This window comes from Phragmites australis, chromosome 10, assembly GCF_958298935.1.
Source record: "Phragmites australis chromosome 10, lpPhrAust1.1, whole genome shotgun sequence".
NCBI classification, from domain to species: domain Eukaryota; kingdom Viridiplantae; phylum Streptophyta; class Magnoliopsida; order Poales; family Poaceae; genus Phragmites; species Phragmites australis.
Genome location: NC_084930.1, coordinates 17,420,336 through 17,491,233, shown reverse-complemented (window position 1 = coordinate 17,491,233; position 70,898 = coordinate 17,420,336). Strand labels below are relative to the sequence as shown.

Genomic DNA, 70,898 nt, shown 5'->3' with positions numbered 1-70,898 from the left:
TGCTAAATTGTAAAGAGGGAAGAACATGGAACAAATTTGTCCTCCAGGATGGCTTTGTGTTCAGAGCTAACAAGCTATGCATTCCTGCTAGCTCCGTTCGTTTGTTATTGTTACAGGAAGCGCATGGAGGTGGACTGATGGGACATTTTGGAGTGAAGAAGACGGAGGATATACTTGCTGGTCATTTCTTTTGGCCAAAGATGAGAAGGGACGTGGAACGCTACGTTACTCGCTGCACTACATGTCAAAAAGCTAAGTCACGACTTAATCCACATGGTTTGTATATACCACTACCTGTTCCTAGCATTCCGTGGGAGGATATTTCTATGGACTTTGTTTAGGACTACCTAGGACAAAAAAAAGGGAGGGATAATATATTTGTTGTTGTGGATAGATTCTCTAAGATGGTACATTTTATTCCATGTCATAAAAGTGATGATGCTACCAATGTTGCTGATTTGTTTTTTCGTGAGATTGTTCGGTTACATGGTGTGCCAAATACTATAGTTTCTGATCGTGATACTGTCGGAGGGTGAACTCCTGTCGCAGGGATCTCGAGAGACCCCTTTTTAGAGATTCGGCCGGGGGGATGATACTGGAAAAGCTTGTTTGGGAAATAAGCGGGAACGGAAACAAATACGATGGCTGGTGGGAGATGATCGCCCTAATGCGAGAAAAATGGGTGCACCGGGGTTTAGACAGGTTCGGGCCGCACGGAGGCGTAACACCCTACTCCTGCGTGAGCGCTATATTTATCCTTGAAGGGAATTCTTCAAGGATGTATCTGGTTCCAAGGGGAGAGCCGTTTACAAAGAGCTTGAGGCTCTCGTGTTCTAGCTTGGCTTGAGCTGGTTCGAGCGTCTGCGTCCTCTTCTTCACACACTTCCGGCCTCCCTTTTACGTGTTCTCTATCCTTTCCTTTTATAGGCGCGCCGACCTCAACATATCCTGAATGGGAAAGAGGGGATGCGAATGCCAAGGTGCCACGGAGAAAGGCGTAATCATTTCGTCTTGGCGAAGTGACAGGGGCGGTGGAGAAATGCGGCGCGCATTCGACCACCCGCCACTGTGGAAGCCCTCGGGCGCCATAAAGGGGGCCCGCCGGGCAGCCTCAGAGGTGTCCGGTGCGCCCACCCTGTCTTGTTCTTCCGCCATGGCAGGGTGGCAGACGGAGCGCTTCGATCTTGGCAACGTTATCCCGAGGCACCCGGATGAAACGGGACGGGACCCGTGCATTTAATGGACCCACGCCCCCCGCCCTGCCAGTGCATGGCAGGGTCTGACACTGGGGCGTGGGCAGCTGAGAATGTCAGGATGTCAGGATGTCAGGCCGCGCGTGCCTATTAAATGCGGCATTGGGCCTTTGACTGGATGACACCCTGACGACGGGACCCTTCGGGTCGTCGAATGATCTTGCGCGAACCTTCGGGGAACCGAGTCCTCGGGGGCTGCCACGTGCAGCCCCGAGCACTCTCCCCCGAGCACTTGGGTGAGACCTTCGGGGAACCGAGTCCTCGGGGGCTGCCACGTGCAGCCCCAAGCACTCTCTCCCGAGCACTTCGGTGGGACCTTCGGGGAACCGAGTCCTCGGGGGCTGCCACGTGCAGCCCCGAGCACTCTCTCCCGAGCACTTCGGTGGGACCTTCGGGGAACCGAGTCCTCGGGGGCTGCCACGTGCAGCCCCGAGCACTCTCTCCCGAGCACTTCGGTGGGACCTTCGGGGAACCGAGTCCTCGGGGGCTGCCACGTGCAGCCCCGAGCACTCTCTCCCAAGCACTTCCTTCTTGGTATTTGGGCTCTACGGATCATCGGGGAACTAGGGTGCTCGGGAACCAGAGGCGGCGGCCCCGAGCACCTTCTGCGGGACTTAGCTTCTTCTTACCTTGCAGGGTGGTGACATGTGGTGGATGGCCGGTCTGGTCTCGGGACTTAGGGACCCCTGGTTCTGAATACACCGACAGTAGCCCCCGGGCCCATTGGTAGCCGACGGGACGGAGACTGCGAATGGGCCCTTCGTCGCGACTGAGGCCAAGGCTGGCGCGGACGCCATGTGGCAAGCTTTCGAGAGGTGGCCCTTGCGGACCTAGACCTCAAGTACGCTCCAACGGGAAAATGAGTGGACGCGTGTCCACACAACTTCCGAAGGGTATGATGACCATACGGGCGGCACGCGCGGCCGCCGCGCAGATCGAGGAAAATACGCCTGGCAGCCGCTGATATCGCGTGATCGGTGGGAGATTTGCCTGGCAGTTGCGCCGATCGAGGCGACGCTTCGCCGAGCGAACCGTTTTGGGCGGCAGTTTTTGAACTTTGAGACATAAAAGGGGGAATGGATCGGTCCGTTCCCCTTTTTACGCTCTCTCGCACTTGCGCTCCTGCGTTCTTTGTGCTCCGAAGCCCTCAGGAAACTCCCAGGCGACCGGAGCGTTCTCCCTTCTCTCTCTCTTCACCACCAAAAACACCCTCCATCCTGACGAGATGACGAGGGTTGGAGGAGGTCGCCGGGACAAGACTTCAGACAGCATCTTGTCGGAGTCTCGTCTGAGGAACGAGGAGGCGGCGGATAAGATTAGGAAGCTGCTGGTACCGGAGGGTCAGGAAGGTGCCGTGGTGGTGAGGCCGGCGACTCTGTCGCCGGCGACGACCGTCCCTGGGCGGACCGTCTTATTCACTTCCTTTGTGGCGGCGGGGTTAGTGCCGCCGTTCTCCGCCTTCTTCCTGCAAGTGCTAGAGACGTACGGCATTCAAATGGTGCACCTAAGCCCCAATTCCGTCGTGGCGTTGGCGGTCTTCGCGCATCTCTGCGAAATGTTCGTGGGGGTGATGCCGTCGGCGACGCTGCTTCGCCATTTCTTCGTCCTTCGGCCGGTGGGGAAGAAGAGGGGGCACTCCACGGCGGACGTCGCGGGGTGCTGCAACCTTCGGCTCCGGGAAGGCCTGGGGGACCATTACATTCCCCAGGTGCTGCGCAGCAAGTGGGAGGAATGGCGACGGGACTGGTTCTTTGTCGACATCGACCCCCACGAGCGCCTCGAATTGCCAGAGAAGGCGGCGGAACCTCGGCGATCGACGTGGGAGGCGCCGCCACCAGAAGATGCGAGACTGAAGCCGGTGCTGGAGCGCATCCTGGAACTGCGCGAGGGCGGGCTGACCTCAGTCATGGTGGTTGTGGACTTTCTGCGCCGTCGGTTGGCGCCCTTGCGAGAGCGGGCCCGGCCAAGCTGGTTCTACACCGGGCCGGAGGACATCACCAGGACCCAGATTGGCGCGAGCTGGGATCTGGGGCAGGCGGAGCTGCGGGGGATGACCCGAGTGATCACCGGAACGGAGGACATGAGCCGGACGGAGCTCCCGTGGCCGGAGATGGCGCTCTGCGCCAACCCCAGCCGGGTGGCCATTATGGCGGGGCTGCCGGAGTTCGATGCCCAGGGGCCCGTGGACCGGCCAAGAAGCCGGAGTCCTGAGGCCTCCGAACTCCCCAGGCTGGAGGAACTACTTGGCGATGAGGTTGCTGGCAGTTCGGCGCAGGCTGGCGAAGGGGTCGCCGCAGGCGGCAGCCGCCGTGCCAGAGAGGAGGGCGCCACTGAAGTTGTTGAGGAGTTGGCGCCGGGAGACCGGGGAAAGCGTCCCCGGGCCTTGATCCTAGTGCCGGACTCTCCGCCGTCGCCGACGGCAGCGGCGGCATTTCCGGTGCTGGAGCCGCGCCTGATGCGGATGGGGCCTGCATCGGCGCCCGCGACCCGCACGGCGGAGACCGAGACCCGTGCGGCGGCACCTGAGGCCCGCACAACGGCGCCCGTGGCCCGCGCAGCGGCTCAGCCGAGCCCCCAGCGGAAGAGGCGGCGGGAGGAGTCCGGACCAACGGCGCCAGACCCGGACATCAGGCTCCCAGCGGCCAAATGGCGGTATCGGTGAGTCTTCTTTCTTGCTTTTTCATGGGCATTTCCGGCCCGAACTAAGTTTTGACAATTTCACTTGTCTCCCGTAGGCCGGCCGCAGGTGCTGCTGCGACGGAGAGAGAACAGGCGCCGGGGCCAGAGCCGAGCCAGCCCGCTGCGCCGACGGAGGCCGGCACAGGAACGGCGGAGGCGCCAATTGACGTGGCGGCCCCTGGGAGAGAGGCGGAGGCGGCGGCCAAGAGAAGGGCGCCGGCGGAACCTACCCTGGGCGCGGAGAGCCCGGGGCCGATAACGGTGGAGGTGGATGTTCTGCCGGGGCCGGTGGACAGGGCGGCCGATGCGGGAATGCGGCCGCCGTCCGAGACCTTGGCTCCGGCGGAGCCTACCCCGGGCAGGCAGAGCCCGGGGCGGATGGCGGTGCAAGGCCCTGCGGAGAGCTCGGCCCCCCTGGAGGCACTCTGCGGAGAAGCCTGGGCCCCACCGGTGCCCGGTCAGCCCGCCGATCCTCTCCTGGCCGCCATTGAAGGCGTCCAAGTAGCGGTTGGGCGGCTGGGCGCAGTGGTGAACGCCAAGGAGGGGGAGCTCGAGGTCGAGCGCGCCCGCCTGGCACTGGAGAAGGCGCAGCTGGCGGGCGCCCAGGAGGAGGCCCGTGCGGCAGCCGCGCGAGAGCAGAAGCTCCTAGAAGACATCCGCGCGGAAGCCGCGCGGGAACGAGAAACTCTGAAGACCGCGCGGGCAGAAACCGCGCGGGAACGAGAAGACGCCGCCCGCTTGGCTGAGGCATCGAGGCAGCAAGCTGCCGAGGCCCTCGCCAGGATGGGGCAGGCGCAGGAGAGGGAGGTGGCAGTCGCAGCCCGGGAGCAGGCTGCGGAGGAGCGGCAAGCCGAGCTGGCCTGCCGGGAGGGCGCGGCCGAGAAGACGCGCGCCGACCTCCAGCGCTGGGAAGACGACCTCCGGAAGATCAGAGAAGAATTCAAGCGCTGGGAGGAGGACGTCTCCATCCGGGAAGTGGACAATGAGCTATCGGCGTCGGATCTCGGTGCCCGGGAGGATTCGGTGGCCCAGCAGGAGGATGTGTTGGCCCGGCGGGAGAATGAGCTGAGTCGCCGAGAAGGCGAACTGAGTCGCCGAGAGGGCGAAGCTGCTGCTGCGGCGGCCGCCGCGGCTACCAGGGCGGAGGAGAATGCAAAGCACGAGGCGGAACTGGCCGCCCGCGAACGCGCCTTGTCCGAGATGGTGGCCAAGACGAAGCAGGCTGCCGCCCCCGCCGCGGCTAGCGGTTCTTCCGGTTCGGCCGGGGACCAGGGACTCGAGGCACAGCTGCGGGCCGCCAAGGAGAAGCTCGAGACCGCCTTTGTCTCGCGGGTCAACCTCGAGCATATGCTGGAGGACATACTCCGGCGGATGCGACGGGCCGTGGAGAAGGGTGGTCTCGGACGGCTTGTCGACGACAAGAAGGGCGACGGCCCCGCACGACAAGTGTTGGGGCTGCAGCAGGTCTGCGAGCGCCTCGAGACCCTGCCTTGGGCAGTCCAGGAACTTACCGCCCGGGAGGGACGTGGCTTGGCACGTGCCGTGGCCGAGCACGTCCTGGCCTGCTACCGAAGCAGGGACCCGAACTTCCCACTGGAGCCGGCGCGGGAGGGAGTGGTCGAGGCTGAGGGTGAGGCCGCCCGGGCAGCGGTCCGGAGTACCGCCTCCGTGGTGGCGGCCGGCTTCAGGCGAGAGGTGCCGCCGCCGCCAGCCCCTGGGGACGACTCAGAGGATTCAGCCGACGCCTCCGCCGCCGACTAGATCTTTTGTAGCCTTTGTCTTTCTTTTGCCGTCTTAATGGATGTAAATATTAGGAGTGAACCCTTAGAAAACGCCTTGTATATGTCTTGTGAATATAATGGCAGCTTCTCCTTGGGCTCGCAACTCCAATTTCTCTGTGTGTTTGATGTTTCTTCTGGTGTTCTGCCTGGAAGTCCCGGGGAGTACTCAGTCGGGCCGTTCCCGACCTTCCCATCCCCGAGAAACGAAGTTGTTCCGATCGCTGACGTTGGCGCAGCCAGCCCTCGAGCTCTCGCGAGTCTGCATTGCCTAGGTTAAGAAATGAAGACACAGACTCCCTTGTTCGGGAGATAGATCGATCCCGCTCGGAACACGCCGTGCCTAATGAACACTTTTTCACTTTCCGACCACTCAGTTAGTAGAAGGGAGACGCGTGTGGGCGAGAATGTGACCAAGAGTCCTCGCGGTCCGGTGGTGCCCGGGCTTAAAACGGGCCAGACCGAGCACTGACAGCCCGTCCCCGAGGCCTGAGCTCCGGACTACCCGAGTAGCTCGAGCGATAGGATTACCCAGGGCACCCGAGGACTCGGTAGTGCTCGGGGTCCTTAAAAGCGGACCGAACACCACGACCACCACGAAGGGCTTCGGTCAGACATTATCGCAAGCACGCTACTCTTTTCTGCAAACTGCTCTGTCGTTCTAGGAAAAAGTATACACGCGGCAGGGTTTTTGCGTGCGAGGAAACCACCTCACCGAACAGATTAAGGCGCGAGAGCCCCCGAGAATGACTCGGGAACATAAATTTACTGAAGGTAGATTTGTCTGAATATAACCACTCACCGGACAGCTGTCGGCCTTCCGGCCCATCGATCCAGGAGGGATGTGCTTCCGAGTTCAGGTGTCGGGAACTTAATTCTTTTAACGGGGCGCCCGAGCGCCTGGAGGTGCACGAGGCTCCTAGGGTCGGGTGATCTCGACCACCCACGCCTAAGTGGTAGGACCACCCGAGGACCCTTGGGGCCGACCAAAGACCGGGGCATTGAAGCCCTCGCGGCCGAGCTGCTTGTGATCGCCAGCCTGTGACTTTTAAAAGAGAAAATAGGATTTCTTTGTCTGGCGCGCTCTGCCAGTGCGGTACTTGTTATAGACTACTCTTGTTTTCGACCCGAGACCTCTCGAACACCCAAACCGGCGGATAAAAGCGGGCAGAGGCATAACCCAGAGGTCCTATGGTTTGGTGGCGCCCGGGTATGACAGACCAGACCGAGCACCGACAGCCCGCTCCGGGGGCCCGAGCTCCGGACTACTCGAGCAGCTCGAGCGATGGGATTACCCGGAGCACCCCGAAACTCGGTAGTGCCCGGGAGCCTGTCACGACACCGAACACCACAGCCTACCATGGCGGACGTAAGTCAGCGGCGACTGCTCGCATGCATACCGATCAGGATTCTTTTGTCAGCGGGGAAAAAGAGAGAGCGAACTTTTTCTCGCACAACCGAGCTCCTCACCAGACAGATTAAACATACGGAATCCAGAAAAAGTATTTTGACATAGCGATTGCTTATTGAAATACTTAATGTGCAATATTTACAAGGTTGGGCGACAGCGACTTACCCCGCAGGGCGAAGCCTTCAGACTGCTCGGGCGGGGAGAAGCCCCCGGCCTTGCTGACCTGAGCCGCGAGCACGACCATCTACGGGTAGAAGCGTCGGAGATGCTCGATGTTCCACGGATTCGGGAGTGGCTGTCCTTCCTCCGTCGCCAACCTGAAAGAACCTGCCCGGGGGACCGCGATCACGGTGAAGGGACCTTCCCACACAGGGGATAGCTTATTCATTCCTTCGCGCGACTGGACGCGTCGGAGAACTAGGTCCCCCACCTCGAGAGATCGGGCCCGGACATGGCGCAGATGATAACGCCGCAGACTCTGCTGATACCGAGCCGCCCGGACAGCGGCACGCCGTCGGCGCTCTTCCAGGTAGTCCACGTTGTCGCGTCTTTGCCGCTCCTGCTCACCCTCAAAGTATGCATGCACTCGAGGGGAGCCTAGAGTGAGCTCGGAGGGGAGGACTGCTTCGGCGCCATAGACGAGGAAGAAAGGAGTCTCCCCGGTGGCGCGGCTTGGCGTAGTCCGATTGGCCCACAGCACGGCTGGCAGCTCGTCTACCCATCCCTTCCCGTGCTTAGCGAGCACGTTATAGGTCCGGGTTTTGAGGCCCTTCAGTATCTCCGCGTTGGCGCGCTCGACCTGCCCGTTACTCCGAGGATGAGCGACGGAAGCGAAGCAAAGCTTGATGCCGAGATCTTCGCAATAGTCCCCGAACAAGGCACTAGTGAACTGGGTGCCGTTGTCGGTGATGATCCGGTTCGGGACACCGAAGCGGCTGGTGATACCGCGGATAAACTGGAGCGCCGTGTTTTTGGTCACCTTGACGACTGGGACCGCCTCCGGCCACTTGGTGAATTTGTCGATAGTGACATATAGGTATGCATAGCCCCCGACTGCTCGGGGGAATGGACCCAGAATGTCCAAACCCCAGACCGCGAAAGGCCATGACAGGGGAATGGTATGGAGAGCCTGAGCTGGCTGGTGAATCTGCTTTGCATGGAACTGGCACGCCCTGCAGCGCCGAACCAGCTCGGAAGCATCCTGGAGAGCTGTAGGCCAGTAGAAACCTTGCCGGAAGGCCTTCCCGACCAGCGTGCGAAACGATGAATGGCCACCGCACTCGCCCTCGTGGACCTCAGCGAGAAGATCGCCGCCTTCTGCCCGAGAGATGCATTTCAGGAGGACACCTCCTGCGCTACGTCGGTAGAGATCCCCATCTACTATGGCATAGCGCCTGGACTAGCGAGCAACTCTTTCGGCAGACGCCTCATCCTCGGGTAGGAACTTTTCTTTCAAGTACCCTCGGATGTCAGACATCCACGAGGCATCTTGAGAACATTCGGCGAGCACAGCGCACTCGCCGGACGGCGGCGCCCTGACGGGGCTTCCCACTGAGGGCACCGCCGGGGTCCCCTGAATTAAGTTCGAGGTTTCCCCTTCATCCTGTTCGGCAGGCAGGACGGAAGGCCGTGCGAGTCTTTCTTCAAAGACTCCGGCAGGGACGCGCGCACGTGAGGAGGCCAGGCGAGAGAGCTCGTCGGCCGGAGCATTGTCGCGGCGAGGGATATGCCGCAATTCGAGGCCGTCGAAGCGTCTCTCGAGCTTTCTGACTGCAGCCACGTACGCCGCCATTTGAGGATCCGTGCACTGGTACTCCTTGGATACCTGGTTGACGACCAGTTGGGAGTCCCCTTTGACCAGGAAGCGATGAATCCCGAGCCCCACCGCAGCCCGGAGGCCGGCGATGAGGCCTTCATACTCCGCCATGTTGTTGGATGCGCGGAACTGCAACTGTACGACGTACCGGAGCTCTTCACCCGTTGGGGAGGTGAGAACCACTCCGGCCCCTGCGCCTTTCAGCGAGAGGGAGCCATCGAAGTGCATAACCCAGTACCCGGGCGCGTCGTGCCCAGGATAGGCAGAGACCTCTTCTGGGACGACGCAGGGGACGGGCATCCACTCTGCCAAGAAGTCAGAGAGCGCCTGGCTTTTGATTGCCTGGCGACAGACGAAGTGTAGGTCGAACTCCGCCAGCTCAACCGCCCACTTGACAACGCGCCCGGTGCCTTCCCGGTTCCGGAGAATGGGTCCCAGTGGATAAGTGGTAACCACCGAGATCTTGTGCGCCTGGAAGTAGTGGCGCAGCTTCCGGGAGGCGATGAGCACGGCATAGAGTAGCTTCTGCGCCTGGGGATACCTTGTCTTGGCCTCCCGGAGGACCTCGCTGACGAAGTACACCGGTCGCTGTACCCGGCGGGCCCAGATGGTGGCCCCACCCGGGGGGCTGCCACAGCCCCCAGGGTCGGCGGTATGGTCGGGGCTGGCCGGGCATTCGGGCTCGATTCCTTGGCTGGGAAGAGCAGTGTGTTCGGGCTCGACCCCTTGCCCAGGGGGAGCCGCGAGGACAAGTGAGTGGTCGGGGGCCTCTGGGAGCTGGGACCCAGCACCCGGCCCCGAACACTCGTCGCGCTCCACCACCAGTACTACGCTCACAACCTGAGGAGTGGCCGAAACGTAGAGCAGCAGGGGCTCACCTTGAGAAGGAGCCACCAACACGGGTGGCGAAGTAAGGTACTTCTTTAAGTCGCGGAAGGCCTGCTCGGCCTCCGGCGTCCAGTCAAAATGACCGGATTTCTTCAGGAGCTTGAAGAGGGGGAGCCCTCGCTCCCCGAGCTTGGAGATGAAGCGCCCGAGGGCTGCCATGCAGCCGGCGAGGCGTTGGACTTCCTTGAGTCGAACCGGGGGTCGCATCTGCTCGATGGCCCGGATCTTCTCTGGATTGACCTCGATCCCTCGGCCAGAGACCAAGAAACCAAGGAGCTTGCCCGCCGGCACCCCGAAGACACATTTCTCCGGGTTGAGCTTGAGGCGGGTAGAGCGGAGACTGTTGAAAGTCTCGGCAAGGTCCTCGAGCAGGGTGGCGCGGTCTCGGGTTTTGACCACGAGATCGTCGATGTAAGCCTCGACGTTGCGGCCAACCTGCGAGTTAAGAGTGATACGAATAGCGCGCTGGAAAGAGGATCCAGCGTTGCGCAGGCCGAAAGGCATTGACATGTAGCAATAAGTCCCCACCGGGGTAGTAAAAGCAGTTTTTTCCTCGTCCCCCACGGCCATGCGAATCTGGTGATACCTAGAGTTTGCATCTAGGAAGCATAAAAGATCACATCCCGTAGTTGAATCTATAATTTGATCAATGCGAGGTAAGGGGAAGGGATCTTTAGGACAAGCCTTGTTAAGGTCGGTGTAGTCCACGCACATGCGAAGCTTGCCGTTGGCCTTCGGGACGATGACTGGGTTTGCTAGCCAGTCGGGGTGGAGGACTTCTCGGATGAATCCGGCGTCGAGGAGCTTGCTGACCTGCTCGCGGATAAACTCTTGGCGCTCTGGCGCCTGCCGCCGGACCTTCTGCTTCACTGGGCGGGCGTCCGGACGCACGGCCAAATGATGCTCGATCACCTCCCTAGGGATCCCAGGCATGTCGGACGGTTGCCAGGCAAACACGTCTACGTTAGCCCGGAGGAAGGCGACGAGCGCGCTTTCCTATTTGCTGCCCAGGTCGCTGCCGATACGGACAACCTGGGTAGCGTCTTCGCCCACCTCGACCTCCTTCGTTGGAACAGAGGTGTCGGCGGCGAGTCGGGGTCTGGATGAAGAGGGTCCCGGGCCCCCTGTAGAGCCATCAACCTCGGCCTGCGCTGAGACCAGAGCCATGTATGATCGTTCAGCGTAGGAGACGGCGCCGCCGGAGTCGGCGATCACGGAGATAGAGCCTGCGGGGCCGGACATCTTAACCGTAAGGTATGCATAATGCACGGCCATCATAAACTTGGCAAGCGCCGAACGCCCGAGGATGGCGTTGTAGGGGAGAGGGAGCTCCGCGACATCGAAGAGGACGCACTCCGTGCGGAAGTTGTCCCGGCTCCCGAACGTGACAGGCAACTCAACCTGCCCGAGGGGCAGGGAGTGCCCGGGGGTTACTCCACAGAAGGGGAGTGACGGCTTTAGGCGTCGGGAAGATACTTGTAGCTTCTCAAAAGCCTCCTTAGAAAGGAGGTTGAGGCCAGCACCACCGTCGATCAGCACCCTGCCGACCTTGACATTGCAGACAGTGGGGGATACTACCAGAGGTAGCCGTCCCACGGCTGCAGTACTGGCGGGGTGATCAGCCATGCTAAAGGTGATCGAAGTATCCGACCATCTTAGGGGCCTTGTGACCTCCTCGCTTGGGGTTGCCGAGCACACTTCGCGTCGCATGACCTTGATGCCACGGCGCGAGCAGGGTGTGTAAGCGCCCCCGTCGATGAAGGTGACCGCATGCTCGGGCTCCTGGAAGCCGAGCTCGGTGTTGTTGGGGACGACCTCGGTATCGCCTCCTCCGTGGGACTCGTCGCGCTCCCTCTGGCGCTGCTCCACGAGTCCTTTGACCGTACGACACTCCGTGAGGTCGTGCCATCTGGTCAGGTGTATGGGACACCATTTACCTGGCTCGGGCCCCGCGGGAGCGGGGGCCCTCGCTGGAAAAGGAGCTCGGTCAGGGGCCGGGGCTCTTGCTGGAGCTGGCGCCCTAGCCGGTGCCGGGGCCCACGCGGGCACAGAGGCCCGAGGAGGAGCCCGAGCAGGGGCCCTGACGGGGCGCCGATCGACACCCGGCCGACGCTCTTGCCGGTGATCGGGCTCTTGCGGCACCCTGTGAGCAGGGACTTGGGCTGGCTCAACAGGAGCGGCCTCGCGCTTCCTTCTCTTTTTCTTTTCCCGCTTATCAGAGCGGGAAGAACTTGGCTGGTCGGAAGCGGGGCGAGGAGCATGCCACGCCCTGGCCTCCGCAGCCTTGGCGCACTTATCGGCCAGTGCGAAGAGTTCCGCAGTGGTCTCGATCTCGTGCGTACCTAGCTTCTCGAGCATCCGCTCATCACGGACGCCCTGCCGGAAAGCAACAATAACAGCATGGGGGGCCACTCGAGGAATGGTGTTGCGAACCTGGCTGAAGCGCTGTATAAAGCGCCGTAGCATTTCCCCCTCCTGCTGTTGGACGGCATGAAGGTCGCACTCCAAACCGGGGCGCGTAAACGTGCCCTGAAAGTTGGCCACGAACTGGTGGCACAGGTCATCCCAGGAGCCGATAGACCCTGGGGGTAAGTTCATAAGCCAAGAGCGGGCGGAGCCCCTCAGGGCAACATGAAAGTAGTTTACCATCACCTTTTCGCTGCCTCCGGCCGCTTGGACGGCCGTCGTGTAGATCTGGAGGAACTCGACGGGGTCGATGGACCCGTCGTACTTCTCCGGCAGCTCGGGGCAGAACTTGGAAGGCCACCTAACCCGGCGGAGCTCGGTGGTGAAGGCACGGCAACCGGTGCCGTACCCCGCAGCGCGAGCGGGGGTCCTCGGTGGCGAGAAGCGGCGAGCCGGGGATCCCCGGTGGCCGCAGGCCGGGAGAGAGGAAGCCTGGTCCTCTGCCCCAACCCCCTGCCGGGTCTCCCGCTGACGCTCGAGAGTAACTCGGGCATCCTCGTGGCCCCTCCGCTCGTCAAGGCGCAAGCGGAGGTCCCGGGCTTCAGACACGGCCAAGGGGACGGCGCTCCGCCTGGAGACCCCTCGGCCCGTGCTGGTGTTGCCCGTTGAGGAGCCGGCTCCGGCGGCACCATGCTGAGAAGTGGCGCGAGGACTCCCGGCCTGCACCTGGCGACGAGCAGTGCCGACCAAAGTGACGACATCTTGTATCCACCGGCCTTCCGGAGTGTTTGGCGTTGCCTGAACGGGCGGGTGCCTGAGGAGAGCATGTGCTGCAAGCAGCGCGCTCCCTGGGCTGGCCTCGCTGAAAGCGAGCCTGCGCCGAGGCGGCACCCGACGTGGTCCAGAGGTGGACCTAGCGGCCGGGGTTCCGACCACCTGCTGGGGGTCGGAAAGTACGTCGGCAGCGGCGGCGGCGGCCCTGATGGGCCCAGCGCCTTGATCCCCTTGAGCGGGAAAAACCGTGCACGTGGATGGCGGCTGCCGCTGGTACGCAGCAGCGACGGGGCTCTCTCGGGCGTCGGGCAGCGCTCCGTCACTGGAAGTGGAGCCGGAACGCTGGAGACGGTGCCCGCCGGCCATCTTTTCCTGGAAAAAAAAAGTGAAACAAACAATCCAGAGATATTCCCCCCTACCTGGCGCGCCAGCTATCGGAGGGTGAACTCCTGTCGCAGGGATCCCGAGAGACCCCTTTTTAGAGATTCGGCCGGGGGGATGATCCTGGAAAAGCTTGTTTGGGAAATAAGCGGGAACGGAAACAAATGCGATGGCTGGTGGGAGATGATCGCCCTAATGCGAGAAAAATGGGTGCACCGGGGTTTAGACAGGTTCGGGCCGCACGGAGTCGTAACACCCTACTCCTGCGTGAGCGCTATATTTATCCTTGAAGGGAATTCTTCAAGGATGTATCTGGTTCCAAGGGGAGAGCCGTTTACAAAGAGCTTGAGGCTCTCGTGTTCTAGCTTGGCTTGAGCTGGTTCGAGCGTCTGCGTCCTCTTCTTCACACACTTTCGGTCTCCCTTTTACGTGTTCTCTATCCTTTCCTTTTATAGGCGCGCCGACCTCAACATATCCTGAATGGGAAAGAGGGGATGCGAATGCCAAGGTGCCACGGAGAAAGGCGTAATCATTTCGTCTTGGCGAAGTGACAGGGGCGGTGGAGAAATACGGCGCGCATTCGACCACCCGCCACTGTGGAAGCCCTCGGGCGCCATAAAGGGGGCCCGTCGGGCAGCCTCAGAGGTGTCCGGTGCGCCCACCCTGTATTGTTCTTCCGCCATGGCAGGGTGGCAGACGGAGCGCTTCGATCTTGGCAACATTATCCCGAGGCACCCGGATGAAACGGGACGGGACCCGTGCATTTAATGGACCCACGCCCCCCCCCCTGCCAGTGCATGGCAAGGTCTGACACTGGGGCGTGGGCAGCTGAGAATGTCAGGATGTCAGGATGTCAGGCCGCGCGTGCCTATTAAATGCGGCATTGGGCCTTTGACTGGATGACACCCTGACGACGGGACCCTTCGGGTCGTCGAATGATCTTGCGCGAACCTTCGGGGAACCGAGTCCTCGGGGGCTGTCACGTGCAGCCCCGAGCACTCTCCCCCGAGCACTTGGGTGAGACCTTCGGGGAACCGAGTCCTCAGGGGCTGCCACGTGCAGCCCCGAGCACTCTCTCCCGAGCACTTCGGTGGGACCTTCGGGGAACCGAGTCCTCGGGGGCTGCCACGTGCAGCCCCGAGCACTCTCTCCCGAGCACTTCGGTGGGACCTTCGGGGAACCGAGTCCTCGGGGGCTGCCACGTGCAGCCCCGAGCACTCTCTCCCGAGCACTTCGGTGGGACCTTCGGGGAACCGAGTCCTCGGGGGCTGCCACGTGCAGCCCCAAGCACTCTCTCCCGAGCACTTCCTTCTTGGTATTTGGGCTCTGCGGATCATCGGGGAACTAGGGTGCTCGGGAACCAGAGGCGGCGGCCCCGAGCACCTTCTCCCGGAACTTAGCTTCTTCTTACCTTGCAGGGTGGTGACATGTGGCGGATGGCCGGCCTGGTCTCGGGACTTAGGGACCCCTGGTTCTGAATACACCGACAGATACTAAGTTCCTCAGCCACTTTTGGAGAACTTTATGGTCTAAATTGGGTACTAAATTGCTATTTAGTACTACTTGTCATCCCCAAACTGATGGACAAACTGAGGTGGTTAATCGAACTTTATCCACTATGCTTAGGGCTGTTTTAAAGAAGAATCTGAAAATGTGGGAAGAATGCTTGCCTCATGTTGAGTTTGCTTATAATCATTCAGTGCATTCTACCACTAAGTTGTGCCCTTTCGAAGTTGTGTATGGTTTTGTTCCTCGTGCACCAATTGATCTGCTGCCTCTTCCAACTTCAGAAAAGGTTAATCTTGATGCCAAACAACGTGCTAAACTAATTCTGAAAATGCATGAGACAACAAAAGAAAATATTGAGCGCAAGAATGCTAAATATAGACTTGCTGGTAGTCAGGGTAGGAAACATGTTACATTTGAACCTAGCGATTTGGTTTGGCTGCATTTGAGAAAAGACAGGTTCCCTGATTTGCGCAAGTCAAAATTAATGCCTCGTACCGATGGTCCATTTCAAGTGTTGGAAAGGATTAATGATAATGCATATAAGCTTGATCTACCTGTAGAGTTTGGGGTAAGTTCCACATTTAACATTGCAGATTTGAAACCATACTTAGGTGAAGAGGTCGAGTTGCCATCGCGGATGACTTCGATTCAAGAAGGGGGGGGGGGGGATGATGAGGACATCTCCACTATTGTTACGCCCACTACACCAACATCTGCTACCACTTCTCCAACAATACAAGGACCACTCACTAGCGCTCGTGCTCATCAACTTAATCATCAGGTGAATGCGTTCCTAGGGATGCATACGAATGTTTCAAAGAATGGGATACTATTTAATTCTTGTGATGATTTCCTTGTCCTTAGGAACCAGGGAGAGGAACCGAACATGCCCAAGTGCAGAAGTGGAGTCACCAAGCGTAAAACAAGTCATATCCACGAGTTCGATTCGGATTCGGTTGTATGACAGCATCAATTTAGTTCGGCCATACCGACTTCATCCGGACTCCGTTTGGGACGTTCTAGGATTTCATGGAAAGCTTATCAAGTCTACTTTGCAACGGATCCGGCCTCATCTCCAAATTCAGCCCGAGTCGATCTCTATCATCAATTTAAAACCGAGTCTGTTTCTGCAAATAGGTGTTGCGCCACCTTATTTAGGTCCGATGGGCCTTGTATCAAGTAGAGCCTTTGAGGGGCGCGTCCTAGGGTAGGATTATGACTCCAACACCTCCTGGTCATCCTCTACCCTTATATACCCAGGAACCACCGCAGAAGAGACGGGTTTTGTTAGATTGGTTTAGCTACATGCAAACTTTGAGTCTTCGAGTTGTGCTGGACAGCCACCTTGTCAAGATCATCAATAGAACCCCACTTTGTTCGTTTTTTTTCAATATCATTGCAATTTCAGATTGCTTTTACTTGAGTTCTTGATTGTTCTTCGGTTACTCGCAGGAATTGAACCTCGTGTTCAGGTTGATCGTGCTCACGGCAAGGTCAACAACCCTCCGGAGTTGGTTTAGCGATTGCTAAGGTGCATCGTCGTCGTACGGTGTAGTCGGATCGTCAAAGTCACTTCCACCAAATCGAAAGAATCTCTCTCATCAAAAGATTGGGACCAATCCCCTTATCAAAGAGGGCTATGATCACAGAGGATGAGGCCATCATCTTCAACGGCATGACCGTGGTTGTTAAGGATATGGCAGGTGCAATCAAGGCAACCGTCCACACTGGGGCACATCTTGATGTGTATAATGCTGTCATGAACCTCCCTGGCTTCTCCGAGGATGCATTGCTGGCCGTTCTCGATTGGCTCTACGACCACAAGCCACAGAGCATTGGTTTTGTGCAGATGAGTGGTGAGCAACATCGTAAGTGGATGAATCGTTGGATCGCCAAGCACTACTTCACTGACTAGTGTGCTTCTCATCTAACCACTAACCTTTTTGCCTACTTAGTTGGTGGTTGATGGAGATTCCTCCCTCCGCAAGGCTGTAACTATTTATGTAAGATGAAACCGTGAACGTCTTCTAATAGCTAAGCTTAGTACAGGAGGTGGCACTATGGGTTGTGATGATGAAGCGCTCTAAACTTATAAATTATTGGCTGCTCATGTGATTATTTTGTGTATATGTTGGGGGGTTCATACTTAGGTGCAATATGGACATGTGTTTATTGTGCAAATCAAGTTAGTTGGCCAGCTTTCCTTCAACTTGATTCCTGTCTTTGTTAAGAATGGACTGAATATATGTAGTGTCTTGTTCCAGGTTATTTTTTGTTTGTATATTGCACATCAGTCTTATGCTTAAATGTGGTCTGCAAGAGATAATACTGTTTGTTTTGAGGGTTCTGAAGTTACATACTTGCACCAGACCCCCAAAATTTTGACGTATGTGCTAATATTGATTAGCCCATGTAGATAGATAAACACATTGGGTGTGCAGATGACTCAATCAGTTTAGTTTAAAGAAATTTTGGATGCCTAAGTGACCATGTTTAATCCATTGGTGCCTCGTTAGTATGTAGTACGCCTCGTTTGTTAGGCAACTTTAAAAAAAATTAGGCACAGGCCAATTGCAAATTGCCGTCATCCGTAATTTTGCTTTGTCAAATATGCTCATCTTCGAGAGGACTTGGCCAAATTCGACCTACAACAAAACCAACAGTGCATCATGCCCACATCCAAGGACTTGGCAAAATTCGGCTCAAGCATATATGACCTAGTCCTCTTTATCCAAACTTACCTCATTCAAGTACGTTACCTGAACAACACTTCAAAATTTCTAAAAATTTAAGCCAAATTCAAATTTACACAAATTTGACCTACACAATCTACACACAACAGCTTTAGGACTTAGTCAAATCCAATACGAGCAAACTCAGCCTTAGGGGGGGGGGGTAAGGACACAACTCCTCAGGTGCAGGGTCACCATACTTCACTCATGTGGGCAACCAATCACAATCTCAGCACTTCGCACCTACTCATACAGCCTCAGATACAGCAAACCAAACAGAATCTCAGCTCAGCTTGAATCCACAGCTGCAACCAACCAAACACACTTTTTTTTTCCAGAATACGGATCCCCTCAGCCTGCTTCTCCTCATCTAGGATATAAGATACAACTCTACAAAACCCCATGCAGGCAACCAAACACGCCCTTAGTGACTCGTGTAGCACCGTGAGCCTTGGTAGCTTAAGCTTGTCAACCCTTCAACTTGGTGTGGAGTGACGACAAGAAGGTTGTATGAGGACGTGGAGACCTATACCTTAGTGGCTCAAGTTCTGAAGTAAAGATGGCAACAAATGATCGAAAGAAAGGCTTATGGTGAGTCTTGCTTTAGTGGCTTGGTGACTCAAGGGTTGTGACTAGGTGTCATCCGAGAGCAATAGTCTAAGTGGTTGCTCTAACGTGAACTAAGAGTGATATTTATGCTATCGATACCATGAGATAAAAATTTATTATACCGAGTTTGCTATCTCTACCGTCTTTATATTTCCGCATTTATATATTTACAATTTATCGTAGCTTATTTAGCTTTCAAAAGTAGTTTGCTAAGATTGACTATATATTGTAAATTCTTTTTAAACGGTAGAGTAGATAAATTTAAATTATATTTAGATAAAATTTAATATAGATTTATTTTATAATATTTTTAGAACCGATAAATTTTTATATCCTAAATCACTCTTGCTCTTGAATCGTTACCTATCCCTCCACCAAATCTAGCCACGATCGCATCACCGCTTGCGCCAGCGTCTCTAAGGCCACACCCCACGGCCCCGCCTCACTTGTGCCTGCGACCCAACTGTCGCCATCGTGCCTCACTTGGGCCTGGCTCGCGCACGCGTCGGCACCGCCGTAACACCCCACCTGGGCCTGGCACACGCCTGCGTCAACGTCGCCCCCGTGCATGTATTTTTGCTAACTTACGGTCACTGCATCAAACATTGTCACGGCTGATCTGGCACTACCATTGTCATGGTTTGCTAAAAAAAAATTCAAATTACCAGGTAATCTCAAAGTTCAAGTGACTACTTAGCTAAGCTAAGTCTATATATGTTATAACAAAAACACAAATATTGTGCACAATAACATTAAGTATAAAATCAATATATAAAGATCTAGATACGTCATGTGAGCGTCACTGAACAAATACGTCAGTAGCGATACCGTAATTTAATTTCAAATGAGATCCAAAAAAGAAAAAAATTATTCATTAATTTTTCTCCTAAACTTTTATTTATTTTTATTAGTAAAAAGATGACGCATTCCAAAATACCATCCTTCCGATCCTCCCTCAAATGCCACTGGGTACTGTTCATAGCTCACAACCACCCTTACCAATGACGCATTCCAAAATATCCTCCCGGTTGCCCTCCATCAAATACCACTTGGATACTGTTCATACCGCACTGTGTGCTATGAATACCTAACTGTTGATTTTTTATGTTCTATAATTCATATTTGACTCATTTTGACCAGATTTATCTAAAAATATTGTCTAGAATTCAAACTAAAATTACCTAATAGTGTTACATTTGCAATTTTTAAGACATCATAAAAATTCCCAAACAATTAGAGAAAATTCACTAAATTCCTCTAATGTGATGTACTAATTTTTAAAATTATCTACCAACCTAAGTTATAAGGTAAAAAAATGACTTACTTTGTAATGCACAGTTATTAGTATTAATGAATATGTACTTAAAAACTCACTTTTTCATCTTATAATCTAAGGTGTTAAATAATTTTAAAATTATTACTTTATATTAGAAAAATATTAATAAATTTTCTCAAAATTTTAAAGAATTTTATGAGGCCTTAAAAATTAATAAAAGTTACAAAAGTAACACTATTAGAGAATTTTAGTTTGAATTTTATACAATATTTTTAGATGAATCTGATTAACACGAGGTGCTTATAAATTATAGAGTAGGTAAAAAAATCAACATATTTTTTAATAATATTTTTTCTATCGAGTACTGTTCATAGAGCATAGAGCATAGAGCATAGAGCATATAAACAGTACCTTATGGTATTCAACGGACGGCAACAGGAGTGTAGCGTTTTGGAATGCGCCGTCCGTAAGAGTGGAAAAAAAAGAAGTTAATTCCCAGATGAATGGGGTCGTCAACAGTCACACCCACCAGATCTCCAATCTTCATCCAGGTAACCTCTAGCCCTAGTCCAAGCAGCAGATTGGTCCATCGTCCAGCGCGAACCCGCTCTAACCTCGTGCGCTCTGCTTTCTCTGCAGTTCTTGGACCAGGATCTGCGCAGCGCAAATGGATGGCGGAGGCGACCTGAGGAGCAGCATCAAGAAGTTGAACATCATCTAGTGGTGTACCTCAACTCCAAGAAGACGGTCGCCGAGGGCCGCCGCATAGCCGCCGGCAAGGCCTGCCCCGACCCTACCTGCATCGAGATCGCCGACTGCTGCTCCTATCTCAAGATCCCTCACGCCATCGAGGTATCCGTCTTGATTCTTTCTTCTGAAAATTTTGCCCTTCGTGCTTCGATCTGTACATGTCAGGGGTGTTAACGTATGGATTGGTTGCTATGTGTAGTTGGATAAGACGTACCCTCGAGATTTCTTCCAGGTGGGGAGGGTCAGGGTGCAGCTCAAGAAGGATGATGGCTCCCTGGTCAATCCTGCGATTAAAACAAGTGCTGAATTACTGATCTAATCCTGGTAGCCACTTACCACATAGTACATGTTTTGATCACATATCACATCTAGGAAGGAACAAGGCTTGTACACAGATGCTGGGTTATAGTTGAAGTTAGCGCTCTAATTTGTTAGAAAGAACTTCAATCTGAAGATGAAAATATGTAGTGGAAACTAAAAGATAAGTGTTGTTCTCCTGGAAGACCGGCCCGACAGATAGCTTAATTTAAAGCTGAGATTCTGAATCACTTCCTTTTTGAAACTAGAATAGCAGGGATCAGGCTAACCCTAAATTGATAGCAAGAAGCCAGGCTCTTCTGAAATAAATAACAGATAACTCTCAGCATATTACAGCCTTCATCAGAGTGTTATATTAGTAAGATACACACCAGTACACATGGCTTTTATGGCGGCGCCTAGGCGTACTGGGGTCACATTATGGGCAAGGCGTCGGCCCGTCGCCTTAGACCATCTCCAACAACTACCTTAAATTTTCATCCTCAAAATACTATTACAGCATCCCCTATCACTATTACAGCATCCCCTATCCCTAACACTGTAGCAGTAATGTATCACTGAATACAGACTCTGTTGGAGACGAATTTCTAGTGCTACAGTACCCCGCAAAGTACTGTAACACTAGAATCCTCAAATTTGCAGATCCTGTTGGAGAGGGCCTTACGCCCTTGCAATCGCCCGCTTGATTCTGCCATCTCCCATTCGATTCCACCGTCGCTCGCTAGGGCTGCTGCGGATGGGACCGGAGGGGCTGCTGCGGATGGAAGCGGAGGTGCGGGAGGATGCTGTGGACTGGAGGCGATGGGAGGCAGGCAGCAGCTGCTGCTGCTGAGAGGCAAAGGTGCTGCGCATGAGAGTGGATGGGCGGCGGCTGCTATTTGCGAATGGGTGCTGCTGTTAGGGCACGGAGGGAAGGGGCTTTTATAGGTTGCTAGGCCTTGTATTGGGCTTTCGATTGGCTATTGGACTGTAACTAACCGTGGTAAAGGCCCATGTGTATTCATGGTTTTTCCTTTCCTTGTTTGATGGATATTAGTGTATATTAAAGTAGCTGGGGTATCTGCCCAGCCGATGTGGCCACGATAGCGGAAATGTTTGTGTCCATCTGATTTCCGATCATGCGGCTGCGCTGTGATTACATCCAGCTCCGGGAATATTCCCTGCCTCCCCAGCTGGCGCTGCGCGGGCGATGAACCGGGAAGGTTCCCGTCGCGCCCACGCGTCTCTTCCCCCGGGTTCGGCGCGCTGTCCACCGTGGGCCCCGCAGTAATGTCTGAGCGTGCTTGAGGTAAGGGCGGAGGAAAAGAGGAGGAGGAACGTCTGTGCTCATTCCACTTCTTCCGCCTGCGTCGTCTCTGAATGGTGAGCTTTCCACCTCGCGCTGCTTTGTTCCGCCAAATAATTTTAGCCTCTTGGTTCGATTGCATGTCTAGTGGAGTTTCTTTGCATCGGTGCCTTCCTTAGCTCGATGGTTAGCTGGGTGCTGGCCCCTCCAAGAGAAAAAAGGGACTGATATTTGTTTTCTATTAGCTAGGGATGAGGCCGGCAGTACTTACTTCTTCTTGCTCTTTTTCCGCCTTGACCTCCTATGGTCCTTGTTTGGATAATCGCTTTCGTGGTCTTTTTGACCACCCATTGCCTGATCTACGTCATTGGCTTTGACCTCCTAAGGTTTTTATTTGCGGGTTGCGAAGGTCACTTTCGCTGAGAATCAGATCGGCACCATGCGCTTTTTATCTCTTTTTGGCTCCCTACCTGTGTCTTTTCTGCTTGGGCTGTCACTTTCGTTGTTTGGCTGGATTTGTTCTTTTGTGGCCACCTTTCGCTCTCCCCAGATGCAGCTGTTGTGCGTATGCGGGTTGCTAGGACGTCGTGGTTACTATTTACTACTCGGATCTGTGGTTGCTTCCTGCTTCATTTCAAGAACCTGCTTTGCTGGAGTGTATACTGATGGTTCTCCATTGCTTGAGTGTTCGGTGATACAATCGATGCCCTACCGGGATGTGGCTTCCCTTGCTTCACCTCGCCCCTTCCTGCCCCTTGGCTAATTCCTCTTGTTCGTCTGCGCATAGAGGGAGGAAGAGAAGAAAAAAAAATGATGCATCTTGATATATCATTTATTGATATGATTCTATTTGTTGCAGCCAAGGACCAGCTACAGGGCACTCTCTTGAACATTCCATCAGTGTCCTGGTTTCGCTTCGCTCCCCCCCTCCTCCAGGTAAGGGGGAAAAAAGGAGTCACCTTCTTTGCCTGCTAATTGTATCGGTGTGAGGCTACTTTTTTAGATGTTTCATATTTTTTCGCTGTTCTAATTATAGCTTATTGAGTGCTTTCGTCACTCGTGGCATTGTCCAAACGGCGACAGGTAGCCTCTGGGGTCTACATCAGCATTTGGGTGAGATATACATTTCTCTTGCTGTTGATGCCCTTCAGTGATTCATTCGTAGTTGCGATATGGGTGAATCTAGACATTTACTATTTTTGGCTATTCTCATTACAGCTTATTGAGCACTTCCCTAGCTTGTGGCATTGTGCAATCAGCGAAAAAGTGGCCTGCGGGGTCTACATCACCATTTCGGTAAGATAATCGTTTCTCTTCCTCTTGGTGCCCTTTAATGATTCATTGGTGGCTACAATGTGAGCGGATTACAGTTGCTTCCCTTTGTGTTGGGTCCCTAATTTTTTAAATGAAAGAAAGAATACACCTCCTTCGTCTGTTCATTATATCAGTGCAGCGCTACTGTTTCTATCAATATGAGGCTATTGCTTTAATCGTTCAATATTTTCCTTTTCTATCATTACAGGAAATATTGAGTGCTTTCCTGGCTCGTGTCATTGCTTAATCAGTGAGGGGTTTCTTGTGCAGTTTACATCACCTCTTCAGTAAGATTCATGTTTCCCTTCCCGTTGACATTCTTTGAATATTCATCGATATCTACAATGTGAATGAATTACGCCTGCTGTTATTCGTGTTGATTCGGTTTAAGTATTCGTTCGTTCCTGCAATGCGAGGATATTGCGCGCATGCTACTAATTGTCTCATCCCCTTTGGCATGCCGCGCATAAAATTACTGATCATTAGGAATTCTCTTTGTTATATTACATTGCTACTCATACTATGACAATTGGCGTTGGTTTATGCCTGCTATGCCTTTTAAACATTCACTGGTAGGTATAACACAGATATATTACACGCATGGTACTAATTGTGTTATTCCCTCTGGCTTGCCATGCGTAAAAGTACCAATTATTTAGAATACACTATGTTATATTGCATTGCTATACATATTATAACAGCTAACACTGGTATTTATCTTTTTTCCCCCTTTGTTTTCTTTTATTTCCTCTTTGCCCCATATTCTGGCCTTTCCCACATTTTAAAAAAACACTCTTTATTTTCCCTTTACTTTTACTCTTTTTCCTTTATAGGCAAACAAAATAAACTGATCAGCCTATATGTTCGCCATTGGAGCATCATATGTTTCGTTGTTGCAAGCTGTTGCAGCTAAATGTCGGCTACCATACGCTTCACTGCTTTATGAAGTCACTGATGATGGGAGTGTCCTTTGTGGGGTAGAAATAGAATTGCCCTTGGTAGACGCACAAAATGCCCCGCGCTAACATTTTTTTTGGTCATGCGGCCAAACAGGATGCATGTCTGCTTATGATCAGGCTGCCCTTCAAGCGGTTGCATATCTGCAGGCCATGTATGGTTTCCTTGTAGTTGATTATAATTACCAGGGATTAGTGCTCCACAGAAAAATAGCTCGTTTTGCCCTTGCCATGGCTGCTAGAGCTGTGCGTTTAGTGGATATGGCTGTCATTGTTAGGAATAATGACTTGCGATATAGCGATGAACTAGAGGCGCAATGTCACAATTTCGTAAAAGAAATTGCATCACTAAACTTGCTTGTTTAATTTCTGTTGTCACTTTTTGGATTTTCCTGTTGGAAATTGCCTTTGGGCTTTTTATTTCCCTGCTTCTTGTTTCTTTCTGCCGGTCCAAAGACCAACTCGGCCCATGGCCTGCCGGCTCCGTTTATCTCCAGAGAGGGCTCTGCCCACCCCGTGCTCTCTCTGGAGAGTGCGGCGGCGGCTTCTGTTGGGGGCTTCCGAATCTCCTGGGCGACGCTTCTATCCGAGGCGTGCGAGATGAGGAGAGAGGGAGTTGATTGAGGCCGGTTTTTGAGGGAGAGCAGCGCTCATCCGAGAATGGGAGCCAGGTGAGTCTCTCATATAAGATTGGGGCTGATTTCCTCTCAAAACTATGGGGGAAAAGAGGTAGAAAGGAAAAGAAGGTAGTGACTTGCATCTCTCTGTTCTTGGGTTGGCTGTTGCTTGCTGGACCGAGTGCTTCGCGCTCGGTGGTGACTGCTGACGGTGCTCCTCCTGTTGGAATCCGGAGCTGCATCGCTTAGGCTCGCCAGCTCGTGCCGATTGCAGAGCTGTTGGCTTTGTATCTCCGATCTCCTTCACGTCGCCGGCAACGGCGGGTGCTAGGTTTTCTGGGACAGCGGCTTACGAGTCGTGCCTAGCCTCCCTTCTTTTCGATTTTGGTCGAATTTCACTGTGAGTATCCTCTCCTCCTCCTTCTGGTCAGCACTATGCTCTGTGATGATTATGAATGATCTAAGATTGGGCTATTAGCTGAGTACAATAGTTTTTAGACTTGTGCTGCACTGGACTTTTGAGTTGTTCGGTACTGAATGTGATCCTGTTCTGAATACCTATGGTATTCAGATTGTGCACTTTCTGTTCAGTGACCGTGGTCTCTTTTGCTTCAGTTCTGAACCTGTAATTACATATGTTCAGAGAAGGCTTATGTTACTTTACTGAATATTTGGTCATTGTATATATACATGTTTAATTTCTGTATACATGTGAGAACAGCAGTGACATAGAAAATTCGGTTTACAGACCCTCTGTTACTCTAATCTCACTGTCCAGTGCTTGAAATTGATTAGTTGTCAAAGCTCTAATTACTACTTGAGATCTTAATAATAGCCCAATCATTGATGAGATCAATAGAACAATTAGGGAGCAAGACTTCTAAGTCTTGGGGCCAATTGTTTGACTTAAATCTGAGAGCAACAAATTCTTCCTTTACATATGTGCTGTCATACTTTGGAGTACTTGCTCATATGCTATATTCTGAAATCCAGATGTTTAAGATGCACATGATAGGTATTTCTACTGTCTTTTTTACAGATGTTCATTTGTTCTACCATGTGTATAGATAGCTCTCTTTCCTGTTATTGCAATTATATGATTGGAATAATATACATGCTCAACTTATGGCATATATTTCAACAATTTCCACTTGAGTACATCTCTGTTAGAGTTTGTTGTATCTTGATCGCTTCCTTCTATTGTGCAAACACTTTGTTATATGTTACTCTATGGTTTAGTGAATGTCAACTACATGATCATAAATAAATATGGACTAATGTTCCTATTATTGTAAAAAACAAACACTCGCTATTACGCTTCCTTCTATTGTGGAAACACTTTGTTACATGTTACTCTATGGTTTAGTGAATGTCAACTACATGATCATAAATAAATATGGACTACTGTTCCTATTATTGTAAAAAACTAACACTCGCTATTATTTACTCACTTCCCTCATGTCTACTTCAATGACATCATGGGCTCTTTCCATTGTTACTAAGTTTCCCATTATTATTGATAAAACTTTTCTTATTCACCTCCCCTCCCCTCCGCCCTCGTTCGACAATGACCAATACAGCTACATACGATGCAAAGTCACCACTACAGTGACCTCTCATCATGTATGGTCACGTAACTTCCCTTTGCTACTATTCCCATCTTTTTGCGTTTAAGAGACAGTTACAAAATTAAATACTTTCTTCGTGTACTTTTACATGCTATTGTGATATGAGCAGCATCCTTATGTAGGCACCACGCACAACCTAAGGAGGGGACCAGCACACATCAAAGTATGTTTGCCCACCATGTCACTTTAGACTTTTTTTTTAAAAAAAAAATGACTCGCAAGAAACCTTACTGCAAATAGTTCGTGTTGATCCTAGGTGATGTCGCAGGTGGTGGTGCACAACACTCACCTTTAGTTGCGAGCCCGGCCGATTGCCGTCGTAAGCGTCGGAGATTACTAAATCAACAAAGATTAGCCCTAACAAATGGTTAGTGCAACCTCGTAACAGCATTAAGCTTTCTCAAGGACCTGTATCAATGCTTATATAAATATCCTCTATCTAAATCATTATTCATACTACATTATTTTATCTTGTTAAACGATAATAGGATATTACTAGGATGTGGCCACTTTGATCAAGATTACATCGATGCACTAAAAGGTATGTGCAGCTACCTTATCTCATCAGCCTAATCTACAATTCCATAACACAGTACACTATTTTGGATTAGTATTACTTTTTTCAAAAAAAAAGTACAACACTAATCATATTTGTTTGCAACTTTCCCAACTAATTAATACATAATTTCACTTTTCCCTGCCTGGTTACTGACAACCTTCTTTATGATGTTACGAACGGCACCATACACCTAGCTTATCTCATCAGTCTAATCTACAGCTCCATAGCATAGTACACTATTTTAGATTAGTATTATTTTTTTTTTTTTAAAAGTGCAACACCAATCATATTTGTTTGCAATTTTCCCAACTGATTAATACATAGCAATTTTCCCAACTGATTAATACATTACTTTTCCCTCTCTGGTTACTGACAACCTTCTTTATGATGTTGCGAACGGCACATAATGTGGTTGCAACATCTTATTCTACAGCCTCATATCCCCAACGTTCCTACTTCGGGTCACCTGATTACGAATGTAGATATTGCCATGCTATATTTTGGCTTGAGGTAAGAGTTAAATCTGAATCATCCATAAGAAACGGCAGAATCATCTATAATTCTTGTTGCAGGGGAGGCAAAATCCGTATACCGCCTTTTAGAAAATGACCTGAACCTCTAGCTGGCTTAGTTAAATATGATGGTGATGCTCGTTCAAAAAAGTTTATAAAAAATATACACCAGTATAATTGCTTATTTGCTTTTACATCTATGGGAGCAAAGATAGACCATGGTATAAATGATGATTGAGGTCCTCCTGTTTTCAAAATTAATGGCCAAATCCACCACCGTATTGGGTCTCTGCTCCCACATGATGGTGATCCTCCTAAATTCATACAACTATACATATATGATACTGCAAATGAAGTTAGAAATAGATTACATGCATTGAAATCAGACGAGAGGCCTACTGATCCCTTAGACACAGAGATAATACAAGAGATAATACATATGCTTGACGAGCATAACCTATTTGTGAAGAAATTTAGACTTGCAAAAGATAGACTTCAACATGATGCCAATGAAGAATTCATTATTAGAATCATAGGAGCAAGAGAAGGTGACCCAGTACAATATAATTTACCTACAATTGATCAGCATGCTATGCTAATTGTTGGAGACTTCACATTGGATACATTCAAGCGAGACATAGTAATACAAACACATTGCGGACAACTACACCAAATATCCGCTTTGCACCCTGCTTTCATGGCGCTTCAGTACCCTCTTCTTTTTCCATATGGTGAACGTGGTTATCAAGTTGGAATCCCCTATAGTGATATGAACCCGCGTGACAAAAAAAAAACGAACAACGATAACAATGCAAGACTATTTCCGCTATATGTTCCGTTATAAAAAAAACCAACCAAATCCATATTTATGTAATGGTGCATTATCTAGCCAAGCTAAAGTTGATGCTCGTGCTTGCATAGATGAAATGAGGCTTTCATTCATACTTAAAAATCAAGCTAAACTTAGAATAGAGAACTTACAAGGTATAGTCGATGCTGTAAGTCGCGGATGCGTAGATGGTAATCATATAGGGAAAACTGTGTTGCCAGCTTCACACACAGGCGGAAGACGTTACATGATACAAAATTATCATGATGGAATAACAATATGTAGAGTATATGGACCGCCAGATTTCTTTATAACATGTACATGTGATTCCAAATGACCAGAAATCTCCGAAGCATTGGTTTTTGAAACAGGCCAAAAATCCACAGATAGAGCTGATATGGTTGTGCGAGCATACAATATGAAGCTCGAGGAGCTTTTAGCAGACATGAAAAATGGGGTGGTCCTTGGCCCTATTGATGCAGGTATGCGTCACTATTTATCATGCAAGCGTGTTTCAGAAGCTATACCATGTTTATTTTGAATACATCAATACTTACTTTGGTCTCTCTTTTTTCCCCACTTCACCAAATTACTCTTCCCCTTGTTAGTCCTACATACTGTCGAATTCCAAAAACGTGGCCTCCCTCATGCACACATAATTGTGTGGGTTACTCATGACACATCACAACCAACACCGACATACATTGATTCGTACATAAGTGCAGAAATCCCTAACCCAAAAAATGATCCTCTAGGATATGTATTAGTAGCTGAACACATGACACACGGCCCATGCGGTGAAAACCACCCATATAGCCCCTGCATGAAAAATGGCAAATGCTCAAAAGGATATCCCAAACATTTTCACGCTGAAACCACTGTAGATGAAACTGGCTTTGCAATATACAAAAGATCTGATAACAACAGATATATCCAAAAAGGAAACACAAAGCTCAATAACCGATAGATAGTCCCCTATAATATGCATTTGCTTTAAAAGTTCCAGGCACACATCAATGTAGAATGGTGTAATAAAGGTGTTTTTATCAAATACTTATTTAAGTATGTAACAAAAGGGCCACATTGTAGCAAAGTCTATATCGAAAGATTAAAAAATGGCCACGATGCACCATATGACATTGAAACTCAAACAATAAATGAGGTCAAAGAATATTTAGACTGTCGCTACATCTGTGAATAGGACGCATGTTGGCGCGTATTCGGATTTGATATTCATAGACATTTTCCGCCTGTAGAGAGACTCCCTGTACACTTACCAAACAAAAATAATATAACATATAATGCCGATGCTAATCTAGCTGCCATCATTTCCGTAGAATTCCTACGTAAAACTATGTTGACTGAGTGGTTTGTAGCCAATCGAACATATCTTGAGGCAAAAGAGTTAACATATTGTGAGTTCCCTTCAAAATGACGCTGGGACGAAACATCAAGGGTATGGAAGCCCATGAAAACAGGAACAAAAATAGGTCGGCTATACTATGTCCACCCAACTATTGGCGAACGATATTACCTTAGAATGTTACTAATGATCGTTAAAGGCGCACAAAACTATGATGAGATTAAAACATACAATGACGTTACATACGCAACATTTAAAGAAGCGTGTAGTGCTCGTGGCCTCCTTGGTGATGATCAAGAATGGTATAACGCTTTTGATGAAAGGGCAACTTGGGCTACTTCTACACAACTTAGGCAATTATTTGTAACAATGCTTCTCTTTTGTGAAGTTAACGATGAATATACATTCTTCGAAAAAGTCTAACAAGCGTTAGCTGATGACATTCAATATAGATTTAGAGAAACTATTGGTAATCCAAATTATCAACTGCCTCAAAGCCAACTAAAAGACTACTTGCTTGATGAACTTTCCACACTATTTGCAAAAAATGGAGTCAGGATGAGAGACTATAACTTACCACAAAGAGCAATTGCTCATACAGTATATACAAACCGATATATTGATGAAGAACTATCATATGACACTAAAGATCTCTTGCTTAAATCTGAACACTTAGTATCAAATCTTAATAACGAACAACGCCAAGCTTTTGATTGCATAACAAACACAGTTCTAAATAATAATCCTGGCTTCTTCTTTGTTTCTGGTTATGGAGATACTGTAAAACTTATTTATGGAATGCTATAGTGATGTACTTATGTGCGCAGAACAAAATTGTCATTATAGTGGCCTCTTCTGGTGTTGCATCCTTGTTATTACCAGACGGAAGGACAGCCCATTCTCGATTCAAAATCCCTTGTGACATAGATGATGCTACTGTATGTGACATCAAGTGTGGCACCATGCTTGCTGAACTTATTGAAGCAACATCGTTAGTCATTTGGGATGAAGCCCTCATGACACACAGATTAGCATTTGAGACACTGGATAGAACATTTCGTGATTTATTATCAGTTCAATCACCACATGCAAAACAAACTCCTTTTGGTGGCAAAGTAATTGTTCTATGAGGTGATGTGAGGCAAATCCTTCCTGTCATTGAAGGTGGTAATAGAGCACAGATCATAAGAACTCGCATCTTTGGAACAACGTCACGATTCTAACATTGAACAAAAACATGAGACTATCTTCTCCAAATTTAGATGCACATACTCAACAAGAAATAGCTGAATTTAGTACATGGGTATTAAATTTAGGTGAAGGCAAGTTACAAGCAACAGCACAGGAAGGTGAATTAGAACCTACATGGATAAAAATACCTCATGAGCTACTTCTTATGACTGACAATGATAAAATTTCCTGCTTGGTTAACGCTATATGCCCAGATTTACAGAACAAATTCTCTGATATTGAATACCTTGGCACAAGAGCTATACTAACACCAACTAATGAGCTAGCTGATCAAATCAATTCATATATAGTATCTCTTATTCCTGGTAATCACAAAGAATACCTAAGTTGCGATAGAATATCCAAAGCGCAGAATAATCATGATTCATATGACCTCTTATATCCAATTGAATTTTTGAATTCGCTAAATGGAAACAACTTCCCGCAACATAAATTGATCCTTAAAAAAGGACTTCCAATAATGTTGGTCCTCAATTTGAATCAGTCGAGTGGCTTATGCAACGGAACACGTTTAATAATTACAGTCATGGGTGATATGATTATTGAATCACAAATAATAACTGACACACATGCAGGGCACAACGTATTTATACCTCGCATCTGTTTGATACTCAAAAACAACAAGCTGCCCTTTATGCTAGAGCGACGTCAATTCCCTATAAAGGTATGCTATGGCATGACCATTAACAAGAGCCAAGGTCAAACACTGGATAAGGTAGGCATCTACTTAAAAAAAATCAGTTTTTAGCCATGGGCAACTATACATTGCAGTTTCTCGTGTTACTTCCAAACATGGTCTGAAGATACTAATAGAAGATGACAGTGGTAAATGTACTGATACAACACGTAATATAGTTTACAAAGAAGTCCTATTGTCCATTCTCCCTACATCTAGCCAGCGATAAAAAAGCTGTTGCACACAAACAATCTATAATGTCAATGTAATAAATAATGTTAGCTGTTACTATAATGTTGCATTCTCAATACATTGCTCCCTATAAATACATTATACTATGCTATACTATTCTATAATGCAGTGCACTATAAATATGATTGTATATAATCACACAGATACTAAAGCTATACTTCAGCAACTATCAGCAAGTTAGTAGCCTCTATCCATACCTATTGTTTCCCTACCAGCATATAATTTATGCATACTCATCATAAGTACCACTGTTATAGACTCACAATTTTCTGAACTTATGCTTTAGTAACTATCAGCAAGTTGGCAGCCTGTATCCACATTTGTTATTTCCTTCCCTTCATATAATTTATACATACTCATCATAAGTACATCTCCATTGTTATAAACTCACAATTTCCTACTGATGTATTTGCAGGTTTACAAAATGCCTTTCCACCTACTTCCCACATTACACCCGAAAGCCAAGCACTGGACAATTTGTGCCCGCGTCTCACGCAAGTGGGAGTATCGCGGTGGCACTGATGATGGCCCAATAACACATATTGATCTTGTCCTTGTCGATGAAAAAGTCCAGCCATATTTCTTTACTCAAATCACATATATAATTATTATTCAGATTGCATACAAAAGTCTAAAATAGTAGCTTAACAATATATAGCCCTAACACTGACATTTTGATGGCAGGGGAATGCTATGTATGGTGAAATACCAAGCTCTGAAATAGAAGCTAAAGATCCTTTGATTCAAGAAGGTGGCATCTATGTTGTGAGCCGCTTTAGAGTTTCCAACGCTAGATCTCTCTACAGGCTAGTTAATGCACCTTATATGATTGAATTTACTTGCTATACAAAGATAACACCAGCAAGAGATCCACCAGAAGCATTCCCTAGATATGTTTACAGATTAACACCTTTCACTGATCTATCTCAGCATGCTAGTGAGAACAAATATTTCTTAGGTCAGTACTATTGCTAATCATTAGCTGATAACTTAGAATACCTGTTGTTCAATAACATGCTTCCATAATAGAATATACTTTGAACTGCAGATGTTATTGGCATCATCACCGGAGTTTCCGACATAGCCTTAGTTCAGCTCCCAAATCAGGCAAATCCAACATTAAGCAAATATGTCATCCTGAAAGATCTAAAGTAAGAAACTAATCCACTAAAAACACTGATGCTAGTTTTACACTACCTTAATATGCATCAGATCATTAAAATTACATAAAAATTGTTCTATTTGTATACACCAATGTTGAGATCAAACTAACATTGTGGGGACAACGGGCAAAACAGTTTACCATTGATGACATTTACAGCAACGAACAACCTACACCAATTGTGATCCTCGTTGTTGGCAGCCTGATGAAAGCTTTCAGAGGTAAACATAGCTTCACTTATAATAGACATACACTCTTGCTTAACAAATATACATCATCTATGCGAATTATTTCACTGTGATAGGCCAAGAATACCTGAGTGGAAACACAGCATGTCACTGGTACTTTAATCCTGCTATTCCAGAAGCTGAACCATTTTACCGCATGTATGTAATACTCACACGATTATACAAGACTCCATGATATTACCTAATTACCTCTCATGGCATAGATCATACAGCCATCACTTCATGTTTATATACTAACATCTATTTACAGTACTCAAAAGCAACATCTTATCATTAAACACACTACTGTCTCCACACAAGAAGGAACACACCTTCAAAAACCAATTGAACTTGAAGACAAACAACTGAAGGACTTAGAAGCAATGAACCCATATGATTTCCCGGTAAGGAAAACACATATAGTACTATCGCAATTTATTTCATTGATTGTTCTTTACACAATAATATCAATTCGTTTATCCACTACAATAATTGTTGTTTTCCAATACTAAAATTGTTGTGTGCTAGCAACTGAACAAACTTCAATGTAGGAGGGAGGTTATCGCTGCACCGTGACTATAACCCGTTTGAGCCCAAACACAGCATGGTGGTTTCCATCATGCAATAGATGCAGCAGAGCTTGTGTCCCAGATGGCATTGGATATAAATGTAATGCATGCTCCTGCACGGGTTATCGCTTCAAGTAATCGCCGCTCTCCACTGATTTGTGCCATTCCTTGTTTCGCCAAAATTACACTCACCGCTACTTCTATCTTTTATACACTGCAGGTATAAACTGTGTTTCATTACAAGTGATGGAACCGCCGAAGCTGAAATGGTTGCTTTCGGCGAGGTAGGCCGCTGCATAGTAGGTAAACCTGTACAGCAAGTTCTGAGAGCCACACGATTTGCAAATGAGACACCACCGGACATTGTAGCCATAATTTCTTTGAAATTCACATTTCTAATCATCCTGATAAACCAAAGCTACTACAGCCCTGAGAAATCATACCAAATAAACTCCATCATCACCGCTTATGGAAGGCAACACACACTACCACAAATAAAAGCCAACCAATACAAAGAACCACCACACCATCAGATGTCAGTTCAGTCAGACACTTACCAACACACATCAATCTCCCAAGTAAGAATCCACCCAGATACTTACCATGTCGATCCCTGTACCGCTCCATCTGCTGCTACTCCTCCATCTGCAACAAAGTCCACTACAGCTACCACACTACCAAAAACTTAGAAACCAGCCACTGCAAGCATACTACCAGACAACGTAATCTTGTGCCCTTCTTTACAATTCATTTGCTAATACAAATCAATATCAAGTTTCTCATTCACATAATAATACACTATTGTATCAAATTTATTTCCCAGGCACCTCCCTCTGCCCTGAGTCATGATGAAGCTGCATCCAAAAAACCGACCTACTGTAAGTATCCAACCACAATAAAAAACAAATTGATACTTTTTCCCCCGGTGCACTCCATATTTGACTACATATTTCTTCACATTACAAGCAGAGCTACTGCTGATAGCTCCAAGCAGCCTACCACATGCAAAAGGCTATTTGAAGAAACCACAGATTCCACAAAGGCAAGTATAAAACCTCTTATTAAATAGTTAGTCATTCATGCATCAACTTCATCTTACCGAAACGGGGAAAAAAGCCTGTGCACCTATTTCTATTTATGCGAATTCACATATACAAAAGAACAATGATTGAAAAAAAAAACAATAAGAACTACACCTATACAAAAGCATACGAATCATCACCTTAACTGACAGCCAAAGAGCTACACATAAAGGTTTCTCCAGTGTTGAAATACCTATGCTACTAACTATAGCTAAGACCAATACTACCAATGCAAATTTGTTCCTTCTGTATCTATACAGGATTCCTTGCCACCACATCGCACGTTCAAACAAAAGGATGCCTGAGGTGACCATCCATTCCCAAGGAAGAATGTGATGAAGGTTAGTCACTCAATCTACATCAAGCATAATACACTATTACAGGTTCTGACATTTTTTGAAGCAATACTAGAGGAAAAAACATGACAATGGAAGCAACTAACTGTTACTATCTCCTTTATTTGCAGTTCATCAACAACACTACAACACTTTGACTGAAATGGACTACCTGACTTTTGCCACGGAAGGAAGCAACTTTTTTTTTTTGTGTATGCTTTTGAACCTGCCTTGACAAGCCCATCACCAAACTATTTTGTCCAGTGCCATCTTTAGATACTTGCTCCTATCGCTACCTGTATATAATACTAAGCTACCGGTGCTTTTTGAACCTCTAATATCACCAATGAGCTAGAACTGAACACCCCCCCCCCCCAATAGGATAAGATTACCTTTTGCCAGCAGTCACTAACATCGCCTAGCAAACCTTGCATATGTAATGTACAGGATCCCCTTACTATTGCAAATATTCTGTTAGATAAGCATATTATACGATGCCTCCAAACCTGTTTGTTCTTATACAATGTCGTTCACTGTTACACACATATGCTAACCTCATAACTAAATTCATGATTGGCCCTACTGTTACAGCAGCCAAACTTATATGTACACTGTACAATACTGCACACCACCTAGGAAGTAACACCACGCCTCACTCATCACTCCCTGATAACAAACTCCTACACTAGCATAGTCTATACTACTAAACATCAAAATTAAATCTTCCTACTTATGACCCTAAACTACTCCCACATTGAAACACATATACTCCTTCCCTCCCCTTAGATTTATTGATCATAAATCTGTTTAACCATAATAATTATACATCCCATATATCATCAATTACAAACACACAATATAAATAAATAGAAACACACAAATCAAACAGTCTCGACCAACGATTTTTCGCCCGGGCGCCAGGGCGCGCACAAGCCACTAGTGTGTATAAGACGTTGCCTCACCGCATGTCTTAAGCGCTAGGCGGCTGGAAGAGTGTGGGTTGTCACGCCTCGCCTTACCATCTTACAAACAATGCTGGTACATTAGATAAATGTGATTGTCATGAATTGGTTACTGTCTAATAATGTAATTTTTGTTTATTTACACATTGTCATTATGTCCATGCCTTGATGCCGTTGCTATGGATGTATACATAAGTGTGATTTTCTTTTCGAAACCAACGTTTGGTCTGCTCTTGGTTTGGTTTAGCATACGCCGAACTCGTGTGAATCCTTTCACAGTGGAAAATTTATGTGGTTGCTTTGTTTTGATGCCTTAGTCTATTTCTATCTGATTACTAACACTAACACAATGTTCACTAGACGCTAGACGTAGATAGTCAGAGTGACTAGCGACTAGACCATCTAGACAATTTTGTATTGTAGTAGGAAAAATGCAAATAAATATATTTTCAAGTAAGATTTGAAACGTACCTTTCAAAGACAGAAATGTAACTTCAATCATCCATTATTCTCTAGTTTATCAATCAATAATCATCATAACACAGAAGAAGTAGAGCAGATCGCACACCACACACACAAGAAGTAGTGCCTAAACCAGTCATGGCAGCCGTAACGCGGGCTGTAGAATCGCCCCGTCTAAGGGGAGTAGAGCTAGAGCATAGACCCGGTGGGGGAGGATACATAGATCTGGTGGAGGAGATACATAGATCTAGCGATTAGAGCTAGTACCTATCTAAGATAGGAGATTTGAGGAGCAGAGGGGTGACGGTGTGAGTGTGGGCGACAATGTGAGTGCAGTGCGGGCGAGCGTGGGCGTGGGCGACTGACGACGGCCTAGACGAGGCCACGAGCGTGGGCCACGATGAAGGCGGGGGTGATGGCACAGGTGTTGGCGCGAGGGGCTACAACCGGCGGGGTCACCACAGATGAGAGGAGAGAGTCGAGAGACGAATGGGGAATGGATGGATTGGTTCAAGTTTGGTGCGGTACGAGGAATAGTTTTGGGGTTGAAATTTGGTCTCGCACGCAGCCAAAACAATCCTCCTGCATGGACCCACCAGGCGCCAAACTCTGCATCGCCAAGATGTCTGCCTAGTTGCACGTGTAGCTGACTAGTTGCATTCATCCACCGACTAGATTCATTGACTAGTACATCTTTGACCCTAGACTAGACGCCGAGGCTTCGATCAGCAACCTGTCATCATCTAGATATGCTTAGACGATCGTCTATGCAAACATTGCAGTAACATCCAATCAATATTTCTTCTGCATCTTGTGAATCCTATTTCATAAGATCAGTGGAATAATTGGGTCGTGAAAAGGTTCAGCTAGGATGGAGAGCTCAAGGACACGCTACTAAATGAATATCTAGAAGAATTGTCTCAAATCGAACATGTCACTGAACTAAAGGAATTGGAGATGGAAGTAATTGAAGTCAGAGTCTGATCGAAAGGGGCAGACGGAGTGATAAAATATGGATCTTGATCCAAATTGTCCTTACTAGAAGAAGCCTTGATAAGGTTATACTATATATTGATTAGGATCCAAGTTGAGGGAGGTTAAACCTGTATTGCAATTGCATATCTCAAATTCGATGATATATCTGTTTTGTCTTAACAGATCCTTTTCTCGTTTTTTTTTCGTTAGTAAATGAAGCATGGACTCTGCAGCTTCCAGTACTTGCTATGGGAGAACAGCATTTACTATGATAGTTATTGCTTTTTCAACAGATTCTTTGTGCTCAAGTTATTTAAGACTTAAAACTTTACTTCTAGTTATTCTCAGTTCTTTTGTTGCCTAGCCATAGTTGGAATCTTGCTGAAAGATATTGCCCATGATGTGGTCTTTGATAAGAAACTTAAGTACAGTTCTATCTTACTGGCACACCTCCACATGCTACGGAGAAGCAGCTGACGATCCAGATAGCAGAGCTAGTTCCCAAGCATCACGGGAGGACTAAGAAGCAGGAACTGGCGACCAGTTCTTCAACTGCGGGTGAAAAGAAGAAAGGCGGGAAGAAGAAAAAATGAGGACAGTATCATCTTATTTTGTTTTCTCTGTTCATATTCAGACTAAATTTCTGCTGAAGTTTTCTCTGAGGCCTGAAAATCATTGACATTTTTGGGAGTTTTGATCCATTGGAAAATTTTGGTACTCAACTTTCTTGTAGTTTTCAGAAGCTACAAGCAGAAATGACAACTGTTCCTTTGAGGCCATGGGAGTCAATTTGCAGATGCTGCTGTTTGGTAGAACTTTGTTTACTAATCCAGCTGAGATACTTCATTTCATGAATAGAGCTCATATAGAATATGTTTACGCAAACCGAGCCCCATGGATGTGATATTCAATCTTCAAAGGTACTGATTGAATTTGATATAGAAAACTACCACTAATTCTTCATAAGCACAATTGCTGCGTATTCATAACACGGTTAAACGCATTATACATTAGAAAAGAAATGTTTACCGTCTGAAACTACACAATATGAAAAACGAACTATGAAATAGGATTTTTAAATAATACTATTTTATTGCAAAATTATAAAAATATTATCTGAAATCTGAAATTTACACAAATAGTTATTTGTCAGCACGCGGAGTGCTGACTAGCGTCCTATCGGTAATCCACGTGTTGACAGCCTATGTAGCAGTAGATCCTGTGGCATGTTAGCACTCTATGTGTCGACATGTGGTGGGCCCGATTTTAGGTTGGCACCATGTAGGTATTTGGCTGACCGCGATGGCCTGTCGGCACATAGAGTGTCGACAGGTGGACGTGTAGCGCCTATCAGCATTCGGAGTGCCAGGCGATGGCGTGTCGGAGGCGAAGCCGAGGGCTAGGCGGGAGAGGTGGTCCGTGAACCCCTCAGCCCTTAGCTGCTGCACGGCTCCGGAGGTACTCCGTCCGGAGCCTGGCGACAGTGTGTCGGAGGCGAAGCCGAGGGCTAGGTGGGAGAGGTGGTCCGCGACCCCCTCGGCCCTTAGCCGCTGTCTAGCTCTGGAGGTACTCCTTCCGGAGCCTGACGATGGCGTGTCGGAGGCGAAGCCGAGGGCCAGGCAGGAGAGGTGTCCGCGACCCCTTGGCCCTAAGCCACTACCCCGCTCCAGAGGTACTTCGTCCGGAGCCTAGTGACGGCGTGTCGGAGGCGAAGCCGAGGGCTAGGTGGGAGAGGTGGTCCGCGACCCCCTTGGCCCTTAGCTGCTGCCCGACTACGGAGGTACTCCGTCCGGAGCTTGGTGACGGCGTGTCAGAGGCGAAGTCGAGGGCTAGGCTGGAGAGGTGGTCTGCGACGCCCTCGGCCCTTAGCCGCTGCTCGGCTCCAGAGGTACTCTGCCTGGAGCCTAGAAACGGCGTGTTGGAGGCAAAGCCGAGGGCTAGGCAGGAGAGGTCGTCTGTGACCCCCTCGGCCCTTAGCCGCTGCCCGGCTCCGGAGGTACTCCATCCGGAGCCTGGCAATGGCGTGTCGGAGGCGAAGCCGAGGGCCAGGCGGGAGAGGTGGTCCGTGACCATCTCGGCCCTTAACCGATGCCCGGCTCCGGAGGTACTCTATCCGGAGCCTAGTGATGGCGTGTTGGAGGCGAAGCCGAGGGCCAGGCAGGAGAGGTGGTCTGCGACCCCCTCGACCTTTAGCCGCTGCCTGGCTCCGGAGGTACTCCGTCCGAAGCCTTGCGATGGCGTGTCGAAGGCGAAGCCGAGGGCGGGAGAGATGGTTCGCGACCCCCTCGGCCCTAGCTACCGTAATGAATTTGCTTCCAAGGCAATATGTGTCACAATATTTCATGAAAGATCAAGTACTGAACACTTGGAACCAGGAGCTGTATGGTTACGGCATTGTTGACACTTTTACAAGTAACCCAGGGCCTGCAAGAATATATATGCCTGATTTGGGAAAGATGAAGAACGCACCGGGCCGAAGACAAACTCGTCGGATTCACAACGATATGGATGAATCCGAGGCTGGCCCTAGGATTAAGCGATGCAGTCAGTGCAATGAAGTAGGTCACACTTATAAATATTATCCCAAAACTGCAGGCGGTGATGCACCTGTTGTCTAGGTGAGCTTCATGTGTGTTCAGCTAGTTTTGTACCATTTTAATATTTGTTAATTTCGCATATAGTTAATTTGCATTCAAAGTATATTGTTGTTGTATTTATTTATCAATGTATTAATGTACATGTCTTTCAAATGCAGAGATGGCTCACCCTTCGACCCCCGAGCTTTTGGACCCTGCCGTGGACAAGAAGCATCGCAGCTTCTTATCCGCCGAGCACCAGACGGAGCTAGGAGTGTTTCGCCCATGAGGCCCTGGAGAGCTGCTGACGGTAGACGAGCGATGGAGCCACAGGTACTTAGAAAATTTGATACGAAATTGTCATATCACTATTGTTGTTACATATTATTGATATACTGCAATACTTATAGGTTGGCAGTGGCCGGACTCCTACCGCTTTGCCGGTTGGTCGAGGCCCAATCGACGGAGAACCCCGAGGTTGCGGCCCGTCGTTTCTACTTCGATCGGTCGCTGATAGCAGCACTGGTCGACCGTTGGAGGCTGGAGACACATACGTTCCACCTACCATGCGGAGAGATGACCCCGACCCTGCAGGACGTCTCCTACCTCTTAGGCCTTCCTTGCGCGGGAGCTGCGGTTGGGGTCATCGATATGCAGGCTGACTGGATGAACGACATGCATCAGCGATTTGGGCCAGTGGAGCGAAAGGCGGATGCACCCCCCTACGTGCCTGAGTTCTTATCCGATGCACGAGGGCCAACGAAGAAGTGGATCCTACAGTTCTAGGTACGGTAACATGCAACTTATCGAATACTAACAAATTTTGTCGTAATGATCCTTTCTCACACCAGTCATACGTGCAGCCAGCGTACATCTACTCACACGCCAACACATACGAGGTCTCGAGATATTTGGAAGCCTACCTCCTTTGGTTGTTTGGGTGGGTGATGTTCACTAGTGGCCAAGGCCACCTGGTTACGAGGACACTTGTGCCGTACACCCGGTCGATAGCGGACGCTGATGCGGAGGATGTACCGCAGTTCAGCTGGGCATCCACTGTTCTTGCTGCGACGTATCGGGCACTCTGCGACGCATGCACGAAGAAGGAGGCACTAGCCACTTTCGCCGGGTGTCCACTTCTTCTTCAGCTATGGTCGTACGAGTATTTCACCATAGGCAGGCTGGTGGTGGATCGCACCCCGTACCCAGAGGAATGGTACGGCGAGACGGACGAGGACGCGCCTACAATGGCCTCGCTGTGGTGTCGTTGACAGGTACGTATTTTACATTAACAGTTTCGTTCGTACTTTGTTAGTCTCTGAATATTTGTATTGATATTTGTCACTCAGCCACACTGGGCCCACGAGCAGCCTCGCAGCGCGTACGAGCATTTTTGTACCCAGTTTGACAGGCTACGTCCTAACGATGTGGTATGGGAGCCATACAGCGTTCGGTCCGTGCATACACGTGCAGAGTTGGGTTTGTCACCCTTGTGCACCCGCGACGAGGAGTACTGGCTCACCAAGGCACCCCTTGTCTTCGACATCTACGTCGAAGAGTACTCACCGCACCGCGTCATGCGGCAGTTTAGCCGTCACCAGGCATTCCCGCTCGTCCCCATCCGTACCATCCCCTTGCAAGTCCACAGGTACATTTGCAAAATTATAGTTTGAGCAACCTTCATTTCAGTTTGACTTACATTTAACGTGGTTTGAATGCAGGTACACGCGGAAAGGCCAGCCAGCTGGCAACCTCTGGGCGGAGCGCTTGGCCCCTTACGTGGCAACATGGGCCCAAGCGCTACAGGACGTCGTTGATGAGGCGCGTCCCCACACCGAGGGGAACTTCAGGAAGTACCTACGGTGGTATGTACCACATACGCAGACCCGTGTCACCTACACCTCTGAGGATGTCCGGGCCCACGTCGCATCGACAACAGAGACATACCCGGTGCATTGGGACGAGGACGCCGCTTTAGCAGTAAGTAACTTTTTGAAGTCCGTACTCCATATTGAATGAACATAACTGTATACTTTAATTGTTCACTTTTGTTCGTATCCGCAGATAGATATCATTTATGACGTAAATAGGGATGCAGCTGCTGCCATGGACCGCGTCCGGCAAGGGCATCACCTAAGTGCGTAGGATCCTGACAAGACGACGCGTGCCTTGAAGCTCACCTCCTGCTGATCTACCACAGATGTAGCAGGGCCACCTCCCAGGACGAGTGGTGTACACGCCGAGTCGTCTCGGCCGTCAGACATGCACCGACGTTCTTCAGTGTCGGCACCCACACGACCCCTTCTATCACGTCTTGGAGGGTCCGAGCAACATGGTACGAATTATACTTTTGAATAATATTGACCAATATCCTTTACTTATTGTTATTAAACATTCATTAGGTCCATCTGCACAAGTCTCGACGCAGCCTCGCAGATCGAGCCCTGTGCGTCCATAGTCAGGTACTCCGGGAACCCTTCTTCCTAATTTCTAATACTTTCAGCAAAATAAGTTAGTACTGTGCTCAGGTTACTTCGGTGACGAGGCCGGTCCGTCTTCGGCGGCCCCACGCCCTACCCCGCCCGCAACGTACTATGGCACATCAGCGTGGCCTTCTTCTGCTGCACCGTCGTACCACGCAGGTACAATTATACATTTTTTACTACTACTTTCAATACCATATTGTTCGTATCTAACGTGATTATTTGTTCACAGGCCCCTCCAGCCAGTACACATGGACGCCTGCCGAGCCTTCACAATCCTCCTACCCTAGTCAGGAGGATGAGGCTGGCCCCGACACCGCATACGACATCGTCCGTGACTTCTTCGGGGGCACACCTGACTACGACGTCCTTCAGCGGTCCTAGGTTTCCAGTACACCGCTTCGGACACAGCCCACGCACGACGAGCCCTCGACACCGGTGGTCCCAACTAGGCCTACCAGACACGTCAGCCTACCAAACACGTCGGCCCACCCGACCCCCTCACCTACTCCAGGGGTCACGTGAGGGTTAACCAGCGGCATCGGGACCACGATGGGGCGCACGGGCGACGACAACGAGGGAGGCATGAGTAGCATTTTACATTTTATGTAACTAACATATGCATATTCGCTTCGTGATGTACTCCTATGTATTAAGACACGTTTACTTTGTATGGTCGACTTAGCATTTCGTAAATGCATTTCATATTTAGACACGTTAAATGAAGAAGTGACCACATCACTAAACTTTAACCATGACTTGACAACACGTGCCTCCTACCGCAGGCTTTAAACAAGATGTGACAACACTACCCAGCTTTTTCAAATCAGTAAATGACAAAATGGGTACCAATAAACGTGGAATCTCTGACCATGGGCAATGACAAAACTTTCCCATTCTTCAAGATGGAATCCGATGCTCCTCCCACCAGCTACGCCCATGCCCTCACTCCTTTCTTCAAGAGCGAATCCAATGCTTCTGCCTCCCCCAACTATAAATAGCCGAACCTCCTTACGGTGAAGCATCGCTCATTTCTCATATCTCTCAAGTGCAATGTCTTCCTCAGCTCCATCGAGCCCACCAAAGAAACATTGGGGGACTACCATACCTGAAGGTCTAGAACCACTAATGTGCTTCTGTGGTGACTTTTGTAAGCTCCGCGAGTCGCAGGACATCTCATACACCTATGGACTACGCTTCTTCATGTGTGCCAACAACGAGTATGACAAGCCTCGCCATGCAAAAACTGGTTATCGACCGGTACGGTAACAGATATCCGCCTCATCTCTTCCGATTACGCACCCTCTTTTACTAACCGCTCATCTTGTTCCATTTGTTCAGTCCCCTCCACCGCTCTGTGATTTTATTCAGTGGCTCGACAATGAGCAAAATGACTCATAGAAGCTGTGGGTCGACATGAACATGAGGTGGAGAAGGGAAGCGTACGCACGTCGGGAGTACGAGCAACAGCAAGAGGAACTTTGTCTCAAGTGGGAGGAAGAAGAGCACATGAGGAAAGCGGCGCACGACCGTACCGTGGCTCAGGCTCGAGAGGCTGAGAGGAAAAGGAAGCGGGAGAGAGCCCGCCGTGCTAAGGCGGCAGGTCCCGATGCTCTCCGAAAGGGAAAGTATCCTAGATGCACGCAGTAGAGACTACCTAATGTAACCCGACATACTTTCCCTCCCTAAGGCATGTTATGATTAGGATCGACGCACTAATAAGAAGGTCTTAGTGTGAACCGTACATGCCACCTTTGTTTTCTCATCGTGTCGTCACGGTTACAGTGTATTGTAATGTTTTCACCCTGTGTTTAATACTATGTTTGTCCTCGTTCGCACCCCATACCCACGTAAAATGCTGCAACTACTAATTACTGATTTTTTTTCTCCCGTTATTACATAACCTACTCCAAATTTAATTTCTTAATTTTCTTACACCCCTTCCTTTTTTATTTCTTTAATTACAAAAATAATACATTTTTAGAGGATAAAATGGAAAAAAAATAATTTTAGAGGAAAAAATGCCCCTAACCGCCCTCTGAGAGGGCAGCTAGGGGCTAACCGCCCCCTCAGGGTCTAACCGCCCCCTGAGAGGGCGGTTAGCCCCTCTTGCCGCCCTCTGAGGGGGCGGTTAGGTCTACCGCCCTCTCAGGGGGCGGTTAGCACCTGTAGCCGCCCTCTCAGAGGGCTGCGGGCGCCTAGTTTTGCAAATATTTTCGCCGGGAATCTATTTATTTAAATTTTAACTAAAAAATATAAAAATAAAAAAAAAACTCCACAAGGAAGAGGGCGCTCGGCCCAGTGCCATGTGGCAGGTTGAGGCCCAGCCGACGGTGCCAAGGCCGAAGGGCCCACACGGCGTGCGGTGGAGATCAGCCCAGTTGTCTGGAGTTGAGCTAATGGCCCGTGGTGCTCTGTGTGAAGCGGGCCGATGAGCTAACGTGGCCCATGCGGGTTTTGGAGTTGGAGTCGAGTCCGTCTATTGATAAATATGGGACGACGTTAACAGTACCGAGCTGACGAAGAACAGAGAGAACCGATCTATTTTTTGAGAAAATAGAGAGGAAAATTAGGGTTTATGGGAGAAACTTCTAGAGATGTTTTGTAGTGCATCTTGTGAATCTATCCATGTGATCAAGATATAATTTTCTAATCAAGATATAATTTCGTAAGTTTGTTCTCTGTGTTTATTGATGTCATCTCTTTGTGGTGATTTTCGATGGATCACGATCGTTGCGATTTGTATTGATTTGATCCATCCAAAATCATCATCAAGCATCAAGTTAATACTCTAAGAATTTTGGTTGGTCAAATTTTAGTAATTCTTGCGCTATTTACGTTTAATCTCTTTTCATCACAGTTTCATATAATTGTCTAGTTTCTACCAAAAACAATTGAGAGTAACCCAACGGTTGGTTTTTTCTAGGCATTACTTTTATGACGTGATAGCTATATGTCCCAAATTGAATTTCGTGAATAATCGAATATTTATTTAGGTTGATTTAAAAATTGAATTTAGTTTTCGTTATCATTCACCCTCCTCTAATTAGGTATTTTACGTGTATTCAATCCTACAAATGATATCAAAGCTAGACATCAGTCTAATTGATCTTAACTGATAATTAGCAATATGGCATCGGATAGGTATTTGACAAAAAATTGTATTTTCGATGGTGTTGATTTTCAGTTCTGAAAGACGAAAATAGAGGCGTATATTCAAGCATAGGGCGTTGTGATTTAGGAGAAGGTCTACAAATCATATGAGGTTCCAGAGAATAATAAAGTGACGACGCAAAACATGACACACGTCGAGGCAAACAGCAAGGTGAGAAACTTGATTATACAAGGCTTAGGAAGGAGCAACTTTGATTTAGTTGTACATCTTAAATTGGCGTATGAGGTATCGAAAGTACTTCGCAACTATCATGAGGGTTCAACTACTATTAAAGAGGTACATTATGATTTATATAAAAATGATTAAATGAAATTTGAGATGAAGCCTGTGAGTCGCTTGATGATTTCTTTTCCCGCTTTAATAAAATTCTTAACAATTTACATATTGTTAATGTTATATATACTGATGCTGAGAATGCACGTCAATTACTATATGCTTTAGACATATCAATTTGAGAGATTAAAGTGACATCAATTAGAGAATCTACTGTCATGAGTACACTTGCATTAGATCTTCTTTATTCTAAATTGAAAGTCATGAATTAGATGTCTTTTCTAAAAAGAATTATAATAAATCAATTGATTTAGTTTCTCAACGTAGCATATCTAACTCTGTTTCTTCTTCATCAAGCATGGGTTTGTCCTCTTTATCTTCAGTAACTAATGACAGCTTGAGGAAATTTCTGAACGAGATTTAGCACTACTCTCTACTTGTTTTAATAAAACTTTGCAGAATATGAGAGTGAGGAAGAGAGGGAGAAGAGAACCTTCGAGATGTTTTGAATGCGGTGAGCTTAATCATAAAAATATAAATTGTCCTAAGCTTGCAGGTACATAATCAAGTGAAGAGAAGGAGAAAAATAAGTGCTCTTTCAACAACAACAAGAAGAAGAGTTTTCTAAATCACAAGGTGGTGCATCGAGTTCTTGCAGCGCTTGAGCAAGTTGATTTGAGTGAATATGACACAACATCCAAGGGAAAGAAGGTACGCAATTTGACGAGATTGTGTCTTATGGCAAGCAACAAGGAAAGCTTTATCGAGGATGAACTTGACAGTAACGGTAACGATGATCTACTCTCTTATGATGAATTATCTAATAATGTTATTCTCCTTGGTACACTCTTAGAGAAACTGAATAAGAAAATTAAGAAACATGATGTTTTGATTGAATCATTTAATTCTGAAATTGCAAGGCTTAAAACCTTGATTCCTAATGATGATGCTTGCAAAACATGTGACTTAATTTATTCAGAGTTTACTTTTTTTAGAGATATTCATGCTTCCACTATTGAGAAACTTAAAGAAGAAATTGAGAAGAATGAGAAACTTGTTATGTTGAATAAAATTGCTAGTTGTTCAACTTCTAATTTGCTTGATTCAACTTTGTGTTCTAATTGCTCAATTCTTAAATTGAAATCGAATTATGTTAATGCTAGAGTTTCTCAAATTTCTAGTGATATGATTACTAATGAGGTTCTTTCATGCTCTAATTGTCATAATCAAAAGAAACTCATGCATGTTGCTTTTTGTAAACAAGTTGATTACTTAAATGAAACTTTAAGACGCTTTTCTAAGGGTAAGAAAAATCTAAAACTGATTTTAAATACATATAAGACAAGAACATGTAAATAAGGCTTAGGTTTTTATCTTTATGCTCGTTCTAAGTTTATTGCACCTATTGTTGTTAGAGCTCTTGATTGTGGTAAATTTAAAACTCTTGCTGAATCTAGGAAGATTGTTGTTAAGTCTGTTGGATTTTTATCTTCTACCATGAATGCAAATGTTGCTTATCTTAAATCTAAACATCATGTTAAGTACACTCACACTCAGTGTAGTATAGATGGTCATCTAGTAGATTTTTGCTTTAGACTAGCTAGACAATAGCGTAAAGAAAGGTTTAAGGCTAGTTCTAATTTGAGAAAGGCACCTTTTGTTAAACGTGAGGTTATTACTCCTCATTTTGTGTCTTGGGTTAAACAGTCATCACCTTTTGTTGCTAGAAACATGGGAAAATCTAAAATTAATTTTGTTCATAAGAATAGTCGTGTTGTGCCTACTTTTAATCAGGTGTCTCAGTACTGGATTCCTAAATATTTTTATCACTAACCCCAGTACTAAGGCCTTGACATTCTCAAGTGCTATGTAGGTTTTTGGAGCGAGGGATAGAGAATAAAATCTTGATGGATCTTGGTTCTTTGCTTGATGTAATCAAGACTTGGATGGTTTTCCATACCCTTGTGATGGCCTTCAAGAGGTTTGTTGGATATGATACATCTACACCGATTTTGTGAGCTATTATAAACATTTATGTTTTTTATATTCACAGATTTATACTTGTGGTACAAGTGAGATGCTTGTTCATATGATCATTTGTGTGTCTCCGTACGTTCGATCATGTTATATTCTATATCATAACTTTACATGTTTAAGATGCGTTTATCATAATTCATACTTATGCTTAAAAGAACATATCATGATATCTCAAACACATGTCCATGTCTCATCCATGATTACATTGGTTATTTTGTTGAGAGGGAGCAATTTTTTAAAATACATTCTTTTGTTTAGAGAGAAGAATTTTCTTTCGCTTAACTATTTTTAAAATGGAGTTTTTGTGAGGATTGGTTTGAGAGGGAGTTCCTACTTTTTGGAAAACAACAAAAATATAATGGGCATTATACTTCATACATATATGACATTTGAAGCCATGTTTATGCTACAATGTTTTTACACTTTCATATCTATACATGTAATTGTGTAGTTTTGTCATGACTTTTTAATCAGAATGAAAACTTGAATTAAATCTTGTCACAGTCAAACTTTCTTAATTGCTTTGATCTCTTCTAAAAGTGTTAAATGTGAAGTATCAGAGTTATATGCTTAATGCTAAAAAATAGTTGATAGGTGAAAGATCAATGAAATATGCATTGTCGCACTTCTTCTTTATGAGACTACTTATCATTGTACTTTGATATGAACATGAAACAAATTGTTTATGACCAAAACCATTGATCTTAAGCTTCTTATTATCTTTTTGATATAAGCTTGGCATGGTTGAAAAGTAAAGCTGATGATACATATAATTTCTTACAATGAATTTTATCTTATATGCTTTTAAGTGATCAATCAATTTTTCAAGCACAAAAAGATATAAAGGTTCAATGTTTTCTAAGATTGAAGTAGTTGAGTTTCAGAGACCATGCCATTTATAGTAACAAAAATACAAAATTTATCTACAACACTAGATTAAAGCTAGCCATTTATAGTAACACATAATTAAACCATCATCTACATTTTGAGCTTTATATATACCTAGAACAACAAATATATATTTTAGATCATCATGAAAAAAATCTATGTCTAGATGTAGTCCAAAAAAATGGAGCTACCATGCATGCATGCATGAATAAACCATACAAATACAATTAATTCGAAAATAATTAATGATTACCGTTATATTATATATATACATGAATACCTAAAAATAAGAGCAACCATTAATTCAAAACTTGTCGTTAAATACTATAGTTATTGATAATTTTATATTTATATACCAAAAATCTAGAATTTATCTACAACACTATATTAAAGCTTGTCATTTATAGTATCACATAATTAAACCTTTATCTATACTTTGAGCTTCATATATACCTAAAACAATTAATATATTCTAGATCATCATCAAAAAAAATCTAAGTCTCGATGTAGATATAATTGATCTCTCAAGACTAAATACAAATCTACATCATCTAATGAACATAACAAAACTATGTCTTTATGGAAAAAATCTAGATCTAGATCTAGCTAGCTCTCCAAATCAAAATTTAGACCATCTAAACTAAAATAGAACATAATACTTACCTTGGAGAAACAAATGCCAATGAATATTCATGCTTTCACAGAAATCTAACAAAAATTTTGGTCAAAATCGCCCTCTCCCTCCACTGCTCTGCTTACTATTCGGGCACCACTGCTCTGCTTCGATCTGGAGGTAGGGGATAATGTACTGTTCTTAGTACAGACGACTTCATGTTTGGAGCCATCTGTAATCAAGTGTACCACCTCCCCCGCCATTTTCTCAGACAGCTCGTATTTGGAGCCATCTGTATTAATTATACAGACGGTTCCTGTTTGGAGCTGTTTGTTATATTATTTTTATTACAGACGGCTCCAAATACGAGCCGTCTGTATTAATATTACGGACGGCTCCAATTTGGAATCATTTGTGATACTATTTTTTATTACAGATGGCTTATAATTAGAGTCATCTGTAATATTAATATAGACAATTCTCAACAAGAACCGTCTATACTAAAAGAGTCCCACCGCTCCCGGAGGGATCTCGTCACTATCACAGATGATTCTTCTTTAGAGCCATCTGTGATAATTTTTGCATAGATGGATCCACATAACCGTCTATACAGGAGCGTCCCATTAAATTATTTATGTAGTAGTGGCATGTCGTAAGTCACAAGTCTCACGATTTTTTGCGCGAAACACGCATACTTGCGGTTTGTAGGCGTCGAACCCGTGACCTCCTGTCTCGCGTGTAGCTTCATTACCATATCTCCTGTATATCATTGTTAATAGTAATATAATATTTTATCCTTTTGACCCTTGTTATCCAAAACTTTTGATAATTATTTGGGGATTTAATGTCTTCAAATGAAAAGGTTATAAACTACAAAGTTGTTGATACTGTCAAAAACTACAATTTTCATATAAAAAGTTTCTTCATCTTACTTCATATGAATATTTTATGAATTTTCAAATATATAATACAAATGAATATTTACAAAACCCGTCTGTGTTGATCATCTAGACACATACGGATATTTATAAAAAAACCATATATGTCTAGGAAAGCGAGAACACATAGTCGATTTTACTAAAAGGTTGTCTGTGTATAGACGCATATTAGACACAGAAGGTTTTTTATATGGAGCTGTCTATGTCATTCAACAACACGCAGACGATTTTTGAGGAAAACCATATATGTCTAGGAGCTGTCAATACACAAATGACCTTTTAGTAAAAATACCTATGTGTTCTCGTTCTCCTAGACGGCTGGGAATATCACAGACACTTTTTCCTATCAACCATCTATGTGTAATTTATCAATGATGACTTTTAAGTAACTGTATGTGACACTATGTCTGTTATTGTTGTTTCTGTAGTAGTGCTAGGTTCAGGGAACTGAGGTCAAGACGGTCAGGAGGTCAAACGGGATATTTGGGCTAGAAAGCGGTGCACGTGAAAATGATCATATCGTGAGACGTACACAGGAGATGTACGAGGTATGGTATAGCAGAAATAAATTGTACCAGGAGGCAGTACGAGATGTAGTGCGAAAGATTGCGTTATGTGATGGTGCGAAAGAATTGTTCCGGGCATCCATGCGTGTATTCTATGAACAGTGAGTTAGAAATTTTATGCATGGCACTGTGCACTTTGTATTATTCATGGCACACATTGGCTTGGATCCATGTGTGTGTGAACAAGAAGCTAGCATGCATGCTTTGGTGTGCTGGACGTGAGATGCATGCATGGCTAGCATTGTTGGCTTGTGAGTCTCGTGTGCGAGTTTTTTTTATATATTTTTTGAGTTAAAATTTAAATAAATAGATTTCCGACAAGGTATTTGTAAAATTAGGTGCCTGCAGCCCTTTGACGGTTACGGGTCCTAACCGCCCTCTGAGAGGACGGTAAGCCTAACCGCCCCCTCAGAGGACGGGTACGGCCTTCCCGCCCGGCCCGGCGCCTTACCACCCCCTCAGGGGATGGGTAGAGGTCCTTACCGCCCTCTCGGGGGGTGGTAAGGGGTCCTCCCCACCCGTCGCGCCGCAGTGCCCGCCCGGCCCCCTCTGCTATATAAAGGCCAAAAATTGGCCAAAAAATCATAAAAATCCCAAAAAAAAAGAAAAGTTGAGAAGAGAGAGGAGAAGAGAGGAGAGGAGGGGAGGAAGAGAGGTCAGCGAAGTCCTGCTGCATTTGGGCCGCAGATTTGAAGAAAAATTTCGGGTAAGTCTTTTTTTTTTCTTTTTATTGTTGTTAATTAGTGCAGTAGTATAATATGACATAGATTTTAGACATTTATGACCTAGGGTATAGAAAATTGTCAAATTTATTTAGAAAATGGTACGATAGTAGTTCAATATAGAATATTATTTTTAGTATATTATTTTTAGTATGTTATTTGTAGTATATTATTTTTAGTATATTATTTGTACCTGTGGACGTAGAAGGTAACAGTAGATGATAATTTGCGAACCTAGGGTAGCATTTAAAAATTATTTTATCCGATAATCAGAAATATAGTTTGTTGTCTTAACATGGGTTATGTTTGCGGGTGGTTCCAAGGATGACAGATAAATTAATTTTTCAGATATATTATGGTGAGGGTGAAATTAGGTACGGTCCCAACGGTGTAGATCTGTCTGGATTTCGTCATGTCATGAAGGGGCTTAGTAAAGCTAATGAGAGGACTATTGTGGGTGTGTGCAAATGGCTCATGCGGTTTTTCCAACTGGATCCGCAGCAATATGAGCTGAAGTTGAAAGCTGTCCTGAGCCGTGCTAGTCATAGATACTTTGGTGAGCTTGTTCCCATCGAAGCCACATCAACTTGGAGGCAGTATGTAGATATATGCTGTGAACGTGGCATGCCGCTTGTTTTGTTAGCTGAGGCGTACTTGAAAGATCAAAATGAGGTGAACTCTGCAGAAGCAGTAGCAGGACCAAGTGAGGCAATGGAAGATGAGTCAGAGGCGGCTAATGTAGGGTCCAGGGAGGAAGTTAGTGATGTTCCAGAGCTACAACCGATGGATGTAGCTGATGAAGAGGAGCACATCCCTAGCATCATTGAAGATATGGATTTGAAGGATGAAGAGTTGGAGGAAGGCCTTGCCGATGGGGATTCTTCTGATGAGGAGGGTAATGCTCCAGTTCCTGCAGAGTGGCGGGATCATGAATTTTCGAAGTTGGTGGTTAGCGAGGCTGACCAGACACCATGGCAGTACCATGAGAATGAGGTGTCACAGGGTGCTATATACCCTACAAAAGAGGCAGTTATTGATGCAGTGAAATTCTGGTCGTTGTCTCTTCGTAGGCAATTCAAGGTTGTTAAATCAAGTAAAAGAGAGTACGATGTGAAGTGCTTGGTGCCTCAGTGCCCTTGGCGGGTGCACGCATTCGGAGGAAAATGGGTAGACTACTGGCAATGCTCAATAGTTAAAGAACATAATTGTCACATTGAGGAAATAGAGTTCGCCCACCGGAACCTATCTTCTGCTTTCATTGCAAATGTTATGTACGGAGAGATTGTGGACAACCTAAGGTATGAGCCACGATCAGTAATCCGTGCTATTGAGCAAAGGTTCCAGTACACAATAAACTATGCGAAGGTATGGAGGGCGAAACAAAAGGCTATTGAGATGAGGTTCAGTACATATGAAGATTCATATCACAATCTACCTCGTCAATTAGCCACAATTTGTGCAAAAATCCTGGCAGCTACTATGATATCAAGCATTACCCTTCTACTGATGTGGAGTACAGCGGAAAAAGAGTGTTGCAGTGTGCTTTCTTTACATTCGCTGCAACTATCAAAGCATTTAGATATTGCCGACCCATCATATGCCTAGATGGAACATTCCTGACCGGGAAGTACAAAGGGCAGATTTTGTCTGCAATAGGGGTTGACGGTAACAACCAAGTTCTACCACAAGGGTTTGCTTTCGTGGAGAGTGAGAACGGGGACAGCTGGTATTGGTTCCTAGAGCGGGTTAAACATGCAATTGTTCTTGACCGACCAGATGTGTGCCTCATTCATGATAAACATGCAGGATTGTTGCAGGCTTTGCTGGATATGCCACATGGTAGCGTGCGACGGGGTGTAGCAGTACAGTGGCCCGATCTCAAAAGCAGGTGGTGCCTGCGCCATATGGGTGCGAACTTCTACAGACAGTTTAAAAACAAAGAGTTAATGAAGCTCTTCAAGAAGTTGTGCAATCATAACCAGCAACGTAAGTTCAGTGCATTATGGGTAAGACTTGATGAACTGACTCTAAAATAAACTGCGGAGGCTGCACCTAACGGTGATGAACCAATAGCTCTCGGTCCTCTCCCAACCAATACTCTGCAGATTGTAAGGAGATCGGGCTCATCTATTAGGAGCTTCTCACAGTGGATACGCAATGAGCCGAATAAAAAATGGGCTCTGTTGTACGACAATGGTGGTGCAAGGTATGGAGTAATGACTACAAACCTTACAGAGGTTTATAACTGGGTTATGCGAGGAATGAGGTCTCTACCACTAGTTGGAATTGTATAAGGCATTTTGCATGGGAGCTGTAAGTACTTTATTGATCGGTATGCAGCTGCTAAGGTTGTAATGGAGGACAATCGTATGCTTTACGGGCGGATGCTATGTGAGTATATGGAGAAGGCTAATAAGGAGGCCCACATGCATCGCGCAAATCAAGAGGGCACTGCAGAGCACAGGTTCAGTGTCCTGTGTCGGGATAAGTGTCGGAGGGGGGTCAGACGTGAGCGGCATGTTCAAGAGTGTGTGCTAAGGAGTGGGACATGCATATGTAGTTGTCAGAAGCCACAATTACTCCACAAACCTTGTACACATATCATAGCTGTGTGCGCGGAGCACCATATACTTCCCAGGCAATATGTGTCACAGTATTTTATGAAAGATCAAATACTCAACACCTGGAACCAGGAGCTGTATGGTTACGGCATTGTTGACACTTTTACAAGTAACCCAGGGCCTGCAAGAATATATGTGCCTGATTTGGGAAAGATGAAGAACGCACCGGGCCGAAGACAAACTCATCGGATTCGCAACGATATGGATGAATCCGAGGCTGGCCCTAGGATTAAGCGATGCAGTCAGTGCAATGAAGTAGGTCACACTTATAAATATTGTCCCAAAAATGCAGGCGGTGATGCACCTGTTGTCTAGGTGAGTTTTATGTGTGTTGTGCTAGTTTTGTACCATTTTAATATTCGTTAATTTCGCATATAGTTAATTTGCATTCAAAGTATATTGTTACTGTATTTATTTATCAATGTATTAATGTACATGTCTTTTAAATGCAGAGATGGCTCACCCTGCGACCCCCGAGCTTTTGGACCCTGCCGTGGACAAGAAGCATCGCAGCTTCTTATCCGCCGAGCACCAGACGGAGCTAGGAGTGTTTCGCCCATGAGGCCCTGGAGAGCTGCTGATGATAGACAAGCGATGGAAGCACAGGTACTTAAAAAATTTGATACGAAATTGCCATATCACTACTGTTGTTCCATATTATTGATATACTGCAACACTTATAGGTTGGCAGCGGTCGGACTCCTACCGCTTTGCCGGTTGGTCGAGGCCCGATCGACGGAGAACCCCGAGGTTGCGGCCCGTCATTTCTACTTCGATCGGTCGCTGATAGCAGCACTGGTCGACCGTTGGAAGCCGAAGACACATACGTTCCACCTCCCGTGCGGAGAGATGACCCCGACCCTGCAGGGCGTCTCCTACCTCTTGGGCCTTCCTTGCGCGGGAGCTGCGGTTGGGGTCATCGATATGCAGGCTGACTGGATGAACGACATGCATCAGCGATTTGGCCCGGTGGAGCGAAAGGCAGATGCACCCCCAACGTGCCTGAGTTCTTATCCGATGCACGAGGGCCAACGAAGAAGTGGATCCTACAGTTCCAGGTACGGTAACATACAACCTATCGAATACTAACAAAGTATGTCGTAATGATCCTTTCTGACACCAATCATATGTGCAGCCGGCGTACATACACCCACACGCCAACGCATACGTGGTCTCGAGACATTTGGAGGCCTTCCTGCTTTGGTTGTTTGGGTGGGTGATGTTCACTAGTGGCTAAGGCCACCTGGTTACCAGGATGCTTGTGCCGTACGCCCGGTCGATAGCGGACGTTGATGCTGAGAACGTACCGCAGTTCAGCTGGGCATTCGCTGTTCTTGCTGCAACGTATCGGGCGCTCTGCGACGCATGCACGAAGAAGAAGGCACTAGCCACTTTCGCCGGGTGTCCACTTCTTCTTCAGTTGTGGTCGTACCAGCATTTTGCCATAGGCAGGCCGGTGGTGGACCGCTCCCCGTACCCACAGGAATGGTACGACGAGCCAGACGAGGACACGCCTACAATGGCCTCGATGTGGTGTCGTCGTCGGGTACGTATTTTACATTAACAGTTTCCTTTGTATTCTGTATGTCTCTAAATATTTGTATTGATGTTTGTCACTCAGCCACACTGGGCGCACGAGCAGCCTCGCAGCGTGTACGAGCATTTTCGTACCCAGTTTGACAGGCTACGTCCTAACGATGTGGTATGGGAGCCATACAGCATTCCGTCCGTGCAGGCACGTGCAGGGTTGGGTTTGTCACCCTTGTGCACCCGCGACGAGGAGTACTGGCTCACGAAGGCGCCCCTTGTCTTCGACATCTACGTCGAAGAGTACTCACCGCACCACGTCATGCGGCAGTTTGGCCGTCACCGGGCATTCCCGCTCGTCCACATCCGTAGCGTCCCCGTGCAAGTCCACAGGTACATTTGCAAAATTACAGTTTTAGCAACCTTTGTTTCACTGTGACTTACATTTACCGTGATTTGAATGATGGTACACGCGGAAAGGCCAGCCAGCTGGCAACCTCTGGGCGGAGCTCTTGGCCCCTTACGTAGCAACATGGGCCCAAGCGCTACAGGACGTCGTGAGGGAGGCTCGTCCCCACAGCGAGCGGAACTTCAGGGAGTACCTACGGTGGTATGTACCACGTACGCGGACCTATGTCACCTACACCCCTGAGGATGTCCGGCCCCATATCGCGTCGACAACGGAGGCATACCCAGTGCATTGGGACGAGGACGCCGCATTAGCAGTAAGTAACTTTTTGAAGTCCGTACTCCATATTGAATGAACATAATCGTATACTTTAATTGTTCACTTTTGTTCATATCCGCAGACAGATTTCATTTATGACGTAAATAGGGATGCAGCTGCTGCATGGACCGCGTCTGGCAAGGGCACCACCTAGTTGCGTCGGATGTTGCGAGCTTCATTAAACGGGTTTTCGACAAGACGACGCACGCCTTGAAGCTCACCTCCTGCCGATCTACCATAGATGTAGCAGGGCCGCCTCCCAGGTCGAGTGGTGTACACGCCGAGTCATCTCGGCCGTTAGACGTGCACCGACATTCTTCAGTGTCGGCACCCACACGACCCCTTCTATCACGTCATGGAGGCTCGGAGCAACATGGTACGAATTATACTTTTGAATAATGTTGAACAATATCCTTTACTTATTATTATTAAACATTTAAACATTCATTAGGTCCACCTGCACAAGTCTCGACACAGCCTCGTAGATCGAGCCCTGTGCGTCCACCCTCAGGTACTCCGGGCACCCTTCATCCTAGTTTCTAATACTTTCAGCAAAATAAGTTAATATTGTGCTCAGGTTACTTCGGTGACGAGGCCGGTCTGTCTTCGGTGGCCCCACGCCCTACCGCGCCCGCAACGTACGAGCCATACTACGGCACGTCACGTGGCCTTCTTCTGCTGCACCGTCGTACCACGCAGGTACAATTATACATTTTTTACTACTACTTTCAATACCATATTGTTCGCATCTAACATTATTATTTGTTCATAGGCCCCTCCACTAGTACACATGGACGCTTGCAGAGCCTTCACAGTCCTCCTACCCTAGTCAGGAGAATGAGGCTGGCTCCGACACCGCATACGACATCGTCCGTGACTTCTTCAGGGGCACACCTGACTACGATGTCCTTCAGTGGTCCCAGGTTTCCAGTGCTCCCCTTCGGACACAGCCCACGCAGGACGAGCCCTCGACACCGGTGGTCCCTACTAGGCCTACCAGACACGTCGGTCCACCTGACCCCCTCACCTACTCCAGGGGTCACGTGAGGGTTAACCAGCGGCATCGTGACCACGATGGGGCGCATGGGCGACGGCAACGAGGGAGGCAACGAGGGAGGCATGAGTATGACAAGCCTCGCCATGCAACAACTGGTTATCGACCAGTACGGTAACAGATATCCACCTCATCTCTTCCGATTTTGAACCCTCTTTTACTAACCGCTCATCTTGTTCCATTTGTTTAGTCCCCTCCACCGCTCTGTGATTTTATTCAGTGGCTCGACAATGAGCAAAATGACTCATAGAAGCAGTGGGTCGACATGAACATAAGGTGGAGAAGGGAAGCGTACGTACGTCGGGAGTACGAGCAACAACAATAGGAACTTCGCCTCAAGCGGGAGGAAGAAGAGCGCATGAGGAAGGCGGCGCACGACCGTACCGTGGCTCAGGCTCGAGAGGCTGAGAGGGAAAGGAAGCGGGAGAGAGCCCGCTGTGCTAAGGCGGCAGGTCCCGATGCCCTCCGAAAGGGAAAGTATCCTAGATGCACGCAGTAGAGACTACCTAATGTAACCCGACATACTTTTCCTCCCTAAGGCATGTTATGATTAGGATCGGCGCTCTAATAAGTAGGTCTTAGTACGAACCGTGCATGCCACCTTTGTTTCCTCATCGTGTCGTCGCGGTTACAGTGTATTGTAATGTTTTCACCCTATGTTTAATACTATGTTTGTCCTCGTTCGTACCCCATACCCACGTAAAATGCTGCGACTACTAATTATTGATTTTTTTTCTTCGGCTATTACATAACCTACTCCAAATTTAAATTCTTAATTTTCTTACACCCCTTCCTTTTTATTTCTTTAATTACACAAAAAATTACATTTAGAGGATAAAATGGAAAAAAATACATTTTTAGAGGAAAAAATGCCCCTAACCGAGGGCGGTTAGGACCCCTAATTGCCCTCTCAGAGGGCTACAGGTGGCTAGTTTTGCAAATACATCTGCCGGGAATCTATTTATTTAAATTTTAACTAAAAAAATATAAAAAAAAAACTCTCTCGTGTGCAGCTAGTGGGCTGCTGAGGCCAGTGGACCGCAGGACTAGCGGCACACAGGCCAGACGGCGCTCAGCCCAGGTGCCGTGTGACAGGCTGAGGTCCAGCCGACGGGCGCCAAGGGCAGAGGGCCCACGCGGCGTGCGGTGGAGATCGGCCCAGTAGGCTGTAGTTGAGCTGACGGCCTGTGGTGAGCTGTGTGAAGCGGGCCGAGGAGCTAACCCATGCGGGTTTTGGAGTTGGAGTCGATCCATCTGTTGATAAATATGAGAGAACAGAGAGAACCGATCTATTTTTAGACAAAATAGTTTGGAAAATTAGGGTTTCTCGGTGTTAACTGCTTTCATCTTTTAGCGGTGATTTTCGATGGATCGCGTGATGGTTGCAATTTGCATTTATTTGATCCTTTCAAAATCATTATCAAGCATCAAGTTAATACTCTAAGAATTTTGGTTGGTCAAATTTGAGTAATTATTGCATTATTTACGATAGATCTATTTTCATCACAGTCTGTCGTAGTCTACTTGCGAATTTCATATATTTAAAATCGAAGATCCAATTAACTTGATTCTTATGATAATAGTTTCATATAATTTTTTAGTTTCTACAGAAAATGGTTGGGATTTTTTAGGCATCACTTTTAGTCACATGATAGCTGTCTGTCTTGAACTGAATTTCACGAATAAATTGAATATTTATTTAGGATGATTTAAAAATTAAATTTAACTTCTGCAATCATTCACCCCCTCTGATTAGGTATTTTGCACGTATTCAATCCTACAGAATTATGCCAGAAGTATTCATTCTCAAACTTGTACAGTTGCTCCTCAAGTTCCTAAACCTGTATATTTGCTTAACAAGCACTTGAACTTGCTTAATTATGTCAACTGAGTTGAATCCATTAGTCGCAGAAAAATATGTAGTGACGGTCTATTCCAGTAAGCTTAGCTTAATTATGTCAACTACATCCATTAGTCACACAAAACATTTAGTAATGGATTGTGCTGAGAAACGTATAAATTTCATAGGCTTTGGAGGCGCGTTTGGTGATTATCCAAGTATGAACCATAAGTCTCAACATGCTTCTTTCACAAGCTACTCTATTGTAATCCCTCCCCTGCTACTGACTAGTTTCCAGATTTTCAAATCAAGCGACCGTTTCACCAAATTGCAATGTATGACAATTCCAATGTCGAACCACGTCTACTGAGAATCAGATTACAGGTGTGTTGGCTTTATGGCGTTGACATGCAATTACTGGTCAAGAGATATATTCGTATGACTGCTGTGATCCAGCCGAAAGCAGTATAGATGTGGAAATGTATAGTGTTTTTTTTTTTGGTAAGGTGATGACCAGATTATATTGTGTTCCCCAATAATGTTATGATAATGTGCTTTTAGTCGACAAATGTGCATCCAAGGGTGGTGTATTTTTAGCTTTGGTGGTGACATTCTTGGGCAATAATCATGATAAGACACACAGAAAAGATGGTTCATAATTTTGTCTAGTGTTTTTGTACTGTTGTGAACTGCAACATTAATAAGCATGATGCTGCTATATGTGCAGAGAATCGATTACCGGTTCATCTAATTCTTTGCTCCAAGTTAGGCATTGGCTACATTATTCAAAGTATGCAAGGTGTTGACTATTTTAGTTATATATAGTAGTAGACTAAAGCATTATTGACCTACTGACCTAGTCATTACTTAAGCACACTAGCATGGTATCTTCTATAGAAATCTAGGATGGACCCTTGCTGACACAGCAAGGGGAAGAGACTCCTTGCTGGATCTTAGGATAAGATTTCAATGGTGAAAATGGTGGGTCTGGGTGTGAAGCAAACTAGAGTATCATGATGTGAAAGCGAGCAATCTAGCGTGTAGATCGTTTGGGGCCATTTCGAGTTTGAGAATGTGATTTGGTTACCCTCTGTTAGCAGCGGTAATATCTAGCTCATGTTTCATGTTCCTAAGCAAGAAGTAATATGAAAGTAAACGTTGTATACAGGAAGGAAATTTGAGTCAAAGCTGAAAACCGTAGCTTATGCTAAATGGAGGAACATATGCATGCCAACTTATGCTCATCCTCTGTTTTCGCGAGGTCGCAGATTTAACCCAGACCTCTGTATCGCTAGAGAATGCACTCAAATCGGTGCGTTGTGGTGGTGTGTATCCACGCACTGGCGCACCAACCATTATAATGAAAAAACATGAAAGGGAAAGGATGGAATAGGGTTTAGGAATTGTATGCGCTGATAATTACTACGCTGCTCACGACCAAGGAAAAACTTATCGATAACAAAAAAATATCGAAGGTTAGTGATAGACAAGATTATCGGATTTGAATTTATTGGAATTTCATCGGTGATAGACAAATTTTTCGGACAAAATTTAAAAAAAATGGCTCAATTTCTCTAGAAAAATCATATAGATTGTATCCAAATCATTTGACATAAAAAATAACGCTTAATAATATATAAATGAGATAATATCACACTTTCATAGCACACATTCAATATATTCCATTTGATAAGTGCACAAAACATCATATAAGCTCATGTCCTTTCACATGCATAGTCCATTGGATAGATTTAAACATAACAACTGACATAATCTCAAATACTACATGTTTGAAAGAAAATAGAAAACATTGGCATCAATTCATAGTCCCAAATATTACAAGTTTGAACCAAAATGCACAACATAAACATCAGTCCGTAGTCTCAAGTATTACAAGCATATAAACCAAAATAGGGCCACATAGGCTCAATATCTGATCACTAAATCAGCCCATACTCCATAGTCCCACATATTACAAGCACTTGAACCAAAAGGACAAAACAGGTGACATGCTCAGATCTGATCACCGTCCAGAGTCCTTGGAGACTTGGATCACTACAAATATTGACATATACTCAAAATTTGGTCACAATATATAAATGTGTAAGCTCAATGACAACTGCATACTATTTTGCTTTGTTAAAAAAACACACAACTTAATTAAACTATCAATATAATAGACTTCCAAAGAAAATGTCTAACAGTTAAAATCCTTGCTGAGCAAGGATGACAATTTGATACTAGTTGCTTGCTTCATCTCTAGCCAGGGTCCAGCTGTTTTGCACCGATTATCAAGCTGCAGCTTAGCTCTTATCCATGTTGCAGATAGTGACATACCATATGAGCATATTAAGGCCCTATTTACTTCCAGAAGATACTACGTACAAACCCTACCCTTTTCTCTTAAAATAATACCATTATGCTACTTATTAGTTATTTTACAGTATGTATTTTTTTCCCCTGTTAGCTAGAGACTACTGGTTGACTCCTGACCATAGTCCTATCTATATGCATGCAGGGACTGAACAGCACAGCACGATAATAACAGAGCCATAACGAACAGCTCGATGACTTTTTTTTCTTTTCCGGATGCCGCAGCTATGATCAGTAATATTCAATCTGTGCTGCTGCTGCAAACAGATTTCATCCGTAAATTTTTTGCACATATACAAGAAGCCAGGAATCAGAGAAGGGAGAGTCATATAAATTCATGGTGTCTGCATACATGAGGGATAAAGCCTGAAAGGTTTTTTCACCACGGTTTCATTGTTCTACAATTTACATTTTAAAAGGTAGGGAGATAAATCCCCAGCTAATATACGCTAGCTGATAGTAAGAATAAGGATGTGCAAGTATTAAAAGTTGCAATATAATAATAATCCTAGTTCTTTGATTTTGTTCAAGTTAGTTAATCACAAGTACAGATTTGATTAGAAAAAGGTTTGACAAGAATAGGATAAATACTGTGGATAACCTTTTTTAAGATAGAGGGCAAGAGGTTCGTCAAACCTTTTTAAGATAGAGGCCCTTGATAGAGAGTTTCTTTTGCCTTGTTGATTTTGGACGGATAGGGGTTGGTTGCTCATGTCTAGCACCTACAAATTCAAATGTAAGTCTCATAGGTACCCATTTAAATTTAAATGCTACATATGCAATTGAGTTATCATTTGTACCACAACCTGCAGCATCATTTGTACCGTAACCTGCATCATCATCTGTACCGCAACCTGCATCATCATCTGAACTGTTATCCCCTGATTCAGCATAAGTTGGGCTACCTTATGAAGAATCCGACTCAAAATCGTCCGCAATGCCTTCTTCATCTTCCTCCAATCCCACCTTCCCTTTCTTCTTACCGCCCTTTCTACCAAACTCAAGCTTCCTCTTAAATATGGTCACTTCTTCTTCATCCATTCCTAACTCATCTATGAGAAATCTACTTGGGCTTGGGGATTCAGGCTCATTGTCAACATATTCATCAAGAATAGGCGCAGACTCACTCCTAGAGTTGCACAACCAATCCATGATTGGGTTGCCTTCATCATACATAGCAACATCCATCATGATGCTACAAGGATCGGACTCCCTTTCTTTAGAGCCTTGCATTTCTTGAAGGCTTTGCATGTCAGTTACGAAATATTGGATGCACAACTTCAAATTGTAGTGGACATAAACCAACTTGTGGAGCTTCTCATAACCCAACCGATTTCTCAACTTTGTATGAACCATAGCAAATGTGCTCCAGTTTCGCTCACACCCACTGGAGGACATGCATTGTGAAACAATACGCCGTGCAATCTTTTGTAGTTCTTTATGCTCTCCTCCGTATGAAGCCCACCAATCAGCTACAATAAATGACAGAACAAGTATCACAACAAGAGAAGTAATAAAAAAACTTGCAATGACACCATTAAAAAGTTACAATCAAAACAAAACCTGCACTCATACGGCCACTAAGTGCCGATCGTCGAGCCTCCTCTCCTCCAAATAACCCTCTCTTTGCACCGAAGAAAGCAAATTGTTCAATTGCATCAGATGCCTTCGAAGATGAGCTTGCAATCTTCTTGAGGGCTAATGTTACAGTGTGTCTGGAAGATGATTTTTTCACAAGCTTCGACCTATATAGTGCTTCGGGATCAAGTGCAGCAGCTAGAAAAGGAAACAAGTTCAACACTCAGCTAGGAAATGATACAAGTTGAGCAATATTTTCATTTCAGCACTTACCTGCAACCATGAGAGTTTCATTGGGAAGATATCGAAGTCTTTTGTTGGTTACTTCCATTATCCTATCACGAAAATCTTCCTTATTACTTAATGTAGCACGTATGTCATCTACGGCTTTCAACATCTTTGGAAGGAATCTAGATATAGATGCACTTTTCTGCTGATCAGCAAAGCGAAGTACAGAGTAGATTGGTGTGACAGCTTTCAACACCAATTCCATGCCACTCCACCATCTTCTATTTGTCAAACAATCATATGTGAATTCATGGTCCTCTTCATCCCTCCACGCACTATTAGTCCACTCATCAGACACCATCCATGCCTTAAACTTATCCTGTCTGTCCCAAAAACATTCAAGGAAGATGAAAACTGTGCCAAACCTGGTGGCATTCCACCGAATCAACTCTCCACCAATCTGCTCCCTCATCATAGCATGCAGCCTGAAAATGAAAAACCAAAGTAAACACACAAATACAATTGTATTCAACATCAGTTTCTCAAGTATACAAGTATTTACCTGTTATGGTTATAAAAGAATCTACAAATTTGCTTTGCACTGTCCATGACTCCCGTGACCTCTGGAAAACGTCCTATGTCCTTCAACATCAAATTGATAGTATGAGCTGCACATGGCTGCCAAGTAATATGTGGATACTGAGCAATGAGCTACCAACATGCTTTCTTGTAGTTAGAGCCATTATCTGTGACAATCTGAACGACAACCTTAGCCCCAATCTCCTCAACAACCACCTCTCTAAGGCAATCATAAATAAAATCTGCATTTTGGATAGAACCAATTGCATTTATAGACTTGTGGAAGAACATGCGTCCATTGCAAAAGATCATAAAATTAATAATGCACATCATGGTAGGACCTGTACAATCATGCAAAAAAACAAAAGTAAGTGCAAAAGGACAATTGTATTCAATCTTATTTCCTCAATTATACAAGTATATACTTGTCCATGAATCACACATGATGGTAACTCCATAGTCACCCCATTCATCCTTGAATTCAGCCATGTGAGCCTCCATGTCTTCATAGTTCATATCAAGCAATGGGCCATCTATTTCTCTTCCAATAGGAATGTGCACTCCTTCTCCAAGCTGTTGGGCTAATTTAATGGCTGATCGAAAGTACGGACAGTCTGCTTTTCTTCCTGGAATATCATTGGCATGAAACCACTTGGCCAAAGCTTTCCCAAGCTTCTCTTTGCCATCCCCCATGAGCATAATGTCCACCTGAGGCTGCGCTTGTGCCCTGTTGCGTGCCAAATCTATGTCAAAGGGATCTTGTGAAACACTTTGGCTTTGGTAGAACCTGTACAATCATGCACCAAAAAACAAAAGTAAGTGCACAAGTATAATTGCATTCAACATCAGTTTCTCAATTATACAATTCTTACCTGTCAAGTGTACTTTGTTGATTAGCTGAACAACTTGTAGACCCACTACCGCCAGTCCTACCAAAAGGCGAAGTGTTGGCATGTTCCCTCAATGACTCTCTCATCGCCATCTCAATCTGTCCTGCTTCATCAGGAGGAATTCTTGCCCTGCCAAAAGTCCCAAAATCTCTGTTTGCTTTCATAACCTCCTTTTCAACATAGAGACGAAGGTTCTTATTTCGCTTCCTCCTTACTCTCCAGATTGCCACTTCATCCGTCATTAATGCCTTAACATTAAGTGGCACATTTTTGCAGGCTACCACATTACCAGGCAATCCACCCAAATGCTCCCTTAGACGGTTCACACCTCCACCCTTAATGCGAGCAGGGCAATAATTGTAGCTAAAGCCGTTCCCAAGAGGCTCACCATGGCTCCAAGGGTTCTCAATTATTCTTGTTAATTTCACCCGTCTCCCTGCAGTACCATACAAAAATATGAACAATTGTGCAGATAACATGGCCGCTACCAAATATGATGATGGGCACATGAAACAGAACTGGTGTGAAATAAAAAATGGATACATAGTTACCAAACAAATGTGAAACTAGGGGATGATGATTATGTGGACACATCATTTTTTTGCTCAGACCAGCATCGCCTTACATGAAAATAAAGTACTGTTAGCTTAGCATCTGTCAAATTACATAAACAACATTTTGATCATCTGCAAGTGAATTTGCTCAGACAAATGGCTTGATAGACATGATCTTTTTCTCTTTGATCCTTGGAAGTACGCTATCGATATAAAACTATGCAGAAGCATACTTTGGGATGTTTTTCACAGTACGCCTATTATAGACACATGATTCAATACATATTATGAAAACGATGAATATTCAATCAAACAGAGAGAAGTTTCCAGTCATATAGTCAGTTGAACAGGACCAGCAACATTTTTATCTTCATTTTCACTTCACAAGAAGTGAGTCCACATATAATTGTCTTAATATAAATATTGGACAAGCTGTATAAAACAAATTGTTTGATTGGTCATGTACACTTCATCCTATCTAGTTAGACCTGAAAGCATAATTTGTATGGTGGCCAGATTTAAAACTGAACTGCATACATGACATTATCTAACCAAACAGTTAATTCAAGCATGTCGTATCTCGTATTCTCGCCCAGATTTTGTTGGAGAAAATAATACTTGAACCCCCAAAAATACCAGCGAAGAATGCATGAGCAATTGAGAATTATATTATAGCAACATTCTTTAAAATTTCTCACCCTATTGACATGGCAGCTGCAAATCCTACCACATGAAGAACATTCATATATATACCATGCTTATATATAGGCTTTAAAGTTACAACCATCAAATAGCTCTCAGGTAAATTGTCAGTTATTCATGCAAATAACAGGTTACTACCTCCTTGAGTGACCACCTCAACAGCACCATCTGTCGCCGTGCTCCTACCAGCGGCGCCACTGGTGGACGATGCGCCGGCGACGCCCGTGCCTTTGTCACGGCGATCCGCCCCTCCCATTCCTTCTATCACCATCACAGCAGACCACGCCGACTGGGGAGTGGAGTAGACAGAGCACAGCAGAGGGCAGAAGCGCAGAGCACAGTGCACGACCGAGCAGAGGCATAGCACGGTGCACAGCACGAGCACAGTAGAGCATGGTCCAGCCGTTGATCCCACGCCACCTCATGCTGCCGGGCCGCACCGCCTCTTGCTTGCCGCCCCACCCCGCTCTTGCTCGCCGCGCCGCCCCGCCCCGCTCTTGCTCGCCGCGCCGCCCCGCCCCGCTCTTGCTCGCCGAGCCGCGCCTCCTCTTGCTCGCCGCCCCGCTCTTGCACGCCGAGCCGCACCGCCACTTGCTCTCCGCCCCGCTCTTGCTCGCCGCGTCGCGCCACCTCTAGCTCGCCGCGCCGCACCGACTCTTGCTCACTGAATCACGCCGCAATAGCAGCTCCGCTTGGCCGCGCACGGCGCGCGCCTATCGGTGACATGGGAACCAGGGGTCCTCGAGTCCCGAGGCCGAAACAGTAGAGTGCCACGTGGCGCCCTCCCTCAGGGGTTATCTCCTCGAGGTTTGAGAAGACCAAGTTCTGGGAGAGGGTGCTCGGGACCATGAACAGTGGTACCCGAGTGCCCAAGTTCCCCGATGGTCCGAGAAGACCAAGTTCCGGGAGAGGGTGCTCGGAGCCATGAACAGTGGTCCCCGAGTGCCCGAGTTCCCCGATGACCCAAGAAGACAAAGTTCCGGGAAGAGGGTGCTCGGGGCCATAAACAGTGGTCCCTGAGCATCCGAGTTCCCCGATGACAAGAGAAGTCAGTTTCGGGAGAGAGTCCTCGGGACCGTGAACAGTGGCCTCTGAGCACCCAAGTTCCCCGAGGACCCGAGCAGTCAAGTTCCGAGAGAGAGTGCTCAGGGCCATGAACAGTGGTCCCCGAGCACCCGGTTCCCCGAGGACCAAGAGAGGGCATATTCGGGAGAGAGTACTCGGGGCTGTGAACAGTAATCCTCGAGCACTCACAGTTCCCTGAGGGCCTGAGAAGTCCTTCGCCGGTGGTCCCCACAGAGGCTCAGCAGTGAGGTGTCAACTGGTGAGAGGCCCGATGCTGTATTTAAGAGGGCGCGTGGCCTGTCACTTCCAACCACTCCCCCCACGCTTACTGTCAGTTCTTGCCACGGCCTGGCATGGAGGCGTGGGGACATTTAATGCGTGGGTCCCATCACGCGTCATCCGGCGTGCCTCGGGATAACATTGCAGGACTCGAGGCACACCGCCTGTCGCCCTGCTGTGTCAGGTCTGCTCTGACTGGGTGGGCACGCGGGGCTGCTCGGTGGCTGCCTGGTGGGCCCTCCCCGCAACACTCGCCGAAAAGCAGAATGATGACAAACAAGATCGGACGGGGGCGAGTTTTCAACCCTCCCCGTCACCTCGCGCAGCAACCCATGATGATTGCTTTCCATTTATGATGCCTTGGAAGTTGCGCCATCCTTTTTGGGCACGCTACTGCCCCGACGGGTATATAAGGATGGGCGGGCTCCCCGGAGAAAGAGAGAGCTTTTGAAGAGCCTGAATCGGATACAAGATAGAGGAACACGCAAGACGGAGACCGAGACATAGATCGACCGAAGAACAAGGAGCACGAAGCTCTAGACTTAAACAAATATTCTTGTAATACAGCAGATCCTCAGAGAGACATTCTCAGAGCATTTATAGCATACACACAGGAGTAGGGTGTTACGCTTAGTGCGGTCCGAACCTGTCTAAAAATCCCCTGAGCATTTACTCCCTCCTGCATCCGATCATTTCACTCCACCTGCATCTCATTTACTCCCATTTATTTCACCTACGAAGCGGGTTCAGAATCATCCCCCCGGCCGAATCTCAAAGGGGTCCTTCCGGATCCCCGCTTGAGGAGTTCACCCTCCGACAGCGCCACAGCAGCAGCCTGCACTCCCGCAGGCCCGCACAGCCGATCCCGCCGCTGGATGCCCAAGCTTCACTCGAGCCGCACGGGCGCAGCAGCGATGGCGGCGGCTGGGAAAGGGGAGATGGGGATGGGGATTGGGACAGCCGGGAGAGGTAGGGTTGGAGGTGGTTTGCTATGTGGGCCGAGCCACTGAATTGGGTAGGTCCGTGGGTGTTGTGCAGCGGACAGGTGCGGGCACCAATTCAAAAAACACCAAAAATTTTGGCCGGTAACAAATTTAATCGGGACCCACCGATAAATAGGAAAATCGGGGTGTCTCTATCGACGATAATTTTTTCCCTGCTCACGACAATATATCTGAACTTAGTATTCTGTTTCGTTTCTGCTTTTTACATTTAAAAACAGGGGAAGATCAACAGATTGTGCATTGCATCCTGTGATTTCCGTACCTCTATACCTTGACCGATCATCGATCAATCTTTCGATTCTGAATTCTGATGTTCCTATGAACAATCGGTTACGCAATTGAACCAGAATACAACTATGACGGCCACAAACGTCAGCGTGTATGCTGTGCCTTCACCGGCGTTGCTGGGATGCCGGCACGCACTTCTACGGCTAACGCTCTCCACCGCACTAGGAGCCTCGCTGGTGCCGTTGCCAATGCTCGCATCCATCCTCCAGTCGTCAGCCTTTTCCTGATCTGTACTCTTCTTCCCCGGCGGCGTGGCGTTGGCCTGAGGAGGCGATGGAAGCACTGCACCAGCAGCAGCACCCTCCGCGCTCGAAACTGCAGATGCAGCCGCAGGTGGTGCATTAGTCTGCTGCTGCAGTGTCGCTGAAACGAATTTTCACGAAGTACTAGTATTAGGACATAGGACTTGGGAGAGTCATCACTGCAGGACTGGATGCGACAAGGATAGATCTTCTTGTCACATACCTTGGCAAGCTGCAAGAGAAGGAGCGTAGAGGAAGCACCCGGGCAGCGTCAGCATGAGCGGGAGCGTGAGGAGGTTGGTCACGAGGGAGGCGAACACACCATTGGACAGCAGCAGCGAGCACACGCAGCGGTGGCCGGCGTCGATGGCGCGGTTCAGCAACGTGCAGCAGGCGTTGCTGATGTTCCCTCCCGCCCCAGAAGTAGCGGCGCCGCTCGCCATGCAAGGGGCCAGGTTCACCTCCTGGAGGTTGCAGTTCGGCAAGACCACAATCTGAGCCCGTGCACTTGGTGACATCAGTAGCACCTCAAGAACCAGAAAGCGGAGGATAGCGGCTTTGCGTAACCTGGTAATCATACTTGCTAGCAACCGATAAAAGAAGCAACCTAGTCTCGTTGAGACTTACTGAGACTTGAGAGGCAATCTGTTCAGTCAAACGTAGAACCTGAGCTAGTATTTATAGAGTACCGATGTCTATTTAGTTTACTCGCATCTGGCTTCTGAGAGATATTATAACTGCATGTCATGGTAGGCCCTGTTGTCAGAATTGAAGTGAGTACGTGCCTTCGATGTGATCAGAGCAGAAAGATTAGTTTTGGTACGCCATGCAAGGAGCGCCAGCAGTAGGGTGTGCTCGGTCAAACATCTGCGTCGTTGGTGTGCATGCATGAGCAAGGCCACAAGCTGCGCATGAGTCAACCACAAACGTATCGTTAGGGAAAATGGTATATACACGTACTGGCAATATTCGACTAACTGTGTGAACGTGTTAAGATCATAGACCTGAATTGGGGGCTCGACAAGTCTCAATAAGGATAACAACAAAAAGATCGTAATTTCTGTTAGCAAACCCATTGTTCTGAGCCTCACCTATAAATGGGGCTCCGTACTAAATAGATCGAGATGATGATCCCAAAAAAAAAAAGGTCTCGCATATCTGTGCCTCATCGTTCTACCAGTGGTCGTTGCACCTATATGAATCGACAATTGCGTCGTCACTGCAACGACTTCCAAATCGTACCATATGATCGTCGTCGTCGTTGTCGATTTCATCGGTAGTCCGCGAGGGACGAAAGCCGCTCAACGCCACGGCCCACGGGGAACGGATCTGCTCCACAATCTGTTAGGAATCATCGGTGCCTAAACACAAAGCTGTCTCCTCAATTCGATGTACGCCGACGTCGTTCGAGGCAAGCTCGGCGACCGGGGTAGTAGGCGTCCTGGCGCAATGCATCACGACGGTCATGGAGATTCTGGCA

General features: G+C 46.9%; 4 protein-coding genes and 1 pseudogene across 18 annotated transcripts; 2 read left to right on the top strand and 3 right to left on the bottom strand.

Moving 5' to 3' along the window:
* The first annotated feature begins 19,947 nt into the window (after nt 1-19,947).
* LOC133883734 (signal recognition particle 19 kDa protein-like) lies at nt 19,948-26,326 on the top strand. 3 transcript variants are annotated; one of them, XR_009902966.1, is made up of 8 exons: nt 20,221-20,364; nt 20,462-20,586; nt 21,172-21,942; nt 22,725-22,801; nt 22,902-22,978; nt 23,084-23,161; nt 23,388-23,466; nt 24,592-26,326. XR_009902966.1 is itself a non-coding variant. In XM_062323150.1 (3 exons), exons 1-3 carry the CDS (start codon nt 20,016-20,018, stop codon nt 20,579-20,581), a joined length of 381 nt encoding a protein of 126 aa, XP_062179134.1. In that variant the 5' UTR covers nt 19,948-20,015; the 3' UTR covers nt 20,582-21,158. The 3 variants fall into 3 exon arrangements, 1 of the variants encoding a protein (XP_062179134.1); XR_009902967.1 differs by lacking the exon at nt 24,592-26,326 and adding an exon at nt 24,013-24,488; XM_062323150.1 differs by lacking the exons at nt 21,172-21,942; nt 22,725-22,801; nt 22,902-22,978; ... (1 more) ...; nt 23,388-23,466; nt 24,592-26,326 and adding an exon at nt 19,948-20,063 and having other exon boundaries at nt 20,152-20,364; nt 20,462-21,158.
* Nucleotides 26,327-27,457: 1,131 nt separating this feature from the next.
* On the top strand, nt 27,458-35,687 carry LOC133883733 (uncharacterized). 13 transcript variants are annotated; one of them, XM_062323149.1, is made up of 13 exons: nt 28,778-31,609; nt 32,238-32,390; nt 32,507-32,780; nt 32,871-32,973; nt 33,144-33,205; nt 33,289-33,370; nt 33,483-33,615; nt 33,763-33,914; nt 34,001-34,064; nt 34,604-34,658; nt 34,752-34,822; nt 35,123-35,203; nt 35,329-35,687. In XM_062323149.1, exons 1-12 carry the CDS (start codon nt 30,881-30,883, stop codon nt 35,165-35,167), a joined length of 1,923 nt encoding a protein of 640 aa, XP_062179133.1. In that variant the 5' UTR covers nt 28,778-30,880; the 3' UTR covers nt 35,168-35,203; nt 35,329-35,687. The 13 variants fall into 13 exon arrangements, 2 of the variants coding, with proteins under 2 accessions (XP_062179133.1, XP_062179132.1); XM_062323148.1 differs by having other exon boundaries at nt 28,779-31,609; nt 34,747-34,822; XR_009902958.1 differs by lacking the exons at nt 35,123-35,203; nt 35,329-35,687 and having other exon boundaries at nt 28,777-31,609; nt 32,507-32,587; nt 32,675-32,780; nt 34,001-34,502; nt 34,747-34,827.
* Nucleotides 35,688-62,181: 26,494 nt separating this feature from the next.
* On the bottom strand, nt 62,182-64,424 carry LOC133930134 (uncharacterized; annotated as a pseudogene).
* Nucleotides 64,405-66,811, bottom strand: LOC133930133 (uncharacterized). Its single transcript, XM_062376827.1, has 4 exons — nt 66,679-66,811; nt 65,267-65,720; nt 64,820-65,181; nt 64,405-64,735 (listed from the first exon to the last, which is right to left on the bottom strand). Exons 1-4 carry the CDS (start codon nt 66,809-66,811, stop codon nt 64,527-64,529), a joined length of 1,158 nt encoding a protein of 385 aa, XP_062232811.1. The 3' UTR covers nt 64,405-64,526.
* Nucleotides 66,812-69,174: 2,363 nt separating this feature from the next.
* On the bottom strand, nt 69,175-69,996 carry LOC133930132 (uncharacterized). Its single transcript, XM_062376826.1, has 3 exons — nt 69,642-69,996; nt 69,325-69,539; nt 69,175-69,204 (listed from the first exon to the last, which is right to left on the bottom strand). Exons 1-3 carry the CDS (start codon nt 69,994-69,996, stop codon nt 69,175-69,177), a joined length of 600 nt encoding a protein of 199 aa, XP_062232810.1.
* Between the last annotated feature and the right edge of the window lie 902 nt (nt 69,997-70,898).

Bases quoted from the DNA above. Each gene is read 5' to 3' on its own strand.
- LOC133883734 (XM_062323150.1), top strand. From the start codon at position 20,016: ATGGGGTCGTCAACAGTCACACCCACCAGATCTCCAATCTTCATCCAG. The intron at 20,064-20,151 runs GTAACCTCTAGC...CTTTCTCTGCAG, and splicing joins GATCTCCAATCTTCATCCAG to TTCTTGGACCAGGATCTGCG. The intron at 20,365-20,461 runs GTATCCGTCTTG...TGCTATGTGTAG, and splicing joins AGATCCCTCACGCCATCGAG to TTGGATAAGACGTACCCTCG.
- LOC133930132 (XM_062376826.1), bottom strand. From the start codon at position 69,996: ATGATTACCAGGTTACGCAAAGCCGCTATCCTCCGCTTTCTGGTTCTT. The intron at 69,540-69,641 runs GTATGTGACAAG...AATTCGTTTCAG, and splicing joins TTCTCTTGCAGCTTGCCAAG to CGACACTGCAGCAGCAGACT. The intron at 69,205-69,324 runs GTTAGCCGTAGA...GATTGTTCATAG, and splicing joins CTCCTAGTGCGGTGGAGAGC to GAACATCAGAATTCAGAATC.
- LOC133930133 (XM_062376827.1), bottom strand. From the start codon at position 66,811: ATGGTGATAGAAGGAATGGGAGGGGCGGATCGCCGTGACAAAGGCACG. The intron at 65,721-66,678 runs GTAGTAACCTGT...ATGGTACTGCAG, and splicing joins TGAGGTGGTCACTCAAGGAG to GGAGACGGGTGAAATTAACA. The intron at 65,182-65,266 runs GTAAGAATTGTA...ATGATTGTACAG, and splicing joins CAACAAAGTACACTTGACAG to GTTCTACCAAAGCCAAAGTG.
- LOC133883733 (XM_062323148.1), top strand. From the start codon at position 30,881: ATGAGACTATCTTCTCCAAATTTAGATGCACATACTCAACAAGAAATA. The intron at 32,781-32,870 runs GTCAGTACTATT...TTTGAACTGCAG, and splicing joins TGAGAACAAATATTTCTTAG to ATGTTATTGGCATCATCACC. The intron at 33,206-33,288 runs GTAAACATAGCT...TCACTGTGATAG, and splicing joins CCTGATGAAAGCTTTCAGAG to GCCAAGAATACCTGAGTGGA.